This window comes from Sorex fumeus, unplaced genomic scaffold, assembly GCF_029834395.1.
Source record: "Sorex fumeus unplaced genomic scaffold, SorFum_2.1 ptg000043l, whole genome shotgun sequence".
Taxonomy (NCBI): Eukaryota; Metazoa; Chordata; class Mammalia; order Eulipotyphla; family Soricidae; genus Sorex; species Sorex fumeus.
In genome coordinates this window covers 5,766,005-5,826,952 of record NW_026606100.1, presented here as the reverse complement: position 1 = coordinate 5,826,952, position 60,948 = coordinate 5,766,005, and the positions used below count along the sequence as shown (strand labels likewise).

The following is a 60,948-nucleotide window of genomic DNA, read 5'->3' as shown; positions in this document are numbered from 1 at the left end:
ACTTAAGACCAAATTGTAACTCCCTCTTGATTTAGTCATCCTTGAGTATTCTCATAGCTATGTATGTGATGCCTGTCTTAATAAATTTCTGTCTATTTTTTGTCAGTTTACACTTACAGGGCTCAGTCAATGAACCTAATGTAGAAAGAGGAAGAATAAAAATTTCCTCCTTACATCACCATTGTATTTGGGGTATCTAGCACAGAAAAGTGATTGTTGATTTAAAAAAAAAAACAGAATTTATTGAGGGGTCAGGAACTAGTAAAGCAGTTTGGGCACAAGCCTAGTATATACCAGACCTGGATTTGATTCCTGGCATCACATGTCCCCCGGCCACTGGTGGATGCATCCCTGAAGACCAGCACCACAGGGTCAGAGCAGAATCTTATCTGAGCTCTTGACTGACCTTCCATCCAGTCAGTTGATAATCACCAGTGGAAACCCCATGTCTCCCGAGCCCCATTTGGGATGCCCCTTCTCCATATATATTTAAAATGAAATGAATTAAGCATTTTAATTTTATGTAGTTATCATGTTTTATTTGTTAGGAGACTACCCAACACATAGTTTTTACTATGTAGAATTCACAAAGAAGTGGTTCCTCTCTCTTCCAGACACAGAGACAGGGGCATTCTACCTCACTATCTTCTACATCCAGCTGTTTTACATCAAGTTTGAATAATTGCTAAACATTTACACCATTGCAGGGAATTGCATAATATGTTTCTAAAAGCAACGAGAGAAAAGATGAATTAGTATGTGTTAACCTGAGATCAAATGGACTGTGAAATACCAAATGAGCATCACAGCTTCGGAACCTTCAGTTCGTGTCCCACAGATCTCTCCTGGCCGGCAGCCAGCTCCAGGGCTCGCTCATAGCTCTCCAGGGCCTTCGTGATTTCTCCTCTCTGCTTCTGCGCGAACCCAAGGAGGCACAAGCCTTCCACATCAAATTCATTTTTCTGAAGTTTCTTCAAGACACATTTCTCTAAAGCACTGATACTTTCATCTCTAGAAAAAGATGGTTTCCCTATTTTCACCGCTTTTAAATAATGGATAATTGCATCTACTTCAGATTTCCTCTGAAATTCTTGAAATTTGCCATATCGGTGATGTATCTGTTGCAGGTCTTCTTCTGTGAGTGATTTCAGGTTTGACACTTTTTGGTAGGTGTCCTCAGTTTTGTTGTACTCACCAATTTCTATGTAAATTTCTGCCAGGTTTAGGTAAGCAGTCACAAAAGTGGGCTTGTGTTTCAGAGCAAACTTCAAATGATCTATAGCTATTCTTGCCAGTTTTTCAATGTTTTCTCTATTCTGCCCTCTGGACTGCCAGCGTGTGACCTTTTTATATTGGATGATTTTTGCTTTGTAGCAAATCCCTATCTGGTGATGCACTAAGGCAGAGGAAGGTGTGTCCTTCAAGGCCTTTTTTAAGAGCTGAAGAGCTTTATCCAAAGAGCCCTTTCTGCGGTGGAAGTTGGCTGCGTACCGAAGGATGTAGGTATGCGAGCCCTTACTGGCTAGTGCTTCTTCAATGTACTTTTCTCCTTCATCTTCTCGTCCTAAGTCCTGAAGACACAGTGCTAGGAGAACCTTTAAAGATACATCTTCTGGATTTAATCTGATGGCCTGCTCTAAGGGGTGCAGACTATCTTTCAGCGTGGACAGTTTTCTCTCTACTCTTCTATTGATGCGGTTCAGGCGGTAGGTGACGATTGCATACCCCGCACTGAATTCAGGGTTTTCAGGGTCCACTTCTAAAGCCTTTTCAAAGCAAACCTTGGCTCGTTCATAATTATTTCTTCCACATTTCAGCAAGGCCCATCCTTCCTCACAATCGAGCTCTGGACACTCCATCCTGTATCTGAAGGGACTTGCCAACTTCTTGCATGTCTTCTCTACCTTGTCCAGATAAGTCTGGGCTTCTCCCAGCCTGCCCATGTGGTGGTACAGCCAGGCATAGTTGCCCCAGGTGACCAGACCTCTCACATCTGATTGGTCAGCGAATTCTGGCAGCAGGAAGTCTTCAGCTTCTTTCAAGCTCTCCAGGGCTTCCTGATTCTGGCCTTTCAGGTGTTTCACGTAGGCCAGCAGGCTGTACATTCTCGTATTGCACTGGACATCTAGAAACTCAATCTGATCAAAGACCCTGTTTTCTAAATCAGTCATTTCAGTGTCATCAATTTGCAAGCCCCATGTAAAGTGGCACCTCAGCTGAAGTAGGCACTCTTTGATGAGATTCTCATTGGATCTGTCACTGTAAACAAGAATTAGAATTTTTTAAAAAATTTTTTAATTAATCACCATGAGATACAGTTACAGACTTACAAACTTTAGTGATTACGTTTCAATCATACAATGATCTAGTACTCATCCCTCCACCAGTGCCCATTCTCCACCACCAACGTTCCCAGTATCCCTCCTGCCACCCCACCCCATCCCTGACCTTGCCTCTGTGGCAGACACATTCCCTATTACTCTTTTTGCTCCTTTGGGGTGTTATGCAATACGTGGTTTGCAATACAGGTAGTAAGTGGCCATCATGTTGGGTCCATAGTCTACTTTCAGCATGCATCTCTCATCCGGAGCGGGCCCTCCAAGCATCATTCATTTAGTGGTCCCTTCTCTATCCCAGCTTTTCCGCCAGCATGTTAGGGCGGCTTCCAAGCCGTGGAGGGATCCACCTGGCCCTTATCTCTATTGTCCTTGGGTGTTAGTCTCCCATTCTGTTACTTTATATTCCACAAATGAGTGCAGTCATTCTATGTCTGTCCCTCTCTCTATGAGTCAGAGAAAGAATTAGTATTTTCAAAAGAGAGCTCAGTCCAATGAGCTGGAAGTATCACTATGAATAATCCAGCATCATCTTCCCAGTGTCTCTGCCACAGCTGTACCATATCTCTAATGAAACAGAAGCTGTAAAGCAGACTAGGAAATGCTCCCTTTGAAAATCTAGGGAGGGAGGAAATGCACAAAAGCGAGGGACAGAGAGGATTCTGAATCCTACTACTGCCTCTGAGAATATAGCTGGCAGGCAAAAAGCTTTCCTATTTGCTTTAAAATCTCCACCTGTAAAAAACACGTCACTCTCCCAAGCTGTCCTCCCAGACCTCAGAGGAGTCCTCCTTGGCTGGATTCAGTCTGTTTTTCTGTCCATGACTGATTGGTAGCACACTACCAAGGTGAAGGACTCTCTAACCTTCCTACTCACCACTCAACCGTGGCCCAGAAATATTACCAATGAAGCGTGTGTGTGTGTGTGTGTGTGTGTGTGTGTGTGTGTGTGTGCACGAGTGTGTGTTGAAAGGATGAGAGTGGGGCTGAATAAAATGAATATTGTTTAGAAGAATGCCCATGAAAACAGCCATCACCCCCAGATATGATTGACCCAAAGGCTCAATGTCTGGATGCCAATGACCAGACATTGATGTGAGAATATCACCTACTCAGGGAAGATCACTCACTCAGAGTGACAGACATGACTTGAAGGAAGCTGCTAGATTATTTGAGTATGAGTTGTTGAAGTTTCACTCTTTCTGCAAACGTCAGTGATCTGATACAGCATCAGCAACTGTAACCAGCATGTGAGGTGCTGGATGCCATAATGAAAGAGGAGGGACTCTCTCACCCTGTACACGTGGGTCAACATACTAGTGTGTGCACTTCGACAAACTCATGGCTATATGTCAAATATACCTATGAAGATAAAATTTAAAATAGCTAGCTGCCACATTTCCTTTTATATAGGTTAGGTACAGGACTACACTGGATTTTTATTATGCATTTATTACATGTTAATTGGCTTGCTTACATATATCATATGTAATTGGCATACTGATGACAGTATTAACATTTAACTTAATATTAAAATCATCTGAAGATAATTCTATTTTGTGGTTGTTGGGCCACACTCAGTGATACTCAGGGCTTACTCTTGCTCTGCACTGTCATCACTGTTGTCATTGCAATGACTAGTGGTTACATACTCGATTGCAGTGTGCTGGAGATGGAAGCTTGTGTCACTGGCGCTCCAGGGGCAGTGCCACTGGGCAAAGTGGGAGGTTTTAGGAATGGAATTTCTGAATCCAGAAGTTTTTGTTTGTTTTTTTACTTCTCCTTCCTTCCTCCCATGCTTCCTTCCTTTCCCACATGCAGCTGTGCTCAGGGATCAATCCTGGTGAGGCTCAGGAGACCATCTGGGGTTCCAGACATAAAATTGGAATGACCCCATGCAGGCAGGTGCCCTACACACTGTACTATCTATCCAGTCCATCTTTTTATTCTAATATTCCCATTGGTAGAGTACAAGTCTCCTTTTTATGACTCATGTGGATATCTCTGACCATGAGAAAATATTCTAATATTTTCATTTACCCTTGACTGTAAAGATTTTTTGTGCCTATAAAATACAGCCTAGTATGGTGCACCTAACCAATTATCCCTTATCAGGGAAGCATCGGTGAACTAGATACTGGGTCAGCTGAGACTTGGATTGAATGAGAATCATGTTTCTCGGTGAGCTAGCAACAGACTGAAAGCATTAGCCCCAGGGAGGAGCTAGGAAGAATGTATTGAGACTAACTTGGTATAGTATGTTACAATTACCCATTGAGAACTTTGGGAAGAGAACTTTGGGAAATTAACATTATTCTTAGCCATATGCACAAACCACACATATCACAACAATCTGGGCTAAAACTTTTTTATTTCTTACAGTAATTTTATCAAGAAAACATATTCAGATACATGATGAGCCAAGAGTAAAACATAAGGAATATCTTAGGGTTAGTAGAAAACTAGTCTTCCTGCGACTTCCAATGACTAGATAGCAATGGCACGACAGGTGTATGAGTCTGTTGGTGTAAGTCTATTGTCAGACCAGTTATGAATCTGTGAAGGAAGAGGAGAAATGGGGGTATCTGGTAAAATGAGAACTAATAAACATCTTACAGACTTGGAACACTGATTCTACTAGAATATGTGGAAAATAATAACGTTTCTACTACTTATATATCATAATAATGTTTCTACTACTTATATATCATACTTATATATCATCTTGAGATATAGATGTGACTGGGATAGAATGGGAGAGACAGGGAAGACAGGAAGAGAGGAAAGCAACTATCTAAAAATAAACCTAATGGCAATAAGCAAGACCACCTGATCATTGTACTCTGCCTTTCCATTCCCCAGGATCACCACTATCATCAGGCTCTCGATATTTTGTTCAGGGAGTGACTCATTCCTTCTTCAAGGGAGTCAGCTCAGGGACAGGGAAGTGGTTCATTTCCTCACTGTCTTTTTAAAGCTCAGGTGCTGGCAGGAAAAAGTGGCTTATGCCAGAAGGGCTATTCCTCAACAAGCGGCCCAGTTCCTTCTCAAAGCATTCAGCTGCTTGCAGCAGTTCTCCGTTCATTTTATGAATCAATCCTTGCTGATACCAATAATTGGGTGCGTTCGGGGGAATCTGATTTTCAGATGTGTTCTCTTGTTGGCCATTTACCTTTTGCTTCTCAGCTGATGTTTGGCTTACGGGCAAACCCTCTAAATCACATTGGACTGTAGTGCCTGCTGTCTGTCCCAGAGAGTCACGATCATGTTGAGAGTGCTGTCTCTCCCTGGCAGGCAGCTCTTTACTGGATGCTATCTGATCATATTCCTCTATTTCCAGGAGTTCAGTGAGCTCCGAGTACTCATAGAGAGGACTCAGGCCCTTCTCAATGGCTTTATTCAAATACTCCTTCGCATGTTTTCTTAGCTCATCCATCTTCTCCCTCTTCATGTCAGCATCAGATTCCTCATTCTGAACTTGCTTGACTTTGGCCCAATAGCAGCATGCAATCTGGTGATAGAGGTAGCAGTTGTTTGGTGTGGATTCCAACATCCTTTGAACGAGTTCAATAGCTTTGTCTAGATCACCTTTATTCTTGTAAAATTTGACTGCAATGCGAAGAACATCATTTTGGTGAGGAGCTTTCTCCACAGCCTCCTTGACCATCCTCTCTCCTTTAGCTTCCTCATTCATTTTCTGCAGTTTCAGGGCCTGAAGAACTCTAATGTACTGATTGTCAGGATTCAGCTCAATGGCCTTCTTTAGAACACTGTCGGATATTTGCTTCCGTGGCTTTCCATCCAGATAGTACTTGGCAATTGCCAGTCCAGAGGAGAATTCTGGGTTATTAGGTTTCTTTTCCAAAGCCTTCTCAAAACAAACCCTGGCTCTTTCATTTTGCCTTTCTCCACAGTTAAGCCATGTCCACCCTTCCTCACTGTCCAGCTCAGGACAATCAAGACTGAGAGGATTTGAAAACTTCTCACATGCCTGTTTCACCTTGTCAACATAAGCCTGCGCCTCTGGGAGTCTGCCCAGGTGATAGTAGACCCAGGCATAGTTTCCCCAGGTCACCAGGTTCCTGACTTCTGCCTGGTCAGAGTGCTCTTGCTGGATTGACTCTTCAGCTTGCTGTAAGCACTCCAGGGCCTCCTCGTTCCGACCATCTAAGTGTTTTATGTAGGCCAACAAGTTGTACATTGTGCCTTTGAACTCAGGGTTTAAAGATTCAATCTGCTCACACACTCTCTCTTCCAGATCCTCTGGGATATCTTTTTCCTTAAATAAGTTCCATGTGAAATGACATTTCAGCTGAGGAAGGATTTGCTCTAGAGAATTGTTGGCCTCACTGTGAAGAAAATAAACATGGTCACTGTGATGCATGCCTGTCAAGCACTGCGGCCTGCAGTGCAATTTCAGGTTAATTTGGTGTCAGCTCAGCTGTGCTATAGGACGCCCAGCTATCTGGTCAAGCAGTTGTTCTGGGAAAATCTTGAGGGTTTTCCTAGAAGGGATTAGCATTTTCATGCATAGACTGAATAGCAAGTTGCTCTTCCCAAAGCACATGGGCATGAGCCTGTCAATGGAGGGTCTGAGGAGAACAAAAGGAGGATAAAGAATGGCACTGCTCTCTGTACGTGGCTGCTGGCACTGGGATGTTGGTCCTCTCTGCTCTCAGGCTGGGATTTACACCATTAGCACTCCTGGCTCTCAGGCCTTCGGAGTTGAAGTGGAAGCACATCACTGACTTTTTGGGTACTTGGGCCTATGTTTCTATTTTCTATGAGATCTCTTCCTCTCAAGGGAACACACTTCCTGTGTTTCTTACTGAAAGTGGAGTATTTCTTTGACACTCCCATATTTACCTGTTGGTTATTAACTCTAAGTGTTTTAGGCTTCATCAGTGAATTGCCCCTTTTCCTCCTCACAGAGAAGCTTACCATGCTCTTGTGAGCATCCCTAATCCCCTTCCCTTTGTGTTTTACCTCTCATCGTCACAATTCCCCAAGTCAATCTTGGTTATTCATAAGTCAAAACTTTCTGGTAATTCTGGACTTTGTATTTGATGAACAACAGGAGGACAGTGACGGTGACAGTATTTGTAGTGAATTACTTTCTTTTTTATTACCCCATTACCTTTTCATATTTTACTATAGAGCAAGACCACTAATGCAGTTCCTAATATTTGGGAGTTGAGTGACTGAAATATATCTACTCCTGGGCATCTGTCATAATTACTTGACTCAGGCATCAGTTATTGTAATTCCCAATACCCCAAAAGGGAGGTGCCACCGTGGAACTGGGATGGACCTGGGGTGAGTGTTTAAGCTACCTCGGTATAAAAATGGGACAGTCTAGAAAGCATAAATGCATGATCTTCATACAAGCTGTTATGACTTAAGATACGGGACCCCTATGGAGAAAGATAAGCTGAACCAGTCTGAGAACTTAATCTAGGAATTACGGCAAAAGACTTGCTTGCCCTCAGAGCCCAGATAACTAAATTTTGGGATCTTTATCTCTTACTTGTTTATCCAAACAACTGTAAGTATTGATAAGAAGTAAACCTAATTGTTTAACATATACAACTAGAGGGAAAGAGAAAAGCAATATAGATGTCCCTGGAAGACAGTGTCTCCTTGAGTTAATCTCCCCAAGAGAATTGCCTCTGCCAAAATGTTTTATCTCTGTATATTCTCAATAACACCTACATTTAAATATATACTTCAAACCCATTCAGATGTTCTATAAATAGGCTAACGTCTCTGCATTAGAACGGTCATTTTTCTGCATTCGTGGACACACGACATCTCATACCTCACACCATTCATATTCCATGAGTAGTGCACCACATTTGATGGGGTTTAAAGTAGATGGCAACCAATCTTAGAGGGAAAATATATAGATACATATACATATATACATATATGCACATATATACATATATATAAGCACAGAAGGCTCAACCTTTAACAACACATTAGTGATCTCTTGTAGAAGGACTTAATGGCCCCTGGGTGAAATATAACAATCTTCACACACTTTCCTCTGTAGAAACTTTCTTGGACCATTTTTAGTGGTTTTTCGTAATAAACAATTTCAGTTCTGCTTTAGGGCAGGGCTTGGGGTTTGGGATGGAAACATTAGAAATATGGTGGTGGGAAGGTGAAATGGTGGTGGGATTGGTGCTAAAATATTAAATGTCATTTAAAAACTTGTGACAATACCCAAGAATGGCCGAGATTAGTACCAGGAATTTTACTCCATGACTTGGAGGCCAACCACACATACTAGGAGAAAAGGGAGCTCAGATAAAGAGGGGAACACCAAATAAAGGTGTTGGGAGGATCCTCCCAGGATGGGAGAAGCATGCTGAAAGTAGACTATAGACCAAACATGATTGCCACTCAATGTTTCTTTTGCAAAACCACAACACCCAAAAGGAGAAAGAGAACAGAGGGGAATGCCCTGCCACAGAGACAGGGTGGGATGGGGGGGATGGGGGGTGGGGGGTGGGAGGGATACTGGGATCCGTGGGTGGTGGGAATTGGGCACTGGTGGAGGGATGGGTATTTGATCATTGTATAATTGAAACCCAAGCACAAAAATGTGTAAGTCTGCAACTGAACCTCATGATGTCTCACTATTAAAAATTTTTTAATTAAAAAAAATTTAAAACACTTGTGAAAATAAATTTAAATTTAAAAAAATAAATAAATGGATCATTTTCATCATCAGTCTGTGGTCCCGCATCTCTTTGTTCCTCTGCTGGGGAGTCTGGGGAGGAGGAGGAGGCAGCTCTCATTCACCAAACATATGCATCAAAATATTGGGAGAAAACAATGCCAGAAATCACTAAGCCCACCATTGTCTGCAATTCTTGATTCACAGAGTAGTACAACTTCAGGAAAAATAATAAACAAAAGGGGTTCCATGTAATTGGCAATATAATCATGCAAGAGAAAATTCATCCCAAATGACAGCATTTGTCTGGTATGTTTTGCTTGCCCAAGACCTGAGTTTGACTCCTGACACCAAATAATCATCAATATCATCTATCCATGTCACTATTTTCTATTGAAAAAAAAAAAAGACTGAAAGAAGGAAAACTTTGATGACGCTACCTCTTTAGTTTTGTAGGACCAGGAGTGGAAATGAGGTTGGTGGGGGCAAAACTTTGAAGTAAATCAGAAGGATCTTACCAAACTAAATTTTAATTATTAGGCTTTTTGTTTTTATTTATTGATTTTTTTCTTTTTTGCCACTCCTTGCAGTCCTAGGGCTTACTCCTGACTGCACTCAGAGATCACTCCCGGCGGGCTCAGGGGACCATATGAGATGCCAGGATCAAATCCAGGTCAGCCACATGCAAGGCAAGTACCATACCTGCTGTACTATCTCTACAGTCCCCAACTTTAAGTACTTGTTGATAAAGATTCTCTCCTCCAAGATGAAAAGCATTCCATCACAGGCATATAGAAGCTTGGGGGATTTCTATTATTTTTTTAAAAATTAAGGCAGGACAAACTGAAGAGCTCACCAACATTGCTCAGTAGTAAATCGGCGCTCAGTATGCAAACATTGGGAGTACTCTGTCCTTACCAACACTTTACCAGTGCAAGACCTGCTCAAGCTAAGATACTTAGAGCAGCTGGCCAGTTTATCGGGAAAGATAGCCAACCACGCATGTGACTTCATGATTCTAACGCTTGTTCCAACATGGAATTTAGATCAGTTTGATTCCTCCGTGATTCTTCCGCCCCTCTCGGAGAGTGTGGCAAGCTACCGAGAGTATCTCGCCCGCATGGCAAAGCCTGGCAAGCTACCCATGAAGCATTCGATATGCCAAACACAGTAACAACAAGTCTCACAATGGAGACGTTACTGGGCCTGCTCGAGCAATCAATGAACAACGGGAGGACAGTGGACAGTTGACCTTTTCTAAATGATCTTTCCTAACCTTTCTAGAAAACAAGATTTCAAGGAAAGAGCAGTAGGCTTTACATATGGTCGTTGGTCAAGATAGACCATATGTCAGGCCACAAAATAAGTCTTAAAGATTTAAGGAGAGGTGCATATACTGCCCGAGACCATGTGCTGCTTGCACCCATGTGGCCAAGCACATGTGGTGCCTGAGCACATGTGTCACCTGCATCTCCCCTCTGAGATGTGTACTGGGACTCTCTTCACCTTTGGAGAAGCCGACATTCTTCCTTGAGCACATTACTTTCTCTCTTGTTCTCCCTCCTTCCCCTTCCTAAAAGCCTCCAAATAAAGTCTGTTTTCTCGCCCACACGGCAGAGCCTGGCAAGCTCCCCGTGACGTATTCGATATGCCAAACACAGTAACAACTAAGTCTCCAATGGAGACGTTACTGGGCCCGCTCGAGCAAATCGATGATCAACGGGAGAGCCTTTACTTTACTTACTACTTTACTTCACTTAAAGAAAAATGAGGCTGCAGTGAGAGTACAGAGGGGAGGGTGTTTGCTCTGCATATTGTGAACCAGGATTTGATCCCCAGCCTCTTATATCCCCCCACATCCCAAGCACCGCCAGAAGCAATTTCTGAGCACATAGCCAGGAGTAACCCCTGAGCATAGCTGACTGTGACCCAAAAAAAGATATTTAAAAATGAAGAAAATTTTAAGATTGGAATCATATCAAACATGTTTTCCAACCACCAAGTGTGAAATTAGAAATAACTTTCAAAGGAAGAAGTCAAGCTCTCACTGTTTGCAGATGACATGATAGTATACCTAGAGAACCCTAAACCTCTAGAAAAAAAATCCTAAAAACAATAGATTTGTATAGTAGAGTGGCAGGTTACAAAAATCAATAACCAAAAGTCCATAGCTTTCTTATATACAAATAAAGACAAGAAAGTGATATTAAAATAATAATCCCATTCACAATCATGCCTCAGAAAATCAAGTATCTTGAAATCAGCTTAACTAAGGAGGTAAAGGACCTGTACAAAAAAACCTACAAAATGCTACTTCATGGAATAAAAGAAGACATAAGGAAATGGATACATATCCCCTGCTCATGAATTGGAAGAATTAACATTGTCAAAATGGCAATACTCCCCAAAGCATTATACAGATTGAGTGCAGTCCCTATAAGGATACCCATGACATTTTTCAAAGAAGTAGACAAAACACTCCTGAAATTTATATGGAACAATAAACCCCCATGAGTAACTAAAGCAATACTTGGGAAAAAGAAGATGAGAGGCATCACCTTTCCCAACGTCAAACTGTACAAACCACAAAGCAGTGGTAATTAAAACAGTATGGTATTGGAATTAAAACAGGCCTGCAGACCAATGGAATAGGGTTCACACACACCGTCAAATATATGATCATCTAATCTTTAATAAAGGAGCAAGAAATGTGAAATGGAGCAAGCAAAGACTCTTTTTTTTGTTTTGTTTTGTCTTTTGGGTCACACCCATTGATACACAGGGATTACTCCTGGCTCATGCACTCAGGAATTACTCCTGGCGGTGCTCAAGGGACCATATGGGATGCTGGGAATTGAACTCAGGTTGGCCACGTGCAAGGTAAATGTCCTACCTGCTGTGTTATTGCTCCAGCCCCAAGCAAAGACTCTTTAACAAGTGGTGCTGGCAAAATTGAACATGCAAAAAAAAAAAAAAAAAGGACTGAGACCTCTATCTAACACCGTGCACAAGTCAGATCAAAACTGACCAAGCAAGTGGAAGCAAAGATAAACAAATGGACCTACATTAAACTAAAAGGCTTCTGCACCTCAAAAGAAACAATGATACAAAAACAGCTTTTGGAATGGGAAAGTTTATTCGCCCAAAACCCTTCTGAGAAGGGGTTAATATCAAAGATATACAAGGCACTGGTTGAACTTCACAAGAAAAAAAGAAAAAAACAAACATTCAACCCCATCCAAAAAAAAACAATTGGAAGAAGAAATGAATAGAAGCTTTCTCAAAGAAGAGATTCGAATGGTGAAAAGGCACATGAAAAAATGCTCTTAATCGCTAATCATCAGGGAGATGCAAATCAAAATGACAATGAGACATCAACTCACAACACAGACTGAAACACATCCAAAAGAATAAGAACAACCAGTGTAGACGTGGATGTGGGGAGAAAGGTACTCTCCTTCATTGTTGGTGGGAATGCCTACTGGTCCAGCCTTTTTGGAAAACAGTATGGATATTCCTCAAAAAATTAAAAATTGAGTCCTCATTTGACCCAGCAATACCACTTCAGGGAATATATCCTGGAGACCCCAAAACAGTAAGGCTCCAAAACACTAAGTACATATGGCTGACCCAGGTTCGATCCCTGGCATCCCAGATGGTCCCCTGAGCACCTCCAGGAGTGATTTCTGAATGCAGAGCCAGGAGTAACCCCTAAGCATCACCAGGTATGGCCAAAACCAAAAAATAAATAAATAAATATAAAATTCTAGGGATTGGAGTGATAGCACAGCGGTTAGGGCATTCCTGAGTGCATGAGCCAGGAATAACCTTTGTGCATCACCAGGCGTGACCTAAAAAGCAAAAAATTAATATATTATTTAATTTTAAAAAATCTAAAGGAAAGAGGTGTGTGTGTGTGTGTGTGTGAAAGCGAGAGAGAGACAGACAGAGACAGAGACAGACAGAGACAGAGAGACAGAGACAGAGATAGAGATAGAGAACAGAGAGAGAGATCAGGGGTTGAAGTATATGAAATATACTTCATATGCAAGGTAAAGTATATGCAAGGCACATACTTTACCATGAGGCACAGTCCAGCCCTATGTTGTACATTTGCACTTGGCAATTCTATCTTGAAGCAACATACATTTTTAAAAGGGAATTATCTGGAGCTAGGGAGCTAACTGAAAGGGCTAGAGCACATGCTTTGCCTATGAGAATATTGGGTCATTGATTCTAGTAACTCACAATCCACCCATCACCCACCCCCAGTACCACCAGGAGGGGCCCCAGCACCCCAGTATGAGAGTAACCTCCACAGTAAGCTAGAGTGCCTCCTCTTAGCAATGCTTGTCCATTTTTCTTCTGTATAATTTCTCTGTCTGACCTTTAAGCGAGTATTTTGCTCTTCAGAGCCCAATGTTGTTCATCATGAAAATAAGCTAATAAGCAACAGTTCTTCCTAGGGCTGTTGGGAAGCAGGTGAGATGATGTTTGTAAAGTGCTTACCCGAAGGCTTGCCAGCTACCAATCCCAGAGGTGCTGCATGATCCATGGTATATTTGTGTTAGAATTCTAGGTGAATCTGAAGTATATGAAAGGGTTGACAGAGCTTCCCTTGATGGCCGGGTGAAGGGTCTGTCAGCAAACAAGGGCCGTGTGTTCCCCAGGTGGTTTTCCCCTGGACAATTTTTGCACAGCTGGGGAAGAACAGACTGAACTGCCCTGTCCCTGCAGCTCTGGAAACAAGTACCTTTCATCAGCCCAGTCCAGAAAGCCTTTCTTAGTCCCTCCAGACAGTGGCTCTGGATACTCAGGCACAAGTACTGTAAACCCGCTGACCAGACTGACCGCCATAGCCTGGAAAAGCTTCCTATCCTCTCAAGGACAGGAAAGTCTTTGAAGAGTCATTTTCATAACCAAGGACCCAGCTCTGTAGTAGAGCACATAACACATAACTTACATGTCTAAGGCTCTGGGTTCCATCCCCACAAGGAAACCTGACCAAAAAGAACTAAGAGCTATACTCAAATTAAAACAGGTGAATTTCTCTAAACTTGAGCTGTTGAGAATGTAAAGAATGTTTAATTCGTTCTTCCCCTAAAAGCCTAATAGATAAGGAAGACAAACTGTAGGCAGAACTCTACTGAGAAACCTTTTTCCTGATACACCTGAACATCACAGATACATGACAGATACATCTGAGCATAATGGGTATCTCTGGGCCTTGGTCCACAATAGAATTTACTGACCGCCTTATGTCCACCAATCCCTATATAAGCTCCTTTTTTGTCAGAAGTTTCCAAACCTATTTGGCCTACTGCCCCCTTTTCAGAAAAAGAAAAATTAATCACTTAGCATCCACTGGAAAGCTTTCTTTAAGAAAACACACCAAAAGTGACCTCCAATGGCATCTGGATCATTTCTACACCTCCCCTGGGAAACAGCATCTCTGACTTTGGGAGAGGGTACTGGAGGACTTGAGTCCAACATCCCTCAACCTTCTGGCTTGGGCTTGTAGCTAATAAAGTACCTTCACTACTTTCATTCTGATGTATGCAGGTAGACAGGGAAGGCCCCCTCCCAAGGCAATGGCAAAAGCCAGCCCTGCAGAAAACAGAAAAAACAGGAACTAAGACCTGAGAAAACCCTCACACTCACAGACCCACAGAAGCTCCTGCAGAGACAAAAGGCCAAAAAAGGAATTTCGAAGATCATCACCATTCCCAACCCCGCTCCTTAGCAACAGACTTTGACCTAGGTAGAAGTCCACGTGGGGACAGGTTGGAGAAACCCTATAAAGGCCACCTTGAGCAAAGGACGCGCACGCGTATGTTGCTGGGGCCCATTTGCTGCTTGTGCCCATTTGGCCGAGCACATGTGTTGCCCTCATCTCCCCTCTTGAGATGTCGACTTTCATGCTTTCCTGTCTAATACTGGGTTATGTGTAGGGGCTCTCTTCGCCCCTGGACAAGCCCATGTTTTCTCTTGAGCATGTTACACACTCACTCTCTCTCTCTCTCTCTCTCTCTCAATAAAATCTCTTTTGCTTCACCGCTTGTTTACTCCTGAAATTCCTTTCTGCGATCGAGACAAGAACCCAGTAACCCTGGATCCCGGGTGACAGAGACGGATTGGGAGAAAGTGACCATTTTTCTCCTCCCCACTCCACATGAGCCACCCGTGGGGTTCACCAACGTCAGTAGGGATCTACCAACATCAATTTGGTCTTTAGGTTGATTGGTCCTTGGAGCAGCAATGGAGCTGGAGCCAGATCTTTGCTGGTTCCAGTTGCAATGATAACAAAAGTTATTTCCTTGCATATAATAATTTGGAGCCTCTCATCCCACCTCCCAGTTACTAGCTTCACCCAGTGAAAAGTTTTAAGATGCCTAGAGAGCCTGACTGTCCATCATAGTTACCACAAAATAAAATTTTCAAGTAGATAAAGACACATTTATAAAGTCCTATAAGCAAAAAGGTAACTGCAAGAGCTAGCCTGCACCCAAAAAAACTCAGTTCACAACCTTCATTCAAGTGTAAGACTGCTTTGGCATTCTTATTCCAACCCACCTCATGATTGCACTCTGCTTCCCTGCTGCTTGGAAAAACTGGAGTCCAGGGGTTGTTCTTCAGAAATCCTCCTCTAAGTTGCTGCTTTAATGCTGAAAGAGCAATTTAAAGGGTTGGGAACATCAGCTGACACTTTGCTCTTGTTTAAGTGGTTGCCTTTGAGAAAGTGAAAGATACTTTTTCAAAGCGCCTTTGAGGAAATGGAAACTGAAACTGACTGAAAATCAAGAGGAAAAAGAAATTAAATCTGAAATCTGTGGTCATTCAGTCCAAGTTCATTGTGTTCACTTTTTAAAAACCAAACAAAACCCCTGCTCTTTTTTTGGAAACGAGAGCTATTGAAATGAGAAGACTAAATAAAAGAAAGAGAAACAACCTCCCCACCCCCGACAGCTGCAGTTGGAATGAATATGCAGTTCTCAATTGACAAAATTCTACCCCTGATTTTGAAAGTAACTAAGCGTTAGTCACTGACAGGTAAAGTTCACTCTTAACATCCTGCTAAACAAGAATATACCTATTTTGAATCCAGGTTATTGATGTAGGCAGGATAGGGAAGGCCCCACTCCCTAAGCAGTGGCAACAGCCAACCTTGCAGAAAACAGGAAAAGCAGTAAAAAACAGGAACTAAGGCCTGAGAAGACCCTCACCTGGAGCCAGGAACAGACCTTGAGAAGCTCCTGTGGAAATAAAAGGCCAGGAAAGGAATTTCAAAGAAGACCACACCCAATCCCCCTGGTTACCTCCCTAGCAACAGGCTTTGACCTAGGTAGAAGACCCACTTGGGGACAAGTTGGAGAAACTCTCTAAAGGCCACCTTGAACAAAGGAAGGGCAAATATATGCTGCCAGAGCCCATGTGCTGCTTGCACCCATTTGCCAAGCACATGTGGTGCCTGAGCACATGTGTCGCCCTCATCTCCCCTCTTGAGATGTGGACTTTCATGCTTTCCTGTCTAAGCTGAGATGTGTATAGGGGCTCTCTCCACCCTTGGAGAAGCCCGGGTTCTCTCTTGAGCATGAAACTTTCCACTCTCTCCCACGTTCTCTCCCTCCTTTCCTTCAAAACCTCCAAATAAAAACTGATTTCACTGCTTGTCTTTTCCTGAAATTCTTTTCTGCCAGGCGAGACAAGAACCCAGTAAGCCTGGGTCCCGGTTGACAGAGGAAGATTGGGAGAAAGTGACCGTCTTTCTCCTCCCCACTACACATGAGCCACACCTTGGGACCCACCCACATCATTATCAGTCCTGAATAAAAACCATTCTAGGTGTGAGGAAATGCAAAGTAAAAGTGTAAGATTTTTGTTTGGGTCGGCATTTGACCCTTGTCTTTACAGCTGTGGTTGAGGAGTAGGGTAGGGGGTGGCAGGTAGGGGTGCGGGGTGGGAGGAGGGGGATCAAGGCAAATGGGCAGGAAGTCTCAGGCTCTTCACAAGTAAGGAGATGGTGATGCAAATAAAGCCTGGTCCAGACCATGGCTTATGAGTCTTGATCCAGTGCCAGGTTCATCTGACCGATATAAGAAAAAATTCAAGCACAAGTGAAAGGCATTAAAGATATATTCAGGAGGGCTAGGAGATAATACAGTGTGTAAGGTACTTGCTTTCCATTCCACACAGCTGAGTCAGGTTCAATTTCTCACATCCTGTGCACAGATCGCTGCACTCACTGATCTTCGAGTGCAGAGCCAGGAGTAAGCCCTGAGCACAGTTGGGTGTGGCTCCAACCCCCACTCACCAAGAAAATGATTTATTAAGGAATTGTAGATACTCAAGAGTCAGAGAACAGGCAGATGCAGAGTGAGCACATTACTCACTCTCTCCGTCTCTCCCTCTTTCTCTCTCTCTCTCACTCTCTCTCTCTCATCCTCTTCCCATCCACACCTTCAAAAATCTCCCAATAAAATCTGTTTTATTTCACAGCTTGTCTACTCCTAAAATTCCTTTCTGCAAGGTGAGACAAGAACCCAGTAACCCTGGGTCCTGGGTGGCAGAGGCAGATGGGGAGAAAGTGACCGTCTTTCTCCTCCCCACTTCACGAAAGTCACCCGTGGGGCCCACCAACATCAGACTTAAGCCTCAGCTGTCCTTAGTTCCTAGCACCCCTAAAGCAGGATCCCAACAAAAGGACTTGAATGGATCCAGAGCAAGCCTGGCATCAAAAAGGGACAGACCAAGTGCCATAAAATTTACAATAAGTTAAGAGCATAGTCATGGACAAACTTTGCCATGACCCAAAAAGTAACTGGATAAGGACTCTGCTGGGGTTAGGAAGGACTAATCTGGCCTGAGAACTGTAGTCCGTGACCTGTATGTCCCCAGGAGAGTCACCCTTTAAGCTTAATGTATCTCTTACTGTGCCCATACAAAATGACAAAAAATATTTTTTGGGGGGGGGTCACACCTGGTGATGCACAGGGGTCACTCTGCACTCAGGAGTTACTCCTGGCAGTGCTCAAAGGACCATATGGGATTCTGGGAATCGAACCTGGGTTGGCCGCATGCAAGGCAAACACCCTACCCGCTGTGCTATCTCTCCAGTCCCCCAAAAAATATTATTAAGAAGCAAATTTAAGATGACCATTTAAACAGATATGAATCAAGGAAAGGAGAAATACGGACTTAGATGAAATTCCGCCCTTGAGTTGATCTCCTAGCAGGATGAAACCTTTGTCTTAGAAGAAGTTTCCCTAGAAGGAAGGGCTTTTCACATGGTGATGGTGCTATCTCACCAATGGGTATTTGCTACGCCAAACTTGGATGATTGGGTCCATGACTAAGCCTGTGAAACTAGACCGGGGAAATGGGAATGAGGAGGAGTGTGAGACTGGAATAGGCTCGCGGGGAGAATGGAATAAATGGCAGGATGGAGATTGGAATAAAAAGTGACTGATCACCAACCATGTGGCCCTGTCCCTTTCTTCATGTACCGCTTGGCTGCAGTGGGTTGGGGTGGGGAAGCAGCTCATGACCACCTAATGCACACAGTACGTGCCCACATTTTTTGAACACACAGGCCGGGGTCCTCTTCCTCCCTCATGGCTCCATGTGTGTCCGTCTGAAAGCTGCGTGCTTGGTTGCTCCTTTCCAGGATGGAGATGGGTCGTACTTTGGTGGAGGGTATACATGTAGCTGTGTTTCCTTCTAGACCCTCCAAACAAGCTCAAGAATCAGTGGTACCTCGTGTTTCACATTCATGACTGACTTAAAAATCTCTGTAAATTCATCTTCTTAACACCACAAATTCTGATGTACCTTCCTTTTAAACTATCGTTTAAAATCTTAGCTCTGAAAGTAGATTTGAAAGAACATGAAAACACTTTCAGAAATTTAACTTGAAACCTAAAGTGAATCCTGGTAAATTAGAATTTTTTAAAAAATATCACTATCAGGGGGGTATGGTGCCGCCAGCAGGTCAATCTGTATCTGTGAGGCGAGTGCATCTGCAGCCTGATGGCGCCTTCAGACTTTCAGATACCCCAAAATTGCTGCTGTGCCTTTGGCCAGACCCCAAAAACTTGGGACAAAGTTTACCAAGAAAGTAAATAGCCAAAAGTTAGGTATGTGGGAAACACACCCACAAACCACCTCCGGCTCAGCTATATAATTGGAGACATGGCCTCTTCTCATTCTTGATTGAACTGCTTAATGGCCATGATCCCAGAGACTCAGAAACAAGTCACGAAACCCAGCGGCTTTTGGCAGAAATGCGTCTAGTCCCTGCAGTAGGTTACCGGTGCTGGGCCAACCCAGGTGGGAATAGGTTTCGTGCCTTGGCCTGTTCCCCCTGGCAGCCTAGAGACCGCCATCCTCCAGAGGCCACTGGAAAGTCAGGTTTGGGCCCACAGTGACAAGACATTTTGGGCCTCATGGGATGGGGGTGAAGCCGGTCCTGTCCTCTCCGTTCCAAAGAGACCCCACGTTATCACCCACGAATGGCCTCTCTGGCTCCTAATCAAGCTGCTTAACGACCATGATTCCAGAGACTCAGAAACAAATCTTGGAACCCAGTGGCTTTTGGCAGAAATGTGTCCGGACCCCGCAGTAGGTTACTGTCACCAGGCCACCCCAGGGGGGAAAGGGTGTTGTCCCTCCACCTGCTTCCCCCTGGCGGCTCGGTGGCCATCATCCTCCAGAGGCCACTGGACAGTCAGGTTAGGGCCTGCAGTGATGAGACATTTTGGGCCTCACGGGATGGGGGTGGAGCTGGTTCTGTCCTCCCCACCCCAACGAGACCCCAAGTCATCGCCCACAAGTGGCCTTTCTGGCTCCTGATCAAGCTGCTTAACGGCCATGATCCCAGAGACTCAGGAGTAAATCTCGAAACCCAGCAAATTTTGGCAGAAATCCCTCCAGATTTAAGTGTTAAAATTTTGGAGTTTCAAAATTGTGCTGCCACTAATGCAGCCACGTGACATAATATGTTATTCATAACCAGCAATAGAAAACAAATTGTCTACTGTTGCCTTTTCAGCAGATCTGAGTGTTGGGGTAAAATCTAAAATAATAATGGTGGGTCTGGTGTCAAAATATTGAATGTGATCAAAGCAGAGAAAGAGAGTAATGTGGAAATCATCTGCCTCACAGGTAGGGGGAGGGTGTGGGATGGGGGTATACTGGGGTTGTTGGGGGTGGAGAATGGTCACTGGTGAAGGTATGGGTGTTTCATTGTATGACTGAGACTTAAACCCAAAGGCTTTGTAACTGCTCTCACGGTGATTCAATAAATAAAATTATAAAAAATGAAAAAAAAAGCAAGGTGGAGTTCATGTACAATTCAATCAGCTAATCATTGGCTGAATAAATAGCAGTACTTCTACATAAAAAAATATATGTAAATATATAAGTTACATAATATTTTATATAGCACTGTAACACTGTCATCCCATTGTTCATCAATTTGCTCAAGTGGGCACCAGTAACCTCTTTATTGTGAGACTTGCTGTTACGGTTTTTGGCATATGGAATATGCCATGGGGAGTTTGCCAGGCTCTGCTAAGTGGGCAGAATACCGCTCAATAGCTTGCTGGGCTCTCTGAGAGGGACAGAGGAATCAAACCCGGGGCGGCTGCATGCAAAGCAAACACCCGACCCGCTGAGCTATTGCTCCAGCCCAATATTTTATATATTGTATATAATATATTATATATTTATTTAATTTCCTGTGTTTGATTCCTCCATCCCTCTCAGAGAGCTCAGCAAGCTACCAAGAGTATCCTGCCCACACAGCAGAGCCTGGCAAGCTATTCGTGACGTATTCAATATGCCAAAAACAGTAACAAGGGCCTGCTCCTCTCTGGAAAGAAAGATGGCGGCCGCACGGGAGCCTTGTGGACAGCAGGTTTGAGCCGGGGGCGGAGGGCAGCAGGGGCCTCATGGGAAGGGGGGCGTTCTGGGCCGTCCTTCACGCCCGACCGAGGTCACCAGCTGCCCCCCACGAGCGGCTCTCCGGCACGGCCACGACTCCAGAGCACAGAAACCAATCTCTTAACTATCTAACTTTTAATAGAAATACTTCCAGGGTTAATAAGTGAAACATCAGAAGTCCAAAACCGCGCGGCCGCTATTGCCGCCGCGCGACATCATTTTCTTCTTAAACCCAGCTGTAGAAAGCAAATCATTTCACAACACTGTTTCAGCATATCTGATTGGGGGGGTCGTAAACTCTAAACAATAATTATGCATCTTCTATCGAAACAATGTATCTAGTCAAAGTAGATAGAGTATTAACTAGAACTCATCTGCCTCACAGGAATTGGGAGGGGTGGGAGGTGGGGTTCTATTGGGGTTCACGGTTAAAAATAAGTATTGGTAAAGGGAAATGTGTTTGATACTTACATGACTGAGACCTAAACCCGAAAGCTCTGTAACTTTTCCCACAGTGATTCAATAAAGAAATAAACTATTAAAAAAAAAAAACAGCAACAAGAAGTCTCACAATGGAGACATTACTGGTGCCCACTCGTGCAAATCGATGAACAATGGAACAACAGTGCTATTAAATTTATTATATATTTATTATATGTTATATATAATAATGGGCTAGAGCGATAGCACAGCAGTAGGGCGTTTGCCTTGCACACAGCCAACATGGCCGACCCGAGTTCGATTCCTCCGCCCCTCTCGGAGAGCCCGGCAAGCTACCGAGAGTATTCGATATGCCAAACACAGTAACAATAAAGTCTCCAATGGAGACGTTACTGGGCCCACTCGAGCAAATTGATGAACAACGGGAGGACAGTGATAGTGACAGTTACTAAAATAACTTTGATTTGTGTTGATCCTTACATTTTGTGTATACAACCTTATAAATCAAAATCTACAAACTACACAAGGTAGTTTATCATCACAAAAATCACTAAAATCTAATTCCATCCTTGACTTCAGAGTTGACTCTTTTGACTCATTTTTTTTTTCTTTCACGGGAAAAAACTGGCCTCACCTCCAAAGAGAGAGGAATTCATTTGGAAGAGTCAAGACAGGACAGAGTGGTCAGAATTTTTCTTGAAAAAAGAAAAGGAGAGGCGATTTCTCTCCCAAAGAAGCTTCAAGCAGGCCAATCTGAGAGCGGGTTGCCCCACCTCACTGTGCTGCCCCACTTGCACTTTTGTCTGATCATCTGACCATTGCTTTCTTTGGTCCCAGATCTGGGTGTTCCCACAGTTTTCCTGTTGCTAGTCAACAGGAAATTCCTGGTGCCAGTCAGCCTGCCTTCCCGCTCGGATGTACTAATCTGTAGGACTATGGTATGGTTTAGTTTGGTTTGGTTTGGTTTGGTTTGGTTTGGTTTGGTTTGGGCATTCTTGAACCTTGAGATCCTACATTCCAGGGTGCTTTGGTTGTGGGCAGTTTTCCTATCTGTGTCGGCATTTCAGGATGGTCTTGGGTAATCCCCTGATTACACACAAGTCTGGATCCTACCCGCCCCACCACCCCTTTTATCTAATTGCTTTCTCCTCCCCTCCTTTCCCATCTTTCCTTCTGGCCACGACTATTTTGTTTTTAGAATTTAAGGATTCCATTTTTGCTTTTGTTTTAATTTATTTTTGCTTTGTTTCCTTAACTAATTGATTTTATTTCTTCTCCAACTATATATGAATGAAATCATACAGAGTTCCTCCCTCCCTTGTTCTCTTCTTTCTCTGTGTGTCCTTGCCTGGTTTGGAAATTAGTGATGTTAACTTATAAAAATACATTTGGGAACTTAACCTTTTAATTTCTTCATTTTCTTTGTTTTGTTTTGTTTTGGGATTACACCCAGCAGTGCTCAGGAGCCACACCTGACTCGGATCTCAGAGGTCACACTTGCTGGTGGTCTGGGAAGCATACGTAGTACAGGGATTCAAGTCACTGTCTCATCCTCAGCCGCAGGAAAGATATAACTGCTTTAACCTGTTTCTCCCACTCTCTTTTAACTTTTTGTGAAGAGCTTGAGAAGGATACATATGAGTCCTTTGAAAATTTGGCAGAATTCATAAAACTATGTGATCCTAGGCTTTTATTTTATGGAATATTTTTAATTAATATTTAATTTTCCTTACTCATGGCTGATCTGTTCAGATTTTCTATTTCTTCCTGCCTTAGTCTCAAATGCGGTATGTTTCAAGGAATTAATTCTCTTGGCACCATATGCTGCCCGGGCCCATATGCTGCCTGTACCCAGGTGTTGCTGCAGAGCACATGTGGTGCCTGAGCACATGTGTCGCTCACATCACCCTTCTTGGGATGTGGCGATGTGTACTTTCAGACCTTCATACTTTAATGCTTGGGTGTGTTCTGTGGTTCTCTCTATGCTCTGGAGAAGCCCACATTCTCTCTTGACTGTGTTATATTCTCTCTCTCTCTCTCTCTCTCTCTCTCTCTCTCTCCACCTCTCCTCAAAGCTTCTAATAAAATCTGTTATACTTTTTAAAAAAAGAACTTATTTTCTCTAGGTTGTTAATTTGTGGCCATAAACATGATGTTAATAATACTCTTACTAATCTTGAATTTGTGTAGTATTTATTATAACTCCTCATTTCTTATTTTATTTATTTGAACTTTGCATCCTTTATTTTTAAAGTCTTATTAAAGAATTGCCTATTTTCAGACAAAACACTCCTGAAATTCAGATGGAACAATAAACCCCCCACAAATAGCTAAAACAATCCTTGGGGAAAAGAAGATGGGTGGCATCACCCTCCCCAACTTCAAACATGGTACTGGTCTAGAAACAGACCTGCAGACCAATGGAACAGAGTTGAATATTTTGTCACAGACCCCCAAATATATGATCACTTAATCTTTGACAAGTGAGCAAGAAATGTGAAGTGGAACAAGGAAAGTCTCTTCAACAAGTGGTGCTGGGAAAACTGGATAGCTACCTGCAAAAAAAAAAAAAAATTAACGCTGACCTCTGTCTAATGCCAGGCACAAAATTCAGCTCAAAGTGGATTAAAGACCTCAATTTCAGACATGAATCCATAAGGTACATAGAGGAAAATGTAGGCAGAACTCTCCACGACATTGAAGCTAAAAACATCTTTAAGGATGAAACAGCACTGGCCATGCAAGTGGAAGCAAACATAAACAAATGGGACATCAAACTAAGAAGCTTCTGCACTTCAAAAGAAACAGTGACCAAAATACAGAAAGAGCCCACAGCATGGGAAAGAATATTTACCCAATACCCATCTGATAAGGGATTAATATCCAGGATATACAAGACACTAGTAGAATTGTACAAGAAAAAAACCTCCAACCCCATCAAAAAATGGGGAGAAGAAATGAACAGAAGTTTCCTCAAAAAAAAAAAAATACAAATGGCCAAGAGGCACATGAAAAAAATGCTCCACATCGCTAGCCATCAGGGAGATGCAAATCAAAACAACAATGAGATATAATCTCATACCACAGAGACTGGCACACATTCAAAAGAACAAAAGCAACCAGTGCTGGCGTGGATGTGGGGAAAAAGGGACACTCTTTCACTGTTGATGAGAATGCCCACTAGTCCAGACTTTCTGGAAAACAATATGGACAGTCCTTCAAAAACTAGAAATTGAGCTTCCATATGACTCCGCAATACCACTTCTGGGAATATATCCCGAGGATGCAAAAAAAGCACAGTATAAATGACATCTGTACCTATATGTTCATTGCAGCACTGTTCACAATAGCCAAAATCTGGAAACAACCCAAGGGCCCTAGAACAGATGACTGGTTAAAAAAACTTTGGTACATCTACACAATGAAATACTATGCAGCTGTCAGGAGAGATGAAGTCATGAACTTTGCTTATAAATGGATAGACATGGAGAGTATCATGCTAAGTGAAATGAGTCAGAAAGAGAGGGACAGACATAAAAGGACTGCACTCATTTGTGGAGTATAAAACAACATAACATGAGGTTGACACCTAAGGATAGTAGATACACGGGACAGGAAGATTGCTCCATAGCTGGAAGCCTGCCTCATGAGCAAGGAGGAGAAGGCAGCTGGAATAGAGAAGGGATCACCAAGAAAAAGATGGCTGGAGGAATCGGTCGGGATGGGAGATGTGTGCAGAAAGTAGATATAGAACCAAACATGATAACTCTCAGGGTCTGTATTGCAAACCATAATGCCCAAAAGTAGAGAGAGATTATGGGGAATCATATCTGCCATGGAGGCAGAGGGAGGGTGAGAAAGGGGGGTTATACCGGGGATATTGGTGGAGGGGAATGTGCACTGGTGGAGGGATGGGTGTTTGATCATTGTGTGATTGTAACCCAAACATGAAAGCTTATAACTATCTCATGGTGACTCAATAAAATTTAAAAAAAAAGAATTTCCTATTTTCAGGGTTAGAGAGATAGTGCTTGGATAAGGCACTTGCCTTGCACACACCAGACCTGGGTTCAATCCTCAGCATCCCATATGGTCCCCCAAACACCATCAGGAGTAATTCCTGAGTGCAGAGCCAGGAGTGACCCCTGAGCATCACTCGGTGTGACCCCAAAAACACTTAAAATTTTTTAATTGCTTATTTTCCTTTATCTTTTCAAAGAACCAGGTCTTGGTTACATCCATTATTTGTATTATCTTTTAATCTACAGTTTATATCTACCCTAAATTTTATTACTTACTTTGTTCTACTGACTTTTGGCTTTAATTTTTCTCTTTCTAGGCTTTTTAAGTGTAACATTAAATTTTTAAATATTTTTTAACTTAAGCATAATAAAACTACAATTGCTGATATAATTCTAGAGTTGAAATTGATTAGATTTTTTAAATTATGATTTTTCTTGACTCCTCAAGTAGATATATGTATACTATAAAATTTTCTCTCATTATCAAATTTTTTGATTTTGATAATTCAGGTCTTTATTGCATCCGTCTTCATTTAATTTCTCTTCTGAATTTCTTGTTGCCTGAGTAGCTGTTCAACAGTATGTTACATAGTCTACATATATTTGTGCACTTGTCCAATTCAGTCCAGTGGAATGAGTTTCTCTTTACATCTAGTAGAAAATGTGCTATTCAACACAAGAAGCAAACCATGACTTAAAAATTAACCCAAAGACATCAGGGAGTCTTCTCTTTTTTTAGTCTTTCCTCAATTAGGAAATATCTTCAAGATGCTTTTTTGAAGGATGGAGGATAATATAGAACTGGTGATAGCATTTGTTATAATGACCAATATAGGCTGAAAAGACAATACAGGGGTTAAGGCATTTGCCTTGCATGTAACTGATCTGGTTCAGTCCTCAGCACCGTGCCCCACCCCATCCCTCTGAACATCACTGGATACACTGCAGGGCCCTAGACGTCCTGCTTCCACGGGTCCTTGAATTGAACTGCCACCCTCGTCAGCAAGAATAGGGACCCCTAGGAGTAGTCCCTCAATAAGAAAAGAATGAATGTGTATGGATATAGAAGACCAAGATGAGATGAACAGTGAACCCCCAACCCTGTGTATATGGTGTGGGGAGAGATGTTTGTGTGCAAAAGCGTGCATGGCAATGGATATCAGGGGAACACTGACACCTGAATTCTGAGGCTGTGAAAAACAGAAATTTGTTCTAGCGGTCTACTGTTCTAAGTAAGATTATATGGAGTTTTTTTTTTTTATTAGTGAAACACCATGAGGTACAGTCGTAGACTTACAAATTTTTGTGCTTGGGTTTCAGTTATACAATGATCAAGTACCCATCCCTCCACCAGCGCCCATCCTCTACCACCACGGGTCCCAGCATCCCTCCCACCCCCCGCCCCCCCCAATATGGAGTTTTTATGGAACTAATTCCTACCCAGCACTAAAAGGTGAAAGGCATATGGGTCTTGCAAAAATCTCAGAAAATCCAGAGCATTTTGCATCACATCTACGTTACTTATTAATATACCACTTTTAGTTAACATTAATTTACTAGTACTTTTTAGTTATGGTTTCATTTTTTGGGCATCCCCTGGTATGCTCAATGTTACTCATGGCTCTGCATTCAGGAATTACTCCTGGCGGGGCATGGGGGACCGTATAGGGTGGCAGGGATCAAACCCAGGTCTGCCGCGTGCAAGGCAAGAGCACAATCCACTGTTCTAGCTCTTCAAACCTGCTAATACTTTATTTTTCTTCAGGAATCCATACTATACATACTGATGATCACAATATATACCCTAATTTACATAAATATTTTTATTATATATACCGTGATACACAAAATTTTAAATAACAGAGCTTCCAGCCATGTTCCAACTCCAAACCTACCACCAACAAAACACGACAGAAAATAACATTGAAAAACTGGATATGACAGAATTTAAAGCACAAAAATCTTAAAAGTCAGATATTAATTTGTTAATAAAAATGTCCCTCTAAACTTAAAGTTTATTGAAATGTGTGTATACATATATAGACATATGTACATGTCAATATGCTATATGTATGATTCTATAGTAGTGAGAATTAGCATCTCCATCATGTCACATCATTTTTATTTCTGTGTGTATGTGCTGTGAATAATCATGATTTGTCATTTCTTAGATCAAGATGCCAAAAGGATGAGGCTTCATCCAGACCTTGCTCAGCTACTGGCTGCGTTTATTCCTTTTGCTCCTTAAGGAACGCCCTAATACGCAAAGCCTCTGGGTCAGCTTTATTTTGAGAAAACCTATTTTGGGCTATTTTTTCCAGATGGGTTTTCATCTTATTTTTCTCCCATGAGTTATAGTCTATTTTCATACCTTCCATATAATGGTGGATAGCCTTTTCAGTTTTCTCGTTCGCCAGCTGAACATTGCCATAATGCAGATGGAATCTTTGCTTAGCTGCAGGAGTTAGTGCTCTACTGTATTCCTCTTGGAAGTAACGCTCTGCTTTCTCGTGCTCACCCACTTGGGAATAGAGTTCACCAAGGTAAAGGCAGACCCAGGGGAGATTTTCATCCTTCTCGTAAGCTGTCTTTAGTTCATTTATAGCTTTTTCAATTAATTCATTTAGCTCATCCCTTGACATCATCTTTGACTTCCGGAGGACTTCTCCCCGATAGATGTATCCTCTATAGTAATGCTGGCTGGCGAGACTCTTCGCAGAACCGCCTTGCCTTTCATAAAACTTCTCTGCAGCCTGACGCACTTCAGGGTCATTTGGAGCGTCCCTCAAGGCCTCTTCAACTAAGCTCTTTCCTTCATCTCCTTCTCTCTTCCTTTGAAGTGTCAAAGCCAAAAGAACTTTAAGGTAGTGGTTATCAGGATTCAGTTCAATGGCTTTGTGCAGAGGGTCAGTGACATTCACAGGCATCTGATTTTCCCTCACACGGTATGCCGCAATGGCCAGTCCACTGGTAAATTCAGGATCACGTGGGTGTTTTTCCAGCGCCTTCTCAAAGCACACCATGCCTCTGTCAGTTTGGAGTCCTCCACACTTTAGCCGTGCCCACCCTTCCTCATTGTCGAGCCCAGGACACTCAATTCTATAGGGACTAGAGAACTTCTCACACACCCGTTTCACCTTGTCAACATAATCCTGAGCTTCTGGGAGTCTGCCCAGGTGATAGTAGACCCAGGCATAGTTTCCCCAGGTCACCAGGTTCCTGACTTCCGCCTGGTCAGAGTGCTCTTGCTGAATTGACTCTTCAGCTTGCCGTAAGTATTCCAGGGCAGCGTCGTCCTGACCACGTAAGTGTTTTATGTAGGCCAACATGTTGTACATTGTGCCTTTGGACTTGGGGTTTGAAAATTCAATCTGCTCACACATTTCCTTTTCCAGGTCCTCTGAGATATCTTTTTTCTTAAATAAGTTCCATGTGAAATGGCATTTCAGCTGGGAAAGGATTTGCTCCAGAGAACTGTTGGTCTCACTGTGAAGAAAATAAACAGGATCACTGTGATGGGGCTTGCCAAGCAAAGCAGCCTGCAGTGCAATTTCAAATTAATTTGGTGTCAGCTGGGCTGGGCCATGTGTTGCCCTAGATAACTAGTTAAGCAGTTGTTCTTGTGGGTTTTCCCAAGAAAGAATTAGCATTTGCATTCATAGAGCCAGGAGTAAACCCTGAGCCCTGGAGGATGTGGGTCAAAGGTGAAACAAACAAACAAAAAATAAATGGGAAAATCGCCCTTTGTAAGAACTGTTTCTTCCTATTTCCTACCTTGAAGTAATCAAATGTTTCAGGAAAAATCTCCCCACAGTGTGAGCTGGATTTGCACTCCCAATAAACATCATTGGGTTTTCTTTGTGGGGGAGGGTGGAAGCCACACCTGGCCGTTCTCAAGGCTCACTCCTAGCTCTGCCCAGTATTGGGGGATCCTATGGGGTGTCAGGGATCAAACCCAAGTCAGCCGTATGCAAGGCTACTGCCCTACCCATTGTCCTCCAGCCCCTGGGAATAGTTGTCTTTATTTTTTTTTATTAGTGACAAACCAAGAGGTACAGTTGTAGACTTACAAATTTTTGTGCTTGGGTTTCAATTATACAATGATTAATTACCCATCCCTCCACCAGTGCCCATTTTCCACCACCATGGATCCCAGTATCCCTTCCACCCCCCATTCCCCCCCATCCCACCCTGCCTTTGTGGCAGGGCATTCCCTTTTGTTCTCTCTCTCCTTTTGGGTGCTGTGGTTTGCGAAAGTGGCAATCATGTTCGGTCTATACTTTCAGCATGCTTCTCCCATCCTGGGAGGATCCTCCCAACACCCTTTATTTGGTGCTCCCTTCTCTATCTGAGCTGCCTTTTCCCCTAGCATGTGTGACTGGCCTCCAAACCATGGAGTAAACCTCCTGGTACTTACCTCGGCTGTTCTTGGGTGTCAGTCTCCTATTTTGTTACTTTATGTTCCCCAGATGAATGCAATCTTTCTATATCTATCCCTCTCTTTCTGACTCATTTCGCTTAGCATGATGCTTTCCATGTAGTACCACTTGTATATAGGAATAGTTGTCTTTAGACTAACTTCAATCTATCAAACTCTGTGCCATTCCTCCAAGTCTTTCGCATCCCAGCTCCCAGCTGTTCTCAGTGAAGAGTTCTAGATGTTCTGGGACTCTGAGAGATGTACATCAGAAATAAGCACAGGAATACACTTCCCAAACCGATAAACACACATTCATTCCATAAGCCAACTCAGAGACTTGCCAGCACCACAAAAGACCATCTTATACCTTACATTCTAGATCAAGCTCTATATGGACTTTTATGTTACTGACCTCATGATGGCAGTTGCTTCTGTTGGGAAGAAGGGTGCCAAGCTGATTCTTCTTTGGAAATTCTGAGACAGGTCAAGCACATACTGAAGGAGCAATATAAAGGGGAGAGGGCAGTGTCCAAGAGTATCAGGTGATACTCTTTATCTCTCTGAATAGCTGCCCACGTAAAGGAAAGAGGAAGTAGAAAGTGAAATTAGATTATGACCAAGAGAAAGAAAAGAAAACCTAAGACTTATTAAAGGTGATTCAGTTGAACTAAAGGTCTAAATGAGTCCAAAGTAGAAGTTGACAGTAAACTAATCATCTCCTAGAAACCAGTGACGATCTCAAGCACTAAGGGTGGGGGACGGGGATGGGGTGGGTGGTGTCACACTCAGTGGTGCTCAGGGACCACTCTGGACAGGACTGGGGACCATATGCAGTGGTGGGTATCAAACCTAGCGGTTGTGTGTAAGGTAAGTATCTTGCCTGCTATACTGTCTCTCTCTCTCTGATCCTATACTTTGAGTTTTGAAAGAACAGTATTATCCTGAGAGATTTTTCTTAATAAAACTTTGTCCTGATGTGAATATCCATAAAAGCCTAGATAGTATAATTCTCATGACTGATTTGATGTGAGGGAATTGTCAGATGGGGAAGATTTCCCTCCGTTCAAAGAGTACAGGTACCTGTGTACTATAACTGAGACATGTTTTTCCCAACAGCAGGTAGTCTCATAAGATACAGTGAGTCCAGAGATTGTTGTTTTATGAAGTAAAAGTAACTTGCAACCTGCTGTGAAAAGTAACAGAATTAGAGTTGTATTAAAATAGGACCCAATCACCATGCAGTACTGGCATCAACTTGGGGTCCCAGAGATGTTAGCATTCTCAACCAACTCAAGTTATTTTTCCCATCCTAAAAATTTAAAAAATAGAACTAAAATGAATAATATTTAAATAAGATCCAAATTTGCGTCACTTACATTGGTGGTGCTCATGGTATAGTAACTTTGTGTAAACTTTAACACTATTATAAACCATGCTACTTCAATCATCCTAAAATATAATTAAAATAAAATAGGACCTGTTTGATCCCCAGGGTTGGGGGGTAGCAATTACACATAGGTGTGGTTGTACAATCAATCAACAGTTGTAAAGCCCTTCCCTCAGGGGAAGCTTCTTCTAGGACAAATTCACATCCAGGTAGGCAAGCCGCCTAAGAGCGAATACCATCTAGGGGAATATTTCTCCTTTCCTTAGTCTATATCCATTTAAATAGTCATCTTAAATTTACTTCTTAATAATATTAGTCATTTTGTATGGACATAGTAAGAGATAAATTACACTTAAAGAGTGGCTCTCCTGGGGACATCTCACTATAGATTCCAGACTACAATCCTCTTTCCTAACCCCAGCAGGGCCCTTATCCAGTTACTTCTTTTTGAGTCATGACAGAGTTTGTCCATGACCATGCTCTTAATTTATTTATAATTTTTATGGTGCTAGGCCTCTCCCTTTTTGATGCTAGGATTCCTCACAGCATTCCCAGGGTCTCTCTAAATCCTTTTGTCAGAACCCTCCTTTTGGGGTGTTACGAATAAGGGCAACTGAGGCTTAACTCGAATAAATATGACAGATGCCCAGGAGTCAATTAAATCCCAAGTTACAAAAGCATAGCATTAACTGTCTTCCTGTGTCTATACAAAAAGGACACTGCTCTAAAGTTAAACTATGTAAAGGACATAAGGGAAAGAGAAAAGCGATATTTCATTTGTATATACAAAAAAGGGCTGGAGCGATAACACAGCGGGTAGGGGGTCTGCCTTGCACGCAGCCAACATGGCCGACCCGAGTTCGATTCCTCCGCCCCTCTCGGAGAGCCCGGCAAGCTACCGAGAGTATTCGATATGCCAGACACAGTAACAACAAAGTCTCCAATGGAGACGTTACTGGGCCCGCTCGAGCAAATCGACGATCAACGGGAGGGCCTTTACTTACTTACTTACTATATACAAAAATGCACAGTCCTTAGAAGAATCTGACTTTACAAGTCACAGGGTCCAATCTGGGATATAGTGATTAACAAAAAGGAGAAGCAGAGCACAAAAGAGAAGTTAAACACAGAGGAATGGGAGTGTCTTGGGAGCACTGTGATGAGTGTATCTCGATAAACCTAAGCTCCTTCTGGTAAGGGAGGGAGAAAGGACAAACCAATGTTATCTAACACTGGGTGAAACCATAAGTCCATAAAATAGACCTGTTTGAAAGGATCAATAGAGAATCTTTATCTGCTGGTACTTCGTGGCTCCTCCACTGACTGAATGACTTTTGCCTTGTGACTCCCATGTCTAATCCTTATTTCATCATCCAATACCTTGTTCTTTCTCCCACTCTAAGAACTCCCAGATATTGATCCCTTGGTTTCTCCTCAGGACTTGTTTATGGTTTCTACCTAAAATTGTGTAGTCCAAATTGCAGTTCTGTAGCACATTTCTATTTATATGCCAACCTACTGTTTTTCTTTGAAAGAAAAAGTCTGTTTGTTTTTTGTGTCACACCCAGCAATGTTCAGGAGTTTCTCCTGGCTCATGCACTCAGGAATTACTCCTGGCAGTGCTCGGAGGACCATATGGAATGATGGGATGCTGGGAACTGAACCCCGGTTGACCGCGTGCAAGGCAAATACCCTACCCACTGTGCTATTGCTCCTTCCCCTGGGTCTGTGTCCTTAGAGGAAGACCCTATCAGGCCCTGCTAAATTCTGAGAAATAGAAACACAGCCTGCACATTGCATGACTAGAGAAACAGACATCTGTAAACATTTCGAAAGCTTTCATGTTCTTTCTTTAAAACACCAGGTAGTCACGCAGACTAACAGAAAAAATACATTGTTTCAGGAAGAGAGGACAGGGAAATTAGAGTTGGGCAATGTGTGGTCTGCAGGAGCACTTCCCCCAAAGCCATCTTTCACGGAACCGCCTGCTGAGTAAACATCTCTCTCCCCACTCTGCCTCCCTGCCTTGCTCCTCTCAACCCTCGGGTCTCAGCTTCCTGGTGAGAGATGCCCTTTGGGAACTGGACTGTGCAAAGCAGAAATAACAGGCTTGTAAACATGGCAACGCTGGCCAGCGCTGTAGCACCTGCAGCAATCAATAACAGAATAAGGCTACAAAGACACAGTGAAAGGAAAACAATTCAGAACCTGCCGCCATTCAGAGTGCAGCCACTTAGAGTTTATTGCTGACAAGACCCTTTTCAACATGACCTGAGAAGGGAGACGATTTAGCTCCTAGTCGCTGTGCTTACCGTTTTGAAAGGCAGCTTCTGTACTCTTCAGCACTCTTCCTTCTCAGCCTTAAGCAGATGGGGTGTGTCGGGGGTGGGGGGCGCAGGCTGCAATGTGTAGACAACCATCAACCCATAAATATGACAAACTTGGGAAATTTTTTTGATGGGGGCACACCTGATTGTGCTCAGGGCTTGCTCCTCTGCACTCAGGGATCACTCCTGGTGGGTCTCAGGGGACCATGTGGGATGGTGAGAATTGCCCTTTGGGAACTGTGCAAGGCAAGGGCCATCCCTGCTGTACTCTTGCTGTGGCCCATAGTGTTAAAAAGATTTCTCTCTCGGGGCTGGAGAGATAGCATGGCGGGTAGGGCATTTGCCTTACACGCAGCCGACCCAGGTTCGATTCCCAGCATCCCATATGGTCCCCTGAGCACCGCCAGGAGTGATTTCTGAGTGCAGAGCCAGGAGTAACCCCTGTGCATAGCCGGGTGTGACCCAAAAAGCAAAATAAATAAATAAAAATAAAGATAAAAAAAAAAAAGATTTCTCTCTGGATGCGAGCACCACTGTCTGCTTTGTGGGATTTTACCAGCTCTAGACTTTAGGGAACAGAATTGAAACTACAAAGTGAAGCTAACAGGGTTCTGGAGAAAACAGAACTTGAACAAGAGCAAAGCTGCCAAGCCATGAATCACAACTTTCTATAAGGAAGTTAGACGGATTTCTTAACAAGCTGATATTCAGGGAGCACAGCTCAGAGAAGTGCCCCTGGACAAGGTTCTACCTCATTGCTGCAGTGTCTGTTCAGGAAATCATATATATATATATATATATATATATATATATATATATATAATCTCGCCTGCACAGCAAAGCCTGGCAAGCTACCCATGACGTATTCAATATCCCAAGCACAGTAACAACAAGTCTCAAAAATTAAAAAAAATAAAAATAAATTAAAAAAAAAAAAACAGGACTGGAGTGATAGCACAGCCGGTAGGGCATTTGCCTTGCATGTGCTGACCTGGGTTCAATTCCCAGCATCCCATAAGGTCCCCTGAACACCTCCAGGAGTAATTCCTGAGTGCAGAGCCAAGAGTAATGTCTGTGCATCGCCAGGTATGATCCAAAAAGCAAAAAAAAAAAAATAAAAACCCCAAAAAACCACACATGAACCAAATGAAGAAAAATTAGCTTTTAGACTAATTATAAAAACAAATTCATATCTATCAGGAGGAAAGAGGGAGGCAATTGAGAAAATCAAGGTGAAGGGGATCAGTGAAATGGTGAAAGACGAAATTGACTTTCTAATTTACTTGTTTTTCTTGGGAGGACAAACATGGTGGTGCTCCGAAGCTACTCCCTGCACTGTGCTGGTGATGCTTAGTGCACCATGTGGGGGGAATTGAACCCAGGCCCCCCACATGCAAACCAAACACTCGGCTCGTTGAGCTACCTCCTGTCCCTGGTATTGACTTTTATTAGTGAAAGAGGAAGCCTCAGTTTACCCTTGCCAGCTGCTGTGAGCAGTCTCATCTTTAGATCTGTTCCCCATTCTACACTTTTGACTTTCTGCGAATTCCTAGGCTCTTTCTGATAAACAGGGAATTAACAGTTGTCCGTCATAAAATTCTGCCCAAACCTTAGGCTCATAGGGAGACTAAGATATGAACAATTCCTGAGGCAAATGGCCAGAAAGACTCAAACCAGCTAGATCATTCTAACTTCCTGCATTCTCTGTGACACAAAGATCTAGTTTTTCTATAAAAAAAAAAAACCATAAAATGGGGGCTAGAGTGATAGCACAGCGGGTAGGTTGTTTGCCTTGCACGCGGCCAACCCAGGTTCGATTCCCAGCATCCCATATGGTCCCCTGAGCACTGCTAGGAGTAATTCCTGAGTGCATGAGCCAGAAGTAACCCCTGTGCATCGCCGGGTATAACCCAAAAAGCAAAAAAACAAAAAAAAATTTTTTAAAAAGACCCATAAAATGAATGGTTAACTTAGTCCTCTACTAAGTTCCTCTCCACTTGGGTTTTTTTTCCTTTCTCTTTTACTTTCCAATAAGCTTTTCTACTTTCCAGCTCTGAGTTTGAGCATCTTTATTAGCTCGGGAATCATGAATGAACAGAGACCCACCATGAAGTCCAGCATTATCTGCACGACTAGTAAGATTAATCTCATTTATAAAGACATTGACTTATAATAATGCACATTTAAAACATAATGTTGAACGAGGAAGCCTCAGTTTCCCCTTGCCAACAAGAAGGGATCCCACAATTGCCCCTCACCAGCAGTTCCATTTCTCCGCTTCAACCTACCACACCTCATCTCCAAGACCCTGCCTTTAACATTCCTGGAATTCCCCAGGACCCTCTTCTTTTGTCCCAGAACTAGGAGTCACAAAACTAAGATAATGAACAATACCCAAGGCAGGTGACAAACCAGCCCAAACACCCTATTGTGGGAAGCTGGCCCTTTAACTGACCAAGGCCTAAGTGCCTGTGCTAGGTATGGTCATCCTGACCTACGACCCCACAGCAGGCACAGCCTGTGCTATGTATGGTCATCTTGACCTACGTGACCCCGAAACAGGCAAAACCAGTGCTCTGTATGGTTATCTTGATGTATGGTTATCCTGAGAGAACATCTGTCTTGGCTGTCAGTAATAACAAGAAGTAACTATCTCGTGTCTGGTATGTGATGCATATAAATTTTGTAAATCATATGGACATGGCCCTTTGTGTAATCATCTCGTGTCTGGTACCAGATACACATAAACCTTGCAATGCATGATGGGTGAAAACAAATCTTCCCAACCATATATGGGCACGACCTTTAGTGTAGCTGCCTCACTAATGGATATATACCCTGATTGCCCCCAATAAAGTCTGTCCCTTTTTCTCTCTGTTTCTGAACTGCATCCTGTCTCTTGTGTCTTGTGTTCATTCGGTCGGTCCTTCCCTGCACCTACGGATCCTAGGCCACCTCTGTGGGCCGGAGAGTGGTTTTGCGGGCCCCCCGCACCCTATAGATTCCCTGCAGTCTCTGTAACACAAAGACCGGATTTTCCTATAAAAATCTCACCAAAAGAGCCATAGTTAACTTAGTCCTATATGAAGTTCCTCCCCACTTGGGGGGCTCCTTTTCTTTTTTCTTCTAATAAAGAGAAAGTTTATTAAACTTTCTAAGAAACTTTTCTACTTTCCAACTCTAAGTCTGGGCATCTTTATTATTCAGTATTTTCATTCTTGAAAATATTAAAGAACTTGGGGATTGCAAATGGACACAGCAACTCGCCACCACTGCTTCTGCTTTGCTTGCATCAATGTTATGGTGCAACGTTGCTTCAGAAAGAATTCATCTGCTAAATGAATACACAATTTATTTATTGTGCTTCGGTGTCAGTCATCCTGTCCAGTCCATTATGCTAGGACATGGACCCATCATTTCCTAACTCAAAAGTCACAAATTCTCATTCCTTTTACAAATTCTATTACGTATCTATTGGGAAGCTGATATATTAAACTGTACAAGAAATGCTGGATAGGAACCTAAAAACACCTCAGGCTTTGTGTTGTTTTGTTAGGATTTGCATTTGAGAAAATTATGGGATAGAGGAGTCAGAGCCCTAGTACTGTGGTTAGGACCCTTACCTTGCACACTGCTAACCCGGGTTCCATCTAGCTCCCCAGATGGTCCCTTGAGCCTGCCAGGAGTGATCCCGGGAGTACAGAGCCAAAAGTCAATCCTGAGCATCATTGGGTGCAGCCCAAAACACAACAATTTTTTAAAACTATAGGAGAGAAATGTTTACGTCTTGGGGCCAGAGTGATAGTACAGCAGGGAGGACACTTGCTCACCCACGGCCCTGGGTGAACAGCCTGAAACAGCACTGCCATGAGGATTAAGAAAAGAGACAGAAATAAGAGAGAAAAAGCATAGGGTCAGGGTGCTGACAGCCTAGTAGCAGACTGAGAGCCCTGACTGTCCTCCAAGCGTAGTATTCTGTTTAGAATCAGTAAACAGGAAGAGGAGAACACCACCAGTCTTTGGTCAAATGCCTATATTGGACTTCTATATATCAGAGCCTTAAGTTATGGTAGTCACTGTCCCCATAAAGGCTTTCACTACAGGATGTTGTTCCAGGGAGGAGGTAGAGAAAAAAGGTACAGGACCCTCCAGGGGCAGCATTCCAGGGCAGCATTCTGGATTGAAAGGATCCATAAACTGCCCTTCCTGTCTGTCTGTGGTTGTTAAATAGAAACCACTCTCTGCTGGCAAGGTTTCTATTTTGAGAAAATGAAACCTAGGTAGTGAGAGTTTGAATTACTCTGACTGTTACAGCTGTTCATGTGTCTTTTTTTTTCTTTTTGGGTCACACCCGTTGATGCACAGGGGTTACTCCAGGCTTTGCATTCAGCATCATATGGGATGCTGGGAATCGAACCCAAGTCGGCCACATGCAAGGCAAACGCCCTACCCGCTGTGCTATTGCTCCAGCCCCTGTTCATGTGTCTTTATTCTAGAGCAGGGCACCATCAACAATTTCCACATGAGACCGCTTCCGTCCCAGAAAATTTTTGTTACCTCGAGTACCTAAGTATGCAAATCAAACACTTGCTAATAATAAATAATTTTCTAAAGATTTTATTATTGAATCACTGTGAGATAGAGCTTCACAAAGCTGTTGATGATTCGGTTTCAGTTATCCAGTGTTCCAACACCCATCCCTCCACCAGTGTGCGTTTTCCAGCACCAGTGTCCCCAGGTTGTTCCCTCCTATCACCTCCCCACCCCACCCCCCATGCCCCCGGCCTGCCTCTGGTAAGCAGACTCTTTTCTTCTCTCTCTCTCTCTCTCTCTCTCTCTCTCTCTCTCTCTCTCTCTCTCTCATTTGGTGTATTGTGGTTTACAATACAGATACTGAAAAGCAATCCGTATATCCCTTTACCTACTTTTAATATCCAGTTCTTGTCCAGCATGATCATTTCCAGCTATTATTGTCATCCTGATCCCTTCTCTATCTTTTAGAGGTGCCACACCTGATGGTACTCAGGGCTTACTCCTAGCTCAACACTTGGGAATTACTCCTGGCAGGCTCTGGGGACCATTTGGGGCACAAGGGATTGACCCTTAGTTGACTGCATACAAGGCAAATGCCCCACCCAAATGTATTATGGCTTCAGCGCCACCTCCCCTCTCCCTTAAACACATGTAAAGATTTTTTTCATGACATCCACATTCAGGAACCATACCCCATAGGACCGTGGCCCCTAGTTTAAGAAGCTGGGTTCTAGACAACAGACCTAAGGCTGCCCCACTGTAAGGTTTGCTCAACCAAATGGCAATGGCGACTGGACCAAATGGCAATGGGCTGATGAGATAACAGCATTCCAGAATCAAGGATCACCCTGCCCCCTGCACGAACTTAAGGCCCACCTGGTGCCAGGAAGCTACCAGGCTACATTCCATGCTTCCTCACACTGACCCCCTACAGGTAGCAAGGCCAGACCAAACCCACCAGTTCCAGTGATCTTTGTTCCCCTTTTCAGCCAAGACTATGTAAAAGCCCCGAGTCTTTCCCAGGGTGCTGATCTGCCCCAGCCTCTCCAGGGGCTGGGGCAGTGTCCATCCGAGAGTGCGCCTCTCTATTTCTCCACTTTATAATAAACTTCTCTTACCTCTTCACTTTATTCGTCTCTGTCCCTCTGTCTGTACCGGAAAAGATTCTTAAATCTATCACCCAACTCAACAAAGGTCCCCATATTTATTTGGTTTACGGGCCCCTTTTCAGAAGAATAGTCATTTCACACCCCCCTGGAAACTTCCTTAAACAACTAAAGAAATCAATCCCTAAGAACACCCAAGGAACTACAGCACCACCACCACCCCTGCCCCATGAATGCCCCCACTCCAGGTGGTATTGCCCTCTTTGGAAACACTTGGAAATTTCTAGGTACCACAATTAGGGAGAGTCCTTATTTAGTCTTCCTGGAATAAGGAAAGCCCCCCACTAAGCAGCTTCATCTGCTCCAAATTAGTATCATAGCTTGTCCTCTCATTGTTTTTGGTCACCAGCAGTATCTGCTTCACCTGGCTAGAAACACCCACTTCTAGGCTCTGTCCCAGAAGGAATCAGGAACTCTAAGGGTAGAGCAGCCCACCAATCTGTATTAATGGACCTTCAAGATAAAACTGATGTATGCTAAGGTCTGAGAAATGCACAGTACAGGGAACGAAATTGAAAAGGCTTTCTATCTCATAAAAGTCTCCTTTATACTTTTCCCTTTGAGTTCTTCCTTTGTTCTTGGTGTAGAGAGTATCTCAGTAAAACTTCTTGTACTGAGACAACCTCCAGAACACATTTCCAGCTAGGTGGATACTGAGTTATCTTCCAGGCAAACTTCTAAACTGTGAAATACCTCCCTATTTCCCTCTCTTTTCTAAAGATAATCTGATGCTATTTCTTTCTGCATTAGATATTTAAGCTGTATTTCCTCTATCTTTAGGTGGAAGTAAATGACTACTTCTCTATAATCCTAAGTAGAAAATTAAATCTTCCACATAATTTATACGTAAGTAAAATAACTTGGGTTTCTATTATAAGATTAGAAGTATTTATTAAACATATTCATTCATTATATATCTAATAATTACTATACATCTGTCTATGTTTGTATATACATCTGAATATGGCTTGTATATTCATATATATACACTTCTATATTATACATTCTATATGCCAGGCATTACTCTAAGCATCTGGGATCCATAAATATACAGAGAGCCTTATCTTCATTGAGCATCCAATGGGAAGAGAAGGCAAAAACTTAAATTTTTAATTGATTGACACACTGTGATTTATAGTATTGTTAATGATGGTTTCCCAAGTACGTAATTCAAACACTGCACCCATTACCAGTATACCCATCACCCTCCCTCCAGGTCCCCCATCACCCCATCATCCCCTTCTTTCAAACTCTCTCTCTCTCTCTCTCTCTCTCTCACACACACACACACACACGCAGCCTTGCCTACTTTATTATCTATCTGGCCCCTAAATGAACTGTTGTATATGAATTCCTAAGAACAGTGCTTGGTCTGTTCACAATAGCCAAAATCTGGAAGCAACCCAAGTGCCCTAGAACAGATGACTGGTTAAAGAAACTTTGGTACATCTACACAATGGAATACTATGCAGCTGTCAGGAGAGATGAAGTCATGAACTTTGCTTATAAATGGATAGACATGGAGAGTATCGTGCTAAGTGAAATGAGTCAGAAAGAGAGGGACAGACATGGAAGAACTGCACTCATTTGTGGAGTATAAAACAACATAACATGAGGCTGACATCTAAGGATAGTAGATACACGGGACAGGAAGATTGCTCCATAGCTGGAAGCCTGCCTCATGAGCAAGGGGGAGAAGGCAGCTGGAATAGAGAAGGGATCACTAAGAAAAAGATGGCTGGAGGAATTGGTCGGGATGGGAGATGTGTGCAGAAAGTAGATAAAGGGCCAACCGTGATAACCTCTCAGGGTCTGTATTGCAAACCATAATGCCCAAAAGTAGAAAGAGATTAAGGGGAATTATGTCTGCCATGGAGGCAGGAGGAGGTTGGAAAGGAGGGGGTATACCAGGGATATTGATGGTGGGGAATGTGCACTGGTGAAGGGATGGGTGTTTGATCATTGTGTGATTGCAACCCAAACATGAAAGCTTATAACTATCTCACGGTGATTCAATAAAATTTAAAAAAGAAAGAAAGAAAAAAAGAAGAGAGCAACATGACAGCAACATGCCACACAAATGCCTCTGCACCCTAAAGTCATCATCCAGTTAAAAAATAAAAAATGAAATTTAAAAAAAAGTGCTTGGTATATAATAAATGCCCAGTTAAGGCTTATCTCTACTGTGGCCACCACAACCATCTAGGAATGATAATTTCCTCTTGGGAAAGTGGTCTGTCCCCTAACCTGGGGCTTTACCATCTGTGAGAGTGCTGGCAGCCATTTGGTTGCCATTTTAGATGATCTTTCCCCTTTATTTCCCCCCCCCCCCCCTTGGTTATGGAGCCATACCCAGTGATTCTCAGGGCTTACTCCTGGCTCCGCACTCAGCAATCATTCCTGGAAATGCTCAGGGGACCATATGGGATGATGCTGGGGGTCAGCCAGGCTTGGCATATACAAGGCAAGCACCTAACCCACTATTCTATTGCTCCAGCCGGAGTTATCTCTTTTTTTTTTACTGTGGTGAGAACCAGGATACTATCTTAGAGGAATGAGAGTTAAGACTGCTAAACCAAATCCAAAATTGTTCCCAGATGGGAGAAATCAAAGTTTGAGAATGTGTCCTAAAAAATGAAAGAACTGTGTTCATAGGTGTTACTGCATTAACAAAGAGACTCAAAAATAGAAAGTAGAAGAGATTTAGTTCTTGTTCACATGACTGTCTGCAGGTGGCATTCCTGGAGAGCAGACAATTTTTATTCATGTGAAACTCTGCAGCGAATCAGACACAGATTCTTCTATGCTCTGCCTCCACCATCGCCCACACACCCGCTCCATCACCATCCTTACCTGGAAGTGCCATACATTCCTTTGACTCCCGTTTCATCAGGAAGTAGGACACAGACACCTTAGATGCCAGGAGAGACTGGGACACGTTTCAGAATAGAAACCCCTTTCCTCCTGATAGACTCACATGATGAAGCAGAAGCACTCACCTGGCTATTTCTACCAATCTCATACTCTTCCCCTAATCTTGTTCCCAAACACACACACATACACACACACACACGCACAAAATACTTCCCTCTTTCCTAGGAGAGTCATTGTCCTCCAACTCAGGGATTTCTTGGTGATGCCCTTTCCCCCCTGCACCCCAACACACACACACACACATAGTCTGGACATGACTCTTTGTGGTCTATTGATAAAGAAACTAGATAACTCTGCTCATGTACACCACGAGCACAATTGGTGGGACCTGATACCGTTAGCAAACAGACCCGTGTGGAGAAAGGAACATGCCCCTCAGAGGGCACAAGTTGGTAGCACTGAGGTCATTCTGCTGGCTAGGCTTTTCATAGATTCTCATATGTGGTTAGTTTGTGGTCTGGGGGCCACACAGAGTAGCTGGGGATGATTTGTGGCCCTGTACTTGGGATGGCAGTGTCATATGGTGCCTCCCACATACAAAGCATGCTCAGCCTGCAGAGCTCTCTCTTTCTCTCTCTCTCTCTCTCTCCCTCTCTCATTCTCTCTCCCTCTCTCTCCCCTTTCTCCCTCTCTCTTTCCCTCTCTCTCCCTCTTTCTCACTCTCTCACTTGCTCAATCTCACTCTCGCTCTTGCTCTCTGTCCCAGGGACAATTCAGAACACAGGCAAGGAGAGGCAGGATCCCATTTCTCTGGAGGATCCAGGGCTGTGGGAGAAGTGCTTTCTGTTTCAGAGCCCAGTTGCAGCTCTTTGGTCAGGAACTAGCCAAAGTGAGTCCATCCTGCACTTGGATCAATACCAGTTCTCATAAATCTCATTGTTCCTCTAACAATGACGATTTGGGGGCCACGGAGATGGTCAATGGACAGGAGTGCTTGTTTTGCATGAAGAAGATTCCTCAGAACTGCCAAGAACAATCCCAATCACTGATCCAGGAATGGCTCCTGACCCCTGACAGATGTGACCCCAAAACTAAAAGGAAATTAAAATTAAAGTTGTGGGGCCAGAGAGATAGTATAATGGGTAGGGCACTTGCCTTGCATATGGCTGACCCAAGTTAGATCCCTGGCACCCCTTTTGGTCCTCTGAATCTGCCAGGAGTGATCTCTGAATCCAAGAGTGAACCCTGAGTGCAACCCAAGTGTAGCCCAAAAGCAAAACCAAAAAAATTTAAATTTGTGATTAAGCTCACGCTCCTAACTTTCCCTCTAAAATTCAAAACAGAAAGGCCAAAGTTTTATATGAACAGTTGCATCTTTTGTGGATGAAAATTGTGGAAGAAATTCAGTTAGCCTCTCGTCTGTCCCTCCACCGCTCCTTCCCTGCCCAGAGGAAGGCTACTTCCTGTTAGGACTTTAAAGGTTTCCATCAGGGAGAGCCTGTGTGAGCACTGGAATTTTAGATGTCTAAAACAATCATCATCTAGATTAAATCAAGTTAAATTTAAGCAGATGCCATTTAAGAAGCATTTAAGAAAGATCTGCCTGGGGCAGGGTACAGCAGATAGGATGTTTGGCAGATGGCTGACCTGGGTTTGATCCCCAGCACCCCATATTGTCCCCAAGCCCACCAGGAGTAAGCCCTGAGCACCCCCAGGTGAACACCACCCTCAAGAAAAAATGACTTACTATAGAACCTAGCAAATCTACTCCTTGGCATCTATCCAGAGTATTCAAGAACAGTAATTCAAAAGCAATAGCACAACGGGTAGGGCATTTGCCTTGCACGCGGCCAACCCACATCCCATATGGTCCCTCAAGCACCACTAGGAGTAATTCCCGAGTGCAGAGCCGGAAGTAAACCCTGTGCATCTCTGGGTGTGACCCAAAAAGGAAAAAAAAAAGATACATGCATAGTCCTACCCGTGGCGGTGCTATTCATAATAAATTGCCCAACGACAGATGAATGGGTAGAGACGTGCTCTATATGAACAACAGAACGGACTCAGCAGAGGTGAGGAGCCTGCCTTTTGCTACAGCGTGGATGTACTAGAGAAAGTCATACTAAATGTAAGAAATCTGGAAACCAATGTTATATTCTCCTTCATGCTCTGGGTTTTGGGACTTGGCAGAGCCTGAGTGTCTCAGCGCACTGGGATTTTCCTCTCAACAAACGAAGAAGGTGCAAGAACTCTCCATGAACGTCTCTGGCGTATTAAATCAGCTCTCCTCAGAGAGGTCTTCTCATCTATGAAGGAGGCAATGTTGTCCTCCACTCGCAGACCCTGGGTAGGCCCTACTTAGAAGTTGTCGTTGGGTTAAACATCTCCCAGAATGTAACTCAGTAACCCCCAACGGGAAATTCCTGGGAACAGAAGATGTTGGTGGAGGGGGTTCCATTCTCCCCGCCCTTGTGGTCTGGCTGGAACCCTGCTCTCCTGCACAGGGGCCTGGCAGGGCTCCTCCCAGTCAGTGTCCCGGGAAACCTGAAATCCTCCCAGAGAGCCTTCTCCCTCCCATCTCTCCCCCCCACTCAGGTAGGAAAGTGAGTGCCAGATCCTTCTCTAAAACTCTCCCTGACCTGCGGAGTTCTCAGGATCTCCCACATGCAACCCCCCCTCTTCCAGAGCACAGTCCCTTTGTTGACTAAATTCGTTGGAGATTGGGCTCCCAGTGTGCTAAGAGGAAGGAAGAGGAGTGTGTGTGACATGCAGGAACAGGGAGGGTTGTGAGAGGGGTCACGGGTTCATCCTTCAAGCACTAGAGCCTCCGTGTATGCCTTACAGCGAAGAGAACACTGTCACTTCAGCTGGGGCTGCTCTCCTTCTGGTAATGGAGCCCCCCAATTTTTGTCTGTCTTTTGAAACTAACTTAATGTCAATATTAATGAGCAGGCCTCCAGCTCTGAAGGAAAATTAAGGTTATTTAACCTCTCTTTTCCTTCGCTTTGGTGGCCTAACTCTGCTCTACGATGACTTGAGATAACCACGTCACTGCATACCAAGGAAAGCCCCAAGGATAGTACCTGGCTCGTTGTAAACTGTTAATTAATGTTGGCTCTGCTAAACGATCGCATTTTCATTAGCTGGGTTCTCCCTGACACTACAGGGAAACAGAGACAGACAGACAGACAGACAGACAGACAGACAGACAGAGACAGAGACAGCGTGACAGAAACAGAGACAGAGAGAGCCTTATCTCACAGCTCTAGCTGACAGATTTCCAGCACACTGACTCAGACCCCAGCTTGAGCTAGACTTTAGCTTTTGGAGTCAGTTATCTGTGGTCCTCCTGACTAACCAAAACACTTATGTAAGGAGACTGCTAGTCTCACTGTTCACTTCGTTTCTGTTCGCATCTGTATTACATCACCAGAACTGGGAAAGTGAAACCATGCTCGCTCCTGTTGACCGAGAAAAGGAAACAGAACCTTCCATGGCACTGGGGACTCGTGCTCTTTCTCCTATTTTCATTCTGGCCAATCTCCCTGAGACTTGTGGCCCCAGCCTGAGTCACACAAAGACCTTATTCAGACCAAGGACTGGGAGAGACACTAGAAAAGAAAGGAGACTGTGTGGTGGGCTCTCAGGGGTTCACTCTGCTACCTCTGTCCCCCACATGTCCTGGGCTTGAAGGGACAGACCTTCAGAATGCTGATGAGAGAGAGAGAGTAGCACTGAAAATGAAAAAGCAGCAACTCAACAGGATGGAAAACCAGGAGGCCATGCTCTCAGAGGTGCTGTTATTTGTGTAGAAGAAAAATGACTGGAAATATTTAAACTGCCAGTTGCTGTGCTTTGTTTATTAGGAAGACAATGAATGAAAGAAGGTAACATACTACCTCCCCAAAATTATATAAATATAATCACATATATAGGCCCAGCCATCATCAGCAGAAGTTGTTTATAAATAGTTTCCAACATTTAAAAACTGTCAGCAGGGGCCAGAGTGATAGCACAGTGGGTCGGGCATTTACCTTGCACACAGTCGACCTGGGTTTGATTCCCAGCATCCCATATGGTCCCCTGAGCATTGCCAGGAGTAATTCCTGAGTGCAGAGCCAGGAGTAACCCCTGAGCATCAGCTGGGTGTGACCCAAAAAGCAAAAATAAAATAAAAGTAAAATAAAAATAGTAAGCGGGGGGGGGCTGGAGCCATAGCACAGCGGGTAGCGCATTTGCCTTGCACGCGGCTGACCCGGGTTCGATTCCCAGCATCCCATATGGTCCCCTGAGCACTGCCGGGAGTAACACCTGAGTGCAGAGCCAGGAGAAACCCCTGTGCATCGCCAGGTGTGATCCAAAAAGCAAAAAAAAAAAAAAAACAGTAAGCAGGGTTAGAGTATGTGGTAGGGAGGGTGATTATTATTCAGACACTGAGCCTGGTTCTATCCCTGACACCACATATGGACTCCTGAGCATTGCCTCAGGAGTCATTCCTGAGCACAGAGCCAGGAATTAGCCCTAAGCACAGCCAGGTGTGGCAGAGAAAGGTTTTTAAAGTGTTTCAAATAAAAGAGACACACAAAAATAATAATTTTTTTTTTTCACAGTGCTTGCTGACTGTTGAAGGGGCCAGAGTAGACAGAAGTCAGCTGACTGGGAAAAGGCAGCCAATCCGCCAAGCATGCCCCCTAGTGGGGAAGCCTCGTAGCCCCCTCCACCCCTCCAAGGGAGTTCAAATGGATCTTGCTGAAGCGGCTGCTTAAAATGGGTCTTGACAGTAAATAATTTTGTTATGTGAAGCACAATCAATAAAAAGCACAGATGACCAAGTGCTGATCTAATAAGGTTCTTAGCATGGGACAGAGCAATAATATAGAGTGTAGGGCGTTTGCCTTGCATGTGGCTGACCTGGGTTCTATACCTGGCATCCCATATGGTTCCCCAAACACCGTCCGGAGTAATTCCTGAGTACAGAGCCAGGAGCAACTCCTGAGCATCGCTGGGTGTGACCCAAAAAGGAAAAATAAATAAATAAGTAAATAAAGCATTTGCCTTATATGTGGCTGGTCTCAGTTTCACTTTCTCTTCCAGTGAAAAGGCCACGCTCTGTTAAACAGTTGATGGGAAACTGCAGACAGGCTCTCTGGAGTGGGAGAAGAAATAATGGGAGGCTGGTGATCCTGGACCTATGTTGTCATGCCTATTGGAACGAGGAGTCCCGAGTGGCCGTGTAGCAATGTCAGCCTCTGGTTACCATTGAGCCATGCGTCAGTGTAGGTCCATAGCTCTGAACATCTCTCCGCCCCTGAAATACTAACACCCAAGTGAGCCGTCCAAAGCTCTTCCACTAAAGGAATGCCTATAAGCAGTCAGGGCCAGAGAGCTTTAGCCAGAGAGCAATCTGGTGCCTTTAAGGAGTTACTGAGCACAGCCTAGTCTGTGGGCTGTGATGCTGACGGCTGCATCCCTCAAGACACTATTGATGGGATCCACAGCGGTATGGTGGAATGCAGGGGAGTTAAGAACTACAAGAAATGTTTCAATAATGTATTTCCCAAAGGAAAGGAAAGAAAAGAAAAAGAGAAAAAAGTTAATGACAAGAAAAGCAGAACAGGCAGATAACGGAAATCTGATATCCAGAAAAGTGGCGCTAGTATGGAAAACCACTTAGGCCAGGCTCCTGTGATTGCCGTATTTCTGCTCTTCCTCCCAGAGGAAACAGCCTTTAATATAAGCCCATTATAAAGATGTTTGTTCTTATAGGCTGAGGCCCTCGGATGTGTAAAAGTTTAGCCTGTACAGCTCAGATAGAGAAGGGAGCACCAAATAAAGGGTGTTGGGAGGATCCTCCCAGGATGGGAGATGCATGCTGAAAGTACACTATAGACCGAACATGATTGTCACTCAATGCCTCTTTTGCAAACCACAGCACCCAAAAGGAGAGAGAGAATAAAAGGGAATTCCCTGCCACAGAGGCAGGGTGGGTTGGAGGGCGGACAGGGGGTGGGAGGGATACTGGGATCATTGGTGGTGGAGAATGGGCACTGGTAGAGGGATGAGTACTTGATCATTGTATAATTGAAACTCAAGCACAAAAACTTGTAAGTCCACAACTGTACCTCATGGTGTTTCACTAATAAAAATTAAAAAAAAAAGTTTAGCCTGGATAGATTAGGATAGTTAGGCAACTGACCAAAAATGTTATCCTCTTCCTGCTGGTGATTTGATTCTAAGCAAAAACTACTGAGTGTAAAGGACAGTCGAGGTTCTCAGTTCCCGAGGCTGTTAGCCCCTAGCCCTATGTTTTGTTTTTTTGGAAAAAAAAAATTCTTGTCTGTCTGTTTCCTTAATCGTCTATGTTGTCCCTGCCTCAACCCTGTCCACCTGGGGCTGGTCCCTGGCAGAGCTGGAAGGGAAGTAGAACTGGAGATGGCACCAGCTATTGAGATTGTTCTAGAGTTTGCTCTGGAGTTGGTGCTGTGCCTCCAAGAAGAGTAACTGCCTTTCCCTGGGCCTACTGGAAGGGTGACCCCATATCTGGCAGGGAGTGTGTGTGTGTGGGGGGGGTGTCACAAGGCCTTTGGATACTGCCTGTCCTGCTGGCTGACTCTCGAAATGGAAGCTCTGAGGGAAGGGATCTGTGCACTGGATAAAACTTAGTTTTACCTAGAAGTTTCTGTGCTTAATGGGACTTCCAGTATAAAATGAATGGAAGAGCCATTCCAGCCTGTTACAGCTATCAGCGTGGGCTGGGTACACGGACACACACACACACACACACACACACACACACACACACACACACAGCTTTATGGCGCTGGCTTCACCCAGGACAAAGATACCCAATCAGAATCTTGAACTCTCCTTTTCCAAAAAGAAAATGCCTCAGGGTCAAAGTGAGGTAAGGAGAGGTCTCCTGGAGAGAAGAGGGCCAGGGGACCTTGGCACAGGCAGGGTGCAGGGGCTGGCTTGTGTCTGATGGCTCCTGCCCAGCCAGCATGAGGCTATGCACTTGATCTCTGGTGCCACCACATGCTCTGAGCAGGGACCCCCAGGGCACAATCGCATGTGCATGGGCCAGGGGACCTGAGTCATGCAACTCAAGTGTGTGCCAGCAGGCAAGCACTGCAGCTATAGGAGATGAGCATACACCGTGCAGATGAGCCCTGGCCGGCCAGCATGCATGAACTCCACAGCACCCCGACTGAGCGCCACAACCGGAAGGCGGGTGAACTCCACTAACAGGAGAGCTCATGCACAAGCGTGGCAACCAAAAAGTCTAAGACCTTTGGGAGGCGGGATCAGGTCGGCCAGGAGCTATGAAGAGAGTTGTGGTGTTCCCATTCTCAGCTTTCATCTCTTAGTTGTCAGCCATTCTGAAGCCCAGGGGCTCGCTCTAAGGTTGCCCAGGACAGGATCCGCTGGTCCATTGTCAGCCTGTTCGACCACCCATGACTGCAGGTGGATCCCACGGATATTCACACCGGTTGTCGGGCGCCCTCTGGCGACCACCTTCATATCATGCATAGTCCCCCGGGGGCGTGAAGGCTCTCAGCACTGGCCAGGAGGGGTCCAGGAGGCAGGCCCAGGTGCAGGATCCGCCTGGGGATGTGCCAGGGAGTCGATACAGTATACTTTGCCCGGAGATGGGACGTGCAGGGAGGTGGGAATGAGGGTGTCAGGCCTCCTTGGACAGGTCGACGTTAATTGCTGTCCCACATATCACTGGGTTTCCAAACCACCCAACTTTTTCCAGTTCCGGTCCAGAGGTGGGTTTCCATCAGGTTTGAACTGAAGAAGGTGCTACAGGTACAGCATCTGTCCGTGTGGACAGTTTCTCTGAGGAGGTACCTCTCAGCTTCCTCTCCAAGTCCCCACTCAGAGCTGGAGACCACCCAGGAGTCACCTGTGAGCATGGGGTAGGGGGCCCTAGCAGAGCCGGCTGCTGTTCATCTAGCTGTTAGTGTCAGAGGAGCCTCCCTGACAGACTTGGAAAATCCCACTGCAGAGCTAGAACTGCTGACAGGCCCCTGGAGTGGATGTCGGCGGAAGGGTCTCCAGCCAGCCAATGTCGGACTTGATATCAAATTCAAAACCCACTCTGGAGCTTGTAGCCAAGAGTAAATCCAGGCAGGAGATCCCTCCCCCTTTATGTGTCTGTATTGGACCCATTGTAAAAAAAAACTTCCCCCCACATTCAAAAGAACAAAAGCAACCGATGCTGGTGCGGATGTGGCGAGAAAGGGACACTCCTTCACTGCTGGTGGGAATGTCGACTGGTTCAGTCCTTCTGGAAAACAGTATGGACGATTCTCAAAATATTAGAAATTGAGCTCCCATTTGACCCAGCAATACCACTGCTGGGAATATATCCCAGAGAGGCAAAAATGTATAGTCGAAGTGACATCTGCACTTGTTTGTTCATTGCAGCACTCTTTACAATAGCCAGAAACTGGAAGAAACCTGAATGCCCAAGAACAGATGACTGGTTAAAGAAACTTTGGTACATCTACACAATGGAGTACTATGTAGCTGTTAGAAAAGATGAAGTCATAAAATTTACATACAAGTGGTACAACATGGAAAGTATCATGCTAAGCGAAATGAGTCAGAAAGAGAGGGATAGACATAGAAAGATTGCATTCATCTGGGGAATATAGAGTAACAAAATATGAGATTAATACCCAAGAATAGCTGAGATCAGCACCAGGAGGATTACTCCATAGCTTAGAGGCCAGCCGGGCATTCTAGGGGAAAGGGCAGCTCAGATAGAGAAGGGAGCACCAAATAAAGGGTGTTTGGAGGATCCTCCCAGGAGGGGAGATGCATGTTGAAAGTAGACTATGGACTGAACATGTTTGCCACTCAAAGCCTCTTTTGCAGACCACAACACCCAAAGGAGAGAGAGAACAAAAGGGAATGCCCTGCCACAGAGGCAGGGGGGGATGGGGGGATGGGGGTGGGAGGGATATTATCCATGGTGGTGGAAAGTGGGCACTGATGGAGGGATGGGTATTTGATCATTGTATAATCAAAACCCAAGCACAAAAAATTGTAAATCTATAACTGTACTTCATGGTGTTTCACTAATAAAATGAAAAAAAAAAGAAAAAAAACCTCCCCCCCAATATTTCCAAGTTTCCTCTCCTGAAACTTGGTGAGGCCAGCAATACACCCCTTCTCCCCATCCTTTCTATCATGTTTTTCAGCGAATGGACCACAAGACCCAGACTTGGTCCAGTGCCAGTCACATTCCTGTCATCCCTGCCACTTTTTTTCTTTTCAACTTTTTCTCTGGTGGCCCAGGAACAAATGGCCTTAGGGTCTGTGAGCCAGGTGCAGGGGATATAGCTACAGAAGGCCAGGTGTGAACCGGGGTCATTCAGTGACAGCTGGGCAGGGGCAGGAAGCCCCCCTCCAGGGTGGTTCTGCGGTTCTGCTGCTCCAGCTGTGGCTGGCACTTTCCCAGGCAGCTTGTTGTGTGGTCCCACTTGAGGTCCCACCAGCATAAGTGGTTTCCCTCCATGAGGGTATGACTGGCCTTGCCAGTGGCCTACCTGTGGCTCTATCCTAAGAGGCTGGTCTCAGAGGTTTTCCTATGCAGACAGTCACAGCTGGGGCGTCCCGAGTGCTGCAGTGGGTGTCCCACCACTAAGAACGGACAGAGGAGGGAGGCCTTCCATGATGAAGAGATATGGTTTCACTTGCCTTGCCCGCAGCAGACCGGGGTTCCAGTCTCCAGCACCGCATCTGGTTTCCCCCAAGCACCACTTGGGGTCAATCCTGAGCACAGAGCCAGGATTAGGCCCAGAGCACTTTCAGGTGTGGTTCCAAACCAAATAAACAGAAACAACAAAAATATCATGTTGCTTATTGAATTCCAGCTGTCACATTTTGGTGGAAAGCTATGGTTTGAAAGGGGCACAGGGTGAAGGATACAGTCTAAGGAAAGTTCTTACTCACTGACCTGCTTCCCACCCCTGAACCAAACGGCACCTTTTGCACCGAACTGCGGGGGCAGAAGGCATGATAATTAATAACCCTACTTTCACTCCTCTTCAGCAGGTTTGGCCATCGCCTTCATGCTTTGAGGGTGTGCTATGTTCCTCCCAACATCCACAGGGCCTTAACTGACTTTTGTTCCACATGCCAAGAGGACATATTTGGTAAAATACATGCTTTGGGGGAAATATTTTGGGGGAAACATGAGGGTAACGGGGGTTGCTGCCACTCCTATCATTAAAACCTGTAGAGGGTCTGGAGAGGTAGCACAGCAGGTAGGGAGTTAGCCTTGCATGTGGCCCACCTGGGTTCGATTCCCAACCTCCCATATGGTTCCCCTGAGCACCGCCAGAAGTGATTCCCGAGTGCAGAGCTAGGAGTGATCCCTGAGCATTGCCAGGTGTGACCCAAAAAGAAAAAAAAAAAGCTGTAGAGTTATAAACCATTATTAAACACAGGGAACAGAATGAGGGCTGTCTGTGGATGGGAAACAACTGGAAGAAAAGCCAAGGATAGGTCACTTTTTTGTTCCTGCTCTGCACAGGGAAGGGTCAGAATCAATCACTGCACAATCTCCTCCCGAGCACTCCAGAACCGCAGGGTGCAGCCTGTGTAAATAAAGAAAGAGAGAGAGAGAGAGAGATAGAGAGAGAGAGAGAGAGAAGGATGCATTTTGTAGTCGAAGGAATTTATTCTCAAAGTTAGACAGCACAGCAGGTAGGGCGTTTGCTTTGCAAGCGGGCAACCTGGGTTCGATTCTTCCGTCCCTCTCGGAGAGAGCCCCGCAGGCTACCGAGAATTCTGCCCGCGTAGCAGGGCCTGGCAAGCTCCCCGTGGCCTATTCTATATGCCAAAAACAGTAACAAGACATCTCACAATGGAGACGTTACTGGTGCCCGCTCGAGCAAGTCGATGAAAATCGGCAGAACAGAGCTACAGTTAACAAAGTTGAGATGAGGCACTGGAGTGCGTTTTTGTTTTTGTTGGGAGGACCCTGGGGTGGGGGTAACACCCTGCGATGCTCAGGGATCATTCCTGGCTGAGCTCAGGAATAATCCTGGTGCTGCTCGGGGAACCACCAGGGCAAACGCCCTACACACGGTCCCATCACTCCGGCTCCCCCTGGACCGCGTCTTCCTCTCGCCTAGAGACGCGGCGTGGACGAAGTGAAGGTTCCCGGACAGGCCCTCCCGGGAGGGGTCCGGAGACTGGCTGGGGCCCCGCCCGCCGGAACCGGAAATATCGTCACGCCGGGGGCGGGGCCGGGCGCGCCGAGCCGGGACCGTCGCGGAGGGGAGCGGGGGGCGGCGCGCTCGGGGCGGACGCCGGAGGGTCCCGCCATGGATCGCTACGGCGCTGCCTTCGAGGAGGCGGCGGACGGGACCCGGCAGCAGGAGCGGCACTACCAGCTGCTGTCGGCGCTGCAGAGCCTGGTGAAGGAGCTGCCCAGGTGCGGGCGGCGGGGCCGGGGCGGGCGGGCCGCGGCGGCTGCCTCCCACGCTCACCCCGCCGCCCGCCCGCCCGCAGCTCCTTCCAGCAGCGCCTGTCCTACACCACGCTCAGCGACCTGGCCCTGGCGCTCCTCGACGGCACCGTGTTCGAGATCGTGCAGGGGCTGCTGGAGATCCAGCACCTCACCGAGAAGAGCCTGTACAACCAGCGCCTGCGGCTGCAGAACGAGCACCGAGGTGCGCGGGGGGCGGGACGGCGGGCGCCCTTCCTCCGGGGGTCGTCACCCACCGCCCCTGGGGGGCCGGGGGCGGGCCCGCCCTTCCCTGGGCGCGACTCGGCAGAGCAGCCTGAAACTGCGCGGCTCTCAACGGCGCCGTTCCGGGGCGCCCTCGGGTCGCGCTCCTCCTGTCAGTTGCGCCGATCCTGGCCACCCCACACCCCGAAACTCCGCGCTCGGCAGTACCGCTGCCCCCGGGCCCGGGCAGGCCGGCCCAGGTGCTTGCTCAGCCCCTAGGCGCGGCCTGGCGGTGGCCGTGCCCCAGGGGTTCCCGGGCGGTGTGTCGACTCTTGCCCTGGACGGCCCGGTTCCTTTCTCGGTCTGCGGAGACCTGAGTGGCGGCTGCACGGCCGATCGGTTCCCACGCCCCCTTTCGGACCTGAGCTCTTTCCCGCTTGAGCCACATATTGTAGCAGTCAAGCTTCGCGAGCGTCGCCGCTCCCAGGCCTTTCCTCTCAGCAGCCTTCCTGCAGGTGTGCTGGAAAACCCGCTGCCCTGCCAGATGTCCCACATCACTTTCCCCGACTGTATTTTTAAAAAATGATCAAGCATTCAGAGAAGTTGAGAGGATAGCCAGATAGCAAGGCTTTCTAGCCCTAACTCTGTGCAGCGGTCTGGGACTCACCATGTGCCCCCACCCCATTCCTAAAGACCACGGGTGAGTACCCCGTCACCCTTGGCCCCGTGCCAGGACATAGCCTGGGGACATAGCTGGGGCTTTGTTTAGCAGCGTTATTCCTGGCTTCGGCCACTAGAGGCCAGTGACAACCCTCCCCTTTGTGACAGCCCCAGAAGACTCCAGGCATCCCTGGGGGTCAGCCTGGGTCCTCTGCCTGCAAGGCTGAATAGGACTGCACAGGGGCCAGGGAGATAGTACAGTGGGGAAGGCCCTTGCTGACCCGGCTTCCACCCCCAGCTCCTGAACTCGCCAGGCTTCTAGCTTCTGTGTAGGGCTCTGGGTCGGGCGGGGACTTCAGGAGGGGCTGCACCTCCTTCAGAGTGGGGGAACAGGTGCTCCCTGCGCCCTCTGCTCACAGCCTCTGTGGTCTGGTCCCCAGTGCTCAGGCAGGCGCTGCGGCAGAAGCACCAGGAAGCCCAGCAGACCTGCCGGCCCCACAACATGCCTGTGCTGCAGGCGGCGCAGCAGCGAGAGCTGGAGGTAGGGGTGCAGCACACTGGGTCCAGGGGTGAGACCTGGCATGTGGCTCTTCATGGGAGGGGTCAGATATACCGGGTCTGGCCTGTGGGGTAGTGGAGGCCTGAGTGAGCCCCCTTCCCCTCCATCTGCTCTCCAAGACTGGCTCTTCACGGGAAGGGCCAGGGAGGGACCACTGTGACCTTGACATTTGCGATGACAGTTGGGAAGCCCTCGGATAAGCCAGAAGCCTGGGTGCCGATGGCCATGTAACCAGGGTCCCCCTGGCAGCAGGAAGCAGGGATGTGGAAGCAGACTGACATGGGTCCAGAGCTGGTGGCCAGCCTGAGAGCAAGCCAAGGTGGGGCCTGTCTGGCACAGCTTCTGGTGGTCACCAGCTATCAGCAGTGCCAGGAGCAACCGCAGCAAAGGGGACCTGGAGGGAGAGCTGAGAGCAGAGCTGCCCGCAGGAATGCCAGAGGTGCATCCGGGCACCAGCAGTGACCTCAGCACTTGAGCCACTGGGAAGCTCGGAGGGGCTGGCTAGTTGGTAGACCAGAAGGTTGAGTCTGACACATTAATGGGGGCAGAGGTGTGGCATTGGTGCTGAGCCCCAATGACCCCTTAGTGTTCACACCACCTCCTTCGTGCATCTGGGGGCAGGCAGTGGAGCACAGGATCCGTGAGGAACAACGGGCCATGGACCAGAAGATTGTCCTGGAGCTGGACCGGAAGGTGGCAGACCAGCAGAGCACACTGGAGAAGGCTGGGGTGGCTGGCTTCTATGTGACCACCAATCCACAGGTCAGTGCCAGGGACCGTCCAGGTGACACGGGAGCCCCAGAGCCCTGGTTCCATCCGGAGGTGGGGAGGACGTCAGAGAGCCTTTGGGAATTCGGGAAGGTTTCAGCCTGTGCTTAGTTTAGGGGACTGTCCACTCTTCTCCCTGCTGGCCGGGCACACCCACTTTGACTCCTTCTGGGTGGGTTTCCACCAGCTTCAGGGAAGTTAGCCCCGGGGGTGGCTTGTTGGTGCTTGTTCCAGGCCTTAGTGCCAGGCATCTGCAGGGCACTGTGGCCCTCTCAGCAGCCCCTCTGCACCCAGGAACTGACGCTGCAGATGAACCTGTTGGAGCTCATCCGGAAGCTGCAGCAGAGGGGCTGCCAGGCGGGGAAGGCCGCCCTGTAGTGTATGGGCCTCTCTAGCACCTGCCTCCCGTATGGCGGGAGCACAGGCTTGCGGCAGACACAGCACGGAGCAAGTCTTCATGTATCTGGCCGCCAGCTCCCAGCTGCCTGCAGGAGGGCTCCCGTCATCCCCCCACCCCAGGAGAAACCATGTGGATTGGGGCTGTGCCTGCCACACACCCACCTTCGTCTGGGTTTCTGTGAACAAGTGCACGGACAGTTTAGTGAAGGGGAGACCAGCCCCAGCTGCCTCAGACCGGGTGCTGAAGGTTCTAGCACATTCTCACTCCTCCAGCACATCTCGACCTCAGCCAGGCTTAGGCCCTGCCTTGGCAGGGGGAGAATTTCGCGGGTCCACGCCCTACATACCGGGAGAATAAAGATGCTCGGTGTGGCCTGCATGCGTGACTGTGTGTATGTCCAGGGCCCAGCTGGGACCTTGCCCACTAGCCCTGACCTACAGAGCAACCAGCAGACGGTGCCTCAGAGAAGTCTTCCTGGGGGGCGGGGGAGTTGCATTCAGCAGGGGGTGCCCTTGTGGGTGACCCGGGCAGTGGGGTGAGTGGCTGAGTGAACATCGAGAGGGTCTAAGGAAGAGACCCGGGGTGCCCACATCCTGTCTCCACTGATGTCACCCCAGATATGGGGGAGGGGCGGGATGTCCAGCACTCTGCATGGCAGGGTAGAGGATACAGCCTGAAGGGGACTCTAATAAGGCCTGAAACAGTGGCTACCCCAGCTGCACACTCAGCTGCTGACCCTCACACAGAAAGGAATTCGGGTTCCATGCACTTGAAGACCCGGAGCTGCAGAGTAGTGGTTTATTAAGCAAGAATGCTTCCTCAGCCTGGCCACAGACCCCGCCAGTGGGGGTGGCAGTGGGTGTCAGCGGGCGCTGGTGAAATCGTCCTTCAGGTCCAGGGAAGTGGGGCGGGCAGCGACGGGTCAGGCCCACCTGTTCGAAGCCGTTCCTGAGACGGCAACGCTTCGGGCAGGTACGAGGGGGCCCCACTTCCATCTGGTCTGAGTCTGAGGTGGGGGTGTGGCTAACACTGTGGCATGGCCCCTGGGAACCGCCCTCCCCCGGCCCTGAGCAGGCAGAGCCTGGCAGTGGACGCAGTGGCCGCCTGTGCCTTAGGCCGGCCGGTGGAAGAGGTCTCCGGTGCGGGCCCGCCGAGTGAGCTCCTGCCACAGCAGCTGCCGCTCCCGCTGGGCGCCCTTCATGAGGCCGCTGTTCTCCAGGGCGCGGCGCGACAGGTAGGGCAGCACCTCCATCACGGGGCCATACGGCACGTACTTGTACACGGGGAAGCCGGCCTGGCCTGCGCGCGGGGCAAAGGCAGTGAGACCCGGGCCCCAGCGCCCACCCCGGCCCGCCCGCAGGGAGGCCACTCACCCAGTGGGAAGCTGATCTGGTCACACATGCCCAGCAGCTGTCCAAAGTACACCTGGCGGTCTGCAGGGTGCAGGCCCAGCTCCTCCATCCTGCCAGTGGACAAGGCCGTGCGTGACCCTCTCCCGCTCCCAACTGCCCCCAACTCCATCTCCATCCTCTGGCGGAGGGGACAGGCTCTGCCTGCTCTCCCACTTAGGCCCAAAGTTGCTCCTTGCCGGGGCACTGCCCAGGCCCACCCCTTCAGCCTGACCTCCCACCCGCCTCCTTCCCCAGGCCAGCGGGAGACCCACCTGGCAGCCTTCCCCGGGGCCCTCTGCCCTCCCGCCACCCTCCTCAGCCCCTCTGCTTTGATGTCCACCCACCGGCCTCTTGTCCTCCCATCCCTTGGCTGCTCTGTCCCACTCCACTACCACCAATAAGGGCAAGATGTCTAAACAGGAGCCCAAGGGGCCACGCATGCAAGAGATCAGAAGAGGCAGCAGGAAGCAATGGCGGTGGCCGCGGTTTTCTGAACGTTGGTTTGAGTGGCACCGTTCGAGACATTCTGGGCTAATTGAGATGTTACAGAAATTGTGGAACTTCCCTTTTCAGTGTGGCCCCTGGAAAGTTCCCAGTTACAAATGTGGCTCATGATTCCATGAGTGCTGCTCTGACCTCTCCCTGCCGCAGAACGTAGCAAAAATCCCCCGAGTTTAGGGCCAGAGAGGCAGGACAGAAAGACAGCGGCTTGCCTTGCACATGCCCGGCCCAGCTTGGGCACCCCACATGGTCTCCGGAGCTTGCCAAGTGTAAGCCCTGAGCACAGCCGAAAGGGGCTCAAAGGAAAAAAAAAATTGCCAAGTGTGTCGTATCTCTGGGTTGAGGGCTCCCGCCCCAGGAGAGACGCGGGCGACCGTCCTGCTCAACAGAGTCCAGCAGAGTCGTGCGTTGAGCCCTGTCCCACCCCACTCCAGCAGGGGCACCTGAGGCCCTGCCCGAACAGCAGCAGCTCTCCTCGCTTTCCCGCTCTGCTCCCGGGAAGCGGGGGGTCCGCGGAGGAGGCAGTGCAGGGTGAGGGTAGGAGGGCGACGGAGCTCGGCGATCGCGGGGAGCCTGGCAGCTGACCGGCCGCACCTCGTCCTCTCCGAGGAGGCTCACCTCAGGACCCCGCCACACACGGGGCTGAGAGTGTGGAGTAATAAGGTGACACGTGGGAGCTTTCACACTGTATTTGCGCATTTTGCATTTCAGGAAGCTATTTAAGTCACCTAATGAGGTTTATTTATTTTTCTTGTACTGCAGTTCTTAATAAGTCAGGCATTCCTTTTAAAGAGCCAGAGTAACTACAAATAGCCTTCCTGCTCCCCGGCACTCGTGGGGGGCCAGCCCGGCCCGGGGGCAGCACCAGCTCCCGCCTGGTCCCCCAGACGCCCACCACACCACCAGGTGTGTGTGTTCCCGGCCGGGCACCTACCTGCGCAGCGTGAAGCGCACCGAGTCCTCGTTGTGGGAGGCCACCATCACCTCAGCCCGGCCGCTGTGCTTCACCTCCTCCAGGACATAGTTGAGGCACCTGCGGAGAGGCCCGTGAGCCCGAGGTGGCCGCAGGACCAGTGGGAAGTGACCCTCCTCACGCCGCAGGCCGAGCAGGATGCTGCACGCCTCCTGGTGTGGACCCCTGGGTGCACTCGGCAGCAGTCTCTCAGGGACACCCAGCAGCTCTAGGACAGCTGAGGCCTCCCCCTGGGTACCAGACAGGCCAGACTGTGCCAGGGTCACCGCAGTGACATCTGGCAGGCAGCAAATGCTTGTGAGATAGGCATGTGGACGTGGGCATTTCTCATGTCTAGGGTAGCACCAGAGGGTCAGAGGGTTAGAGGCAGGGGCAGCTCTGCCTGCTGGTGCCCGCGGGGACCTCAGACCCAGCTATGTGGGGGAGACCTCGGCCCGGCTGGGAAGGGGGGGGTCGGCAAGCACCAGCATGCCAAGTACACAGCACAGAGGTACAGAAAGCAGGTGCCACCCGGGAGGAGCGGAAGGCCAGGAAGGGACTTTAAGGCTCTCTGATTTTGCAACCTTCACAATCTCAGAAAAAGGAGATTGTCCACACTCAAGGTCAGCAAGATAGGGGCTGGAGCGATAGCACAGCGGGTAGGGCATTTGCCTTGCACGCGGGCGACCCGGGTTCGATTCCCAGCATCCCATAGGGTTCTCTGAGCACCACCAGGGGTAATTCCTGAGTGCCGAGCCAGAAGTACCCCTGTGCATTGCTGGGTGTGACCCAAAAAGCAAAAAATAAAAAAAGATCAGCAAGATAAGAGGGGGGTGGGATGCGGCAGGCACAAAAGTACATGCAGAGAGCTGAGCACCTGGGGGTGAATTCAAGGGCTAGTGGATAGGATGCGGTGGGGACAACAGCTCAGCACAGGCTCGTCCCAAGTGCCAGGGGAATGCCTGGGGGCGGGGCCAGTTCCTTTCTGCCCAGGAGACTTGTTTCAATACAAGACGTTTAAAAATCCACCACGGGGACCGGAGTGACAGTGCAGCAGGTAGGCGCTTGCCTTCCTCTCACCCAAGCAGGGTTAGATCCCCAGCACCCCATATGGCCTCCCAAGCCCGACCAGAAGTAATCCTTGAGCAGAGCCAACAGTAAGCCCTGGGCTTATGCTTACTAGGTGTGCCCTCTCCCCAATGTATTAAGTGAATGCCCACCATAGGGGCTGGGGACATAGCTCAAAAGGCTGGAGCTCACGCTGCACCAGGGAAGGCCCACATCTCATCCCCAGCGCCGCACTGCCCTCCAAACATCGAGCCATGAGCAGCCCCTGGGTGTGGTCCCCAAACCCCCAGATGAAAACCACCTAGGGGCTGGAGGACAGTACAGCGGGTAGGGCATTTGCCATGCACGAGGCCGACCTGGGCTTGGTCCCCAGCAACCCATATGGTCCCCCAAGCACTGCCAGGAGTAATTCCTGAGTGCAGAGCCAGGAGTAACCCCTGAGCATCGCTGGGTGTGACTCAAAAAGCCAAAGAAAGAAAAAAGAAAACCACCCTGATGTTTTCAGAGAAAGCAAACAGGGCAGAGGCCTCCAGCCCACAGAACTCTCCTGAAACCTCCGTGCTGTGGGGGTCACCCCCGGCAGCCTCACCCCGCCTCTCACTCCCTGCCCAGGAAGCCCACAGCAGACGCACCTGTGGTACATGGCATTGGTGGCCTCATAGGTGGGGTTGATGGGGTCCTCGTAGCCAATCTCTGCAGCGCGGGCGCGTTCCTGGGCCATGTACGCGCCCCGCACCAGCTTGGCCCCGAAACACCAGTCCTCACGGCGCGCCAGCTCCAAGTCCAGGGTGACATTGTCGTAGGTCTCCTGTGGGGTCAGGGCCAA

At 46.6% G+C, this 60,948-nt stretch overlaps 5 protein-coding genes across 5 annotated transcripts in view; 1 reads left to right on the top strand and 4 right to left on the bottom strand.

The window, feature by feature from the left end:
• Positions 1-524: 524 nt before the first annotated feature.
• Positions 525-15,713, bottom strand: LOC130029723 (interferon-induced protein with tetratricopeptide repeats 1-like). The gene is made up of 2 exons (XM_056120746.1): positions 15,595-15,713; positions 525-2,259 (listed from the first exon to the last, which is right to left on the bottom strand). Exons 1-2 carry the CDS (start codon positions 15,597-15,599, stop codon positions 804-806), a joined length of 1,461 nt encoding a protein of 486 aa, XP_055976721.1. The 5' UTR covers positions 15,600-15,713; the 3' UTR covers positions 525-803.
• On the bottom strand, positions 4,691-15,715 carry LOC130029724 (interferon-induced protein with tetratricopeptide repeats 3-like). The gene is made up of 2 exons (XM_056120747.1): positions 15,595-15,715; positions 4,691-6,685 (listed from the first exon to the last, which is right to left on the bottom strand). Exons 1-2 carry the CDS (start codon positions 15,597-15,599, stop codon positions 5,308-5,310), a joined length of 1,383 nt encoding a protein of 460 aa, XP_055976722.1. The 5' UTR covers positions 15,600-15,715; the 3' UTR covers positions 4,691-5,307.
• Positions 15,716-23,783: 8,068 nt separating this feature from the next.
• LOC130029786 (interferon-induced protein with tetratricopeptide repeats 2-like) lies at positions 23,784-30,327 on the bottom strand. Its single transcript, XM_056120813.1, has 3 exons — positions 30,257-30,327; positions 27,796-28,910; positions 23,784-23,812 (listed from the first exon to the last, which is right to left on the bottom strand). Exons 1-3 carry the CDS (start codon positions 30,259-30,261, stop codon positions 23,784-23,786), a joined length of 1,149 nt encoding a protein of 382 aa, XP_055976788.1. The 5' UTR covers positions 30,262-30,327.
• Positions 30,328-53,433: 23,106 nt separating this feature from the next.
• Positions 53,434-56,573, top strand: LOC130029725 (protein DGCR6). The gene is made up of 5 exons (XM_056120748.1): positions 53,434-53,586; positions 53,664-53,824; positions 54,924-55,024; positions 55,664-55,804; positions 56,105-56,573. Exons 1-5 carry the CDS (start codon positions 53,477-53,479, stop codon positions 56,186-56,188), a joined length of 597 nt encoding a protein of 198 aa, XP_055976723.1. The 5' UTR covers positions 53,434-53,476; the 3' UTR covers positions 56,189-56,573.
• Positions 56,574-57,042: 469 nt separating this feature from the next.
• PRODH (proline dehydrogenase 1) overlaps positions 57,043-60,948 on the bottom strand; it is an 18,464-nt gene continuing 14,558 nt past the window's right edge. Inside the window, exons 11-14 of the mRNA XM_056120532.1 lie at positions 60,755-60,930; positions 59,037-59,135; positions 57,584-57,672; positions 57,043-57,509 (exon numbers count right to left, since the gene is read on the bottom strand). Of these exons, the coding sequence (XP_055976507.1) occupies positions 57,322-57,509; positions 57,584-57,672; positions 59,037-59,135; positions 60,755-60,930 (552 nt within the window). The 3' untranslated portion in view covers positions 57,043-57,321. The remainder of the gene's footprint in view (positions 57,510-57,583; positions 57,673-59,036; positions 59,136-60,754; positions 60,931-60,948) is intronic.

Coding starts and splice junctions, on each gene's coding strand:
- LOC130029786 (XM_056120813.1), bottom strand. Junction 23,813..27,795: donor TATCCACCATTATATGGAAG/GTATGAAAATAG, acceptor ATTGGTCTGCAG/GTCTGTTTCTAGACCAGTAC.
- LOC130029725 (XM_056120748.1), top strand. CDS start 53,477: ATGGATCGCTACGGCGCTGCCTTCGAGGAGGCGGCGGACGGGACCCGG. Junction 55,025..55,663: donor CGCAGCAGCGAGAGCTGGAG/GTAGGGGTGCAG, acceptor ATCTGGGGGCAG/GCAGTGGAGCACAGGATCCG. Junction 55,805..56,104: donor ATGTGACCACCAATCCACAG/GTCAGTGCCAGG, acceptor CTCTGCACCCAG/GAACTGACGCTGCAGATGAA.